Source organism: Diplotaxodon limnothrissa, linkage group LG16 (genome assembly GCF_057381915.1).
Source record: "Diplotaxodon limnothrissa isolate DT_005_m linkage group LG16, D_limnothrissa_male_GT1.1, whole genome shotgun sequence".
NCBI classification, from domain to species: domain Eukaryota; kingdom Metazoa; phylum Chordata; class Actinopteri; order Cichliformes; family Cichlidae; genus Diplotaxodon; species Diplotaxodon limnothrissa.
This window is the reverse complement of record NC_140611.1, coordinates 9,188,325-9,260,413: the sequence shown is the minus strand read 5'-3', so window position 1 is coordinate 9,260,413 and position 72,089 is coordinate 9,188,325. Positions and strand designations below refer to the sequence as shown.

The 72,089-nt window shown below is 41.9% G+C and overlaps 3 protein-coding genes and 1 pseudogene across 3 annotated transcripts; 2 read left to right on the top strand and 2 right to left on the bottom strand.

Moving 5' to 3' along the window:
* Nucleotides 1-32,683: 32,683 nt before the first annotated feature.
* LOC146615718 (olfactory receptor 13C2-like) lies at nt 32,684-33,625 on the bottom strand. The gene has a single exon (XM_085373692.1). The coding sequence runs from the start codon at nt 33,614-33,616 to the stop codon at nt 32,684-32,686; it is 933 nt and encodes a 310-aa protein (XP_085229818.1). The 5' UTR covers nt 33,617-33,625.
* Nucleotides 33,626-36,884: 3,259 nt separating this feature from the next.
* LOC146615717 (olfactory receptor 10J4-like) lies at nt 36,885-41,778 on the top strand (annotated as a pseudogene).
* Nucleotides 41,779-44,975: 3,197 nt separating this feature from the next.
* On the bottom strand, nt 44,976-45,890 carry LOC146615716 (olfactory receptor 6N2-like). Its single transcript, XM_085373884.1, has one exon. The coding sequence runs from the start codon at nt 45,873-45,875 to the stop codon at nt 44,976-44,978; it is 900 nt and encodes a 299-aa protein (XP_085230010.1). The 5' UTR covers nt 45,876-45,890.
* A 14,670-nt stretch (nt 45,891-60,560) lies between these two features.
* On the top strand, nt 60,561-61,526 carry LOC146615715 (olfactory receptor 13C2-like). The gene has a single exon (XM_085373808.1). It carries the CDS (start codon nt 60,576-60,578, stop codon nt 61,524-61,526), a length of 951 nt encoding a protein of 316 aa, XP_085229934.1. The 5' UTR covers nt 60,561-60,575.
* Nucleotides 61,527-72,089: the final 10,563 nt, after the last annotated feature.

Below are 72,089 nucleotides of genomic sequence, written 5' to 3'. Positions count from 1 at the left end.
ATATTGGATCATCCGGGCACGGCAGCTGGTTAAGAGCATTGTGACCAGATGCACTGTGTGTAAGAGGTTTAAGGCAAAGGCTGGGCATCAGCTAACTGCACCTTTGCCTAGGGACAGAATATCCGAGTCACCACCATTCGAAGTTGCAGGTGTGGATTTTGCTGGGCCGCTCTATGTGAAAACATAGGATTTTGTGAAAAGATCCTATATTGCCCTATTTACCTGTGCTGTGACACAAGCGGTCCATTTAGAGCTTGTGTCAGATCAGTCAACTGAGACATTTTTGCTAGCGTTGAAGAGATTCATTGCCAGGAGAGGGCTATGCAGAGTTATCTATTCTGACAATGCCAGAACATTTAAGAGAGCAGACCAAGATTTGAAGGAGCTGTGGAGTTTCTTCACTCCACTTTGAAGACATGTGTACTGTGTTGGCGGAAGTCGAAGCAACTCTGAACTCTAGGCCTCTCACCTTTGTGCACAACGAGGTAAATGAACCGCAACCATTTACTCCAGCCCACTTTTTGGTGGGCAAACGATTGACATCTCTACCACCCAAGTCAATCCCGAAGGACACACACCATCCAACACCTAACAAAGAGGACATTACTCGGAGATGGAGATAACGGCAGAAACTCATGACCAACTTCTGGAACACCTGGAGAACGGACGATCTGTTGGAGCTGAAGTCAACTCATTGCTGTGACGCTTCAAAGCCTACACCCCTAAAACTAGGGGATGTTGTGCTCATTGGGCATGACAACCTCCCCAGACAAGTGTGGAAACTTGGAAGAATTGAAGAAATGTTTCCTGGTCGAAACGGTCTTGTTAGATCTTGCTTAGTTCGCACGACAACGGGGACTCTGTTAAGAAGACCAATTCAGATGTTGTATAACCTGGAGCTTTAGATGAACAGATTGTTCATCGGGGGGGAGGATGTTGTAACTTTATTGCAGTTTATTGTTTGATAACAGCATTTTGGTTATTTTGTAAGTGATTTAAGTGTCACATGTTTAGTGAGAGCTGTTAATTATAGATTTAATTTTCTGCGTTTCCCAGAATCCTTTGTGGTAGACGAAAGTTACTCTGGGTTTTAGCTAGCAAAGAAAGTTTCGGGAAGCCATTATATGTTGCTCTGATGTCGAGAAGTTTATTTGTTGTACATTCCCCTTTTTGAAGCCTTATATAAAGACTATCGTTTCTACAACTGATGTACGATCCATTTTTTTGGCTAAGTGGATTCGCCACAACATATTCAGCTTTTTACTCAGTGTTTGACTCTGTGTAAAATTTTTGTAATACATCTCGTATTCAGGGTTATTGTTTCCCACTGATAGTCACTTGATAGTTTTAATTTTGTTGTTTGATACTCATTTGTTTCCTGTGTTTTGTTTTGCTTCCATTAGGATAGGAGTCAGGTTTGGTCACACTGTTCACTTTTCGAAAATCAGTACAAAAACGTGGGGTTTTGTCTTCCTTCGGCACAAAAAGGCATGGGGAACTCCATGCTCTCGGGAGAACTCGGGACAGCTAGACCATTTTCCAGCAAGTAGGAAACTTCTTGCTGAAAAAGTGCATTTTGGTAGGGTTCACACGATAAGCGTGTTGTTTGATCGGAGGGTGGTCACCTACATCCATGTCATGTTCGAGGATAGTAGTGCGAGAGGGAGTGTCAGCAAACAGGGATGGGTAAGTGTCAGCAAACAGGGATAGGTAAGTGTCTATGCAGACGCTCCCTAAAACAACTTAGGTAATCTAGTACGTTCTGCTCAGGGATAGCTGTGTCGGACAGATATTGCTCTTTAAGCAGCCGCAGGGGACCACGCATTGTGTGTCCAAACACCAGCTCAGCGGGACTGAAACCCGTGGACTCCTGCACACTCTCTCTCTCACCGCTAGAAGGAGAAGTGGCAGACCCTCGTCCCACTCTCTTCCTGACTCAAGGCAGAACTTCCTCATCATGGCTTTTAATGTTTGGTGGAAACGCTCAAGCGCACCCTGTCATGAATCGCTGTGTGGCAAACAGGAATTGAACCCAAAATGCAGGCTCTTAAACTCAAATGAACTCAGGAACCACAGCTTTATTTGCTGGCCGGGAAAAGCATACAAAAGCAAACTAAACTAAACTAAACTGGAAAATGACAAACTAAACTCACAGGGAGATCCACACAGCATGAGGGACGATGCGACTCAGAGAAACACAGGGTTTAAATACACTGGGAAGTAACGAGGGGAATGAGACACAGAAGGAGGGCACAGCTGGGAGAAATCAGAACTGACGAGACAAGGAAGCAAAGCAGGACACATTCACATAAGACACAGACCTTCAAAGTGAAACAGGAAGTATAACACAGAGACGCGAACTTGTCATGGTGGAGACAGCAACTAAGAAACACAGACATAAACCATAAGGCAGAGGACTCTAATAACCAAAATATGCAGAGGGAAATACTAAGCTTGGAACACAAGAAATTAGACTTGAGGGAGTAATAAAAGACCCACCATGAGAACATAATTCACAATACAGAGTGACAGAAAACAAGAAGCTCAAACATGCAAAGACACAGACGTACACAGAACAGAGGGGGCACCGAGAAACATGAAGGGCAAGGGATTAAAACTAGAAACCATAGAATAAATCACACGAGTACAAAATACAAGAATCACAAAGAACTAAAAACGCTGGGTAAGGAGACCCAGGATCCTGACACACCCTGTGATTCGGGATGATACGCACTGGATTTTTGATGCTTGATGCAGAGTGATTTTAAGACCTGAGCAAATATTTTGGACATAAAATTAAACCCTTGGTCCGTTTGAACAGATTTAGGCAAACCGAAAGTGGAGAAAAAGTTTACTAATGCTCTGACAATGGCTTTGACTTTGATAGTGCGTAGCGGAATATCCTCGGGGAAGCGTGTACATCAGGACATCAAAGTCAAGATGTACTGATTTCCTGACTTTGTTTTTGGGAGAAGACCTACAAAATCAATGATTTTGTACGCAAATGGTTCCCCTAAAGCCGGGATCGGATGCAATGGAGCGGGAAGATTAACCTGGTTGGGTTTTCCACTGACCTGGCAAATGTGGCAAGAACGACAATACTTGGTTACATCAGTTTTTAACCCTGGCCAAAATAAGTGATACAGAATACGATGGTAACAGAGAAACTGTCATGTGCAAGACTGAGTACTTGGGGTCAAAGTTTTTGCGGTACAAAGTCCAGCCAAGATCACTAGATGAGGGAGGATGCCATTTAGGCATTAACATGTCATTTTCAATGCTGTAAACACGGGGATTCTGATCGCTGGCCAGTTTTGTGGCCAGAGTTGGGTCATTCTGTTGCGCATGGAAAAAAATCTGTTTTGTTTGCCTGAAAAGACAGGTCAGGTGTAGCAGGTGGCAGGCTATCAGACACACATTTTTCAGTCTTTTCCACAGGCAGTTCAGCTTTCTCAGGAACAGCTTCAGAACATAGAAAAGAGTCAGAGAAGTCAACATCACCGTATTTGTTAGGGGTTGTTCAAATTACAAATTGTGCAAACAAAAACAAGATATTGAAAATAAGCAGACCTCAGTGCAACGAAATGTCTTTCCAACACTGGCAAGCACAAAGACCAACTTTAACATTAAAAGGTGTAAAAACAAGTACAAGATGTTGAAAATAAGCAGACCTCAGTGCAAAAAAGTGTTTCCTACACTGAAAAGCACAAAGGAAAACTTTAACATTAAAAGGTGTTCAAACAAGTACAAGATATTTACAATAAGCAGACCTCAGTGCAACAAAGTGTCTTTCCAACAAAGACAACCACAAAGACCAACTTTAACATTAAAAGGTGTTCAAACAAGTACAAGATATTTACAATAAGCAGACCTCAGTGCAACAAAGTCTCTTTTCTAAACTGAAAAGCACAAAGGCAAACTTTAACATTAAAAGGTGTAAAAACAAGTACAAGACACTGCAAATAAGCAGACCTCAGTACAACAAAGTGTCATTCCAACACTGACAAGGACAAAGGCCAACTTTAACATTAAAAGGTGTAAAAACAAGTACAAGATGTTGAAAATAAGCAGACCTCAGTGCAAAAAAGTGTTTCCTACACTGAAAAGCACAAAGGAAAACTTTAACATTAAAAGGTGTTCAAACAAGTACAAGTTATTTACAATAAGACGACCTCAGTGCAGGAAAGTGTCTTTCCAACAATGAAACACGCAAAGGCTAACTTTAACATTAAAAGGTGTAAAAACAAGTACAAGACATTGAAAATAAGCAGACATCAGTGCAACAAAGTGTCTTTCCTACACTGACAAGGACAAAGACCAACTTTAACATTAAAAGGAGTAAAAACAAGTACAAGACATTGAAAATAAGCAGACATCAGTGCAACAAAGTGTCTTTCCAACACTGAACAGCACAAAGGCCAACTTTAACATTAAAAGGTGTTCAAACAAGTACAAGACATTGAAAATAAGCAGACCTCAGTGCAACAAAGTGTCTTTCCAACACTGAACAGCACAACGGCAAACTTTAACATTAAAAAGTGTAAAAAAAAGTACAAGACATTGAAAATAAGCAGACCTCAGTGCAACAAAGTGTGTTTCCTACACTGAAAACCACAACGGCAAACTTTAACATTAAAAAGTATAAAAACAAGTACAAGATATTGACAATAAGCAGACCTCAGTACAGCAAAGTGTCTTTCCAGCACTGACAAGGACAAAGTCCAACTTTAACATTAAAAGGTGTAAAAACAAGTAGAAGATATTTACAAGAAGAAGAATTCAGTGCAAGAAAGGGAGGTGAGGGTGTGTGTGTGTGTGTTTGTGCGGGGGGCGGGGGTTCTCACCTTCCACTTCACTGACATGCATCACCATCCAGTTCTTCATGAGAAGGGGGGGGGGGTTGAGAGGGCGATGTACTCACCTTTACTGACACGCTTGGTATCAATCAATCAATCAATCAATCAGTCTTTATTTATAAAACACTTTTCATACAAAAAATGTAGCACAAAGTGCTTTACATAGTTAAAAACAGCCCACCCCCCCTTCCAACTCACTCCCCACGCTCTCATTAAAATAAATGATGTGAATACACACATATTCCCCCCCCCCACACACACACACACACACACACACACACGCGCGTACACTTAAAGAGTAAAAATTGGGCTGGGTTCGCATGAGCCAAGTGAGGAAACACTATAACAGGGAGCCGTCTGCACCGGGAGCCGGTCACAGACCGCAGCCTCCAGGCTGGGCACACAGCAGGAGGGAGGCAAAAGAGCCCCCCAGCCAGGCTGAGAGGACCCCCAGAGACCCAGCAGCCACGGTCGATCACAAACCCGGTGCAGAGAGCCCCCTCCGAGGAAACACTGATATGACACAATAGGATATACAGTGGGGCAAAAAAGTATTTAGTCAGCCACCGATTGTGCAATTTCCCCCACCTAAAATGATGACAGAGGTCAGTAATTTGCACCAGAGGTACACTTCAACTGTGAGAGACAGAATGTGAAAAAAAATCCATGAATCCACATGGTAGGATTTGTAAAGAATTTATTCGTAAATCAGGGGCCTGTTCTTCGTACCGCGCTAAGTGAGTTAGCTGGATGAGATTGTTGACGATTTCGCGTGATCCTGGATCGTTCGGTTCCCCGAAGCCCATCCGGGACTTGCTGTCATAGCAACAGAGCCGTAAGCGTAAACCTGCTGGGGAGCAGGTTTACTTTATGTAAACAGGATTAGATCGCGGCCACGCAGGTATGTCCGCGTCATTCATACGAAAGCAACAGCGATATTCCACTACTGTTTCACCATAAATAAATAACATCAATGTAACTAAAGATAATGCAGCACTTGATCCTTTTATTGATTTCACACAGATACATACAGGTCATTCCCTAAAAAAGGGAAATGTACTATTAACATTCTATTACATGTATGTGATTATTACAGATGTAATTCATATTTCAGAGTAGTAATTGTAAATTACTTCGTGTAATCAAGATGAGAGACCACGGCTATAAAAGCGAAGGTGGATTTGGGAAGCCTGTCGCAGCCATGTCCTGTCCGTTTACGCGAGCAACCCATTGCGGAAGGTGCAAGATTGATAAGGAGAGTCCTCAGAATTCAGCGTATATTGCGGGACAGACAGGATCCTTTAGCTCAGCGCGACAGTGTGCTCATAGAGAGATATCGATTTTCCCGTGAGGGTATTATTCACTTAACCAACTTGTTGACGAGGGGGTGCAGGACCACCACCTGTCTTTTTTTTTGCTCTGCCCTTTTCTTGGTTGCTGTTATGAACAAACAAACAGAGTATTCCAGGGTCTCTTTCCAAGAGACGACAAGCAATATAAGTGATAAATATTACCATTCTGTAGAATATTCTTATATTTCACTTTTACTTGTTCCCATGTTCTAGTGGGTCCTGTTGTGGCTCTAATGTGAAAGGGGATATAATATAACATATTATAATATAATATAATGTAATATAATATTGGATAATATGGTGTGATATGATAAATCTACCCTACCACCTACTGGTGTTGGCCAGAGGGGCCGATGGCGCAATATGGCAGCCTGGCTTCTGTCAGTCTGCCCCAGGGCAGCTGTGGCTACAACCGTAGCTGCCTCCACCAGTGTGTGAATGTGAGAGTGAATGAATAGTGGCATTGTAAAGCGCTTTGGGTGCCTTGAAAAGCACTATATAAATCCACTCCATTATTATTGTTATTATTGAATTACTTACGAGTTTGATTTGTCAGCAACTTTCTGCCAGCCCTCTCTCCTTGCTTTTGCAGCCTTTGCAGTGTTCCCTTGCGTTTTAATTAAACTCTGAAACTCCTGAAATCCCTCACTCAAGAGTTCTTGCTCTGCTGCCGAAAAATACCGAGCGCGCTCCTTCGACATTTTCGCCGACCAATCAAAGGGTTGCCGATCAATGTTTCTACTATCGATGCGTAGCCCCTGTTGGGCCACCCAGTGATCTCACATTACTTCATCCAGCTATACTAATCGTCAACAACAGGTGTGTTCGGGGAACCGGAATAGCGAGCTCAGAGTTAGCGCGATGATTTGGTCTTGGATGTTTCATTTGATCTTGGATGTAGTAAGCGACGTACGAAGCACAGGGCCCAGGGTGGAAAATAAGTATTTGGTCAATAACAAAAATACAACTCAATAGTTTGTAACATAACCTTTGTTGGCAATAACAGAGGTCAAACGTTTACTATAGGTCTTTACCAGGTTTGCACACAGGTTAAGATACTTTAAGTGACCTATTTGGGTTTAAAAATTGTACTGATATCTGGAAGGCAAAAGAGCATCAGGCAGGAAATCTATGGAGCAGTCATCCTGATAACCTCAGCCACATCCCTCTTACTTTGTTTAAGGGTATTTTATTCACTTAGTACCACATGACTGTGGCCTTGTGTTATACCCACTCTGCTGCAGTGATGCTGCAGTCAAACACAAACATTGTGATTAGACATTCAAGAAGAGCCTCTTAAAGATACTCTGTGTCTCTTGACCTAAACACATAATCTGGTTAAATCCGATTTATGTTCATTAATGCCCCCAGTGTAAATTAAAGTAATAAATTGGTTACTGATTAATTACAGAAGTACGTTGGTGACCATAAAGATGTAAGCCTTTGACCATCGGGATAAAATGTGGTTGGAAAACTTAACAATCATTGATAAAGATTCATCAGTAGCTCGAGCAAGACCAAATTGTTCAGTTTGCCTTTTTGCTCCCCATCAGGTCACTTTCACCATGTGACAAAAACAACTCCCCACTGTACACACTCAAGCCACCAACAACTTTCTAAATCCTCGATAAAAATCTGACAGGTTGCAATGATGCTCCAAATAACTTTTTGTAAAAGAAATACACAGAAAATATTGTGAAAATTGGTTTATTTTATATCTCCTAGTTTTAACTGAAGAGATAAAAACATGTATGAAATATCACAAACTGCAGTATTGTATAAATGCTTACATCCTGCTGATGCAATGGAGACATCTTCTAGTGACGGTGTACATCCGTGTGTGTGTGAGGAGGTTCCTAAACTCACTGACATAGAAATGGATGTCCACAACTCCCGCTGTGCAGGCGGGGTCAGGACCCTCCTCACGTTGGGTGAAGAGGGGTGGTGCTGGGGCCGGTCAGATATAAAGTGCTGAGAGTGGATCTTTGGTCCTCTGTGCAGCTCTGTCCACTCTCAGCTGTTCCAGGATTGCTAAAGACACTGCCCTGCAAAGCAATAACACAAGAAAGTTGTCATTTGAACACAAAACAGATTTTCATTGTTGGTAGTTGCAGTATGTTGTTAAACACAATTTAAATCCAACATACACACATGAAAACTATAAATAAACTTAAACCTACAGTGCTGCTGACATCAAACCATGATTTATACCAACTACTGGAAGAATTTAGTCTTCAAGACAGTTTTTAGTCAATGTGAGGTGATAACTTACATAGTTCGAAAACAGCACCACTCTCCAGTTTGTCCTTTGGTCATCCATCCTTCTCATCAGGTCATGGTAAGGCTGTCGTCTGGGTGGGGTGTTGAGTGTCTGAAGTGCTGAATGCTGGGAGATGAAAAGTGTAAAGCAGCTTTATTGAATTTAAAGACAAAAAAAATGAATTCACAGATCACTGATTTGTTAAATTTACTTTTCTTCTCATGTGTTTTTATCTTACCTCTGATCCCTTAGCCACAGGCTATACCTTATGTAAAAAGAGACTACTGTCAGTTCACTACATCATTTTTAAACCTATTCTACTTATTTGTGTTGACATTAAGTATGGGCTGTCATGGCTAACCAATGGACACACCTGCAGCCGGAGTTCTGGCAAGCAAAAGGTGACAGTTTATTTACAAAACGGGAATCCACACACGCGCTCTCCTCTTCAGCACAATAACCGCCGCTACTCATGCTGCCACACTCAGGGATCACAGGGAAGGGTACATCACCAGCTCCGGGGAAATGTGTACACAGAGAGCACGATTAGATCCAACAGGCAAAATACACAGAGAGAGTTTGCTCAAGCTGTGATTCAATGTTCCAGCGAAGACTGCTTCGTGCCGAACACTCATACGGAGCTCCAGCAGATCAGCAACAGATGGAGGCAATCACCGCAGGTGCATGGGTCAAGAGGGAGAGCCCACAATGAGCTGCGCCCAGGCAAGCAGGAGAGATTGATTTTCAAAAACACATTTATTCACTTAATAGTGAATCATACAAAAATTCTGCTCAAACCAACACATTGCTAAATAAAAGTTCAGAGTTATTTAAAGTAAAGAGACTACCTTTATAGTCCCAAAGATTTTGAAAAACATCCAGGCCATCCATTTTGAAATAATATTTATACTCTAACATTACTCTTGCTCTTAACATACTCTTGAAGAGCTCTACACAATCAATATTTCGTCCATTATAAATCTTATATTTTCTACTCAAGTAAATTACCAACTTTGCTTGACCCAAGAAAAAAATGATACATCGTCCCTTTTTCTTTTTCCTTTTGTCATATGAAAAGCCAAAAAAAAACCCCACTCTTTTGTAAAAAAAAATTAAATTCTACAAAGGATTTCCAAATACCATTAAGTACTGAAAATGAATCCATTAACCTGAAACACTGTACGAAACAATGAAAAATAGTTTCTCTCATTGAACAAAAAGGACATTTATCTGAAACCCCATGATGGACACAAGAGGCAACTGGTGAAGGCAATTGTAGCTTGCCTTCACCAGTGTATGAATGTGAGAGTGAATGAATAGTGGTATTGTAAAGCGCTTTGAGGGGTCCCGAAAAGCACTATATAAATGCAATCCATTATTATTATCATTATAAGAGCATTAACCGCACTGATACCATGTAAAATTCGCCACTGTAAATCACCTGTGTTCTTAGTCAATGGTGGCTTGTACAGCATCCCCCATACAGGTGTCACATCAAAACCAACCTTAAAATGTTCTCTCCAAGGCGTATGATTTTTACCTTTTAACTTTATTCCAGGAGCTTTACCATTTTCCATACTCGACAAAGCTTCCTGCAGTTCTTGCAGAGTTGAGGCAGGCTCCAACACGATACTGTCTTGCTCTGAGACCTCTGGCAAGTTACTGAGAAACTCTTCACTAGCCACGGAATCTTCTCTAAACTCACTGACATACAGCTTTGAAAAATAATCAGCAGCCTTTTTCTGTAATTCAGTGGGTTCAGTCAGCTCTTTCCCATCCTCAGATTGAATACAGTGAATACGACGATTCTGTCCATTGTTTTTTTCCAAACTAAAGAAGAATTCTGAGGGATCATCCATTTCAGCAACATTTGAAAACATGAATGGACCAGGGCGGCCTGTGCTCTAAACCCTAGCACATCACCCAAAACAGCGTTTTTACTTTTGAGTGCCTGAAAATGGTCTCGATCTCCTGTGGACTCACTCAAATTTTGAAGATCCACTACATCAGTCTCTAATTTTTTATATAGATTTTACCATCTCACTTATGTGTATTGAACACAGAACTGCTGAATTTCTATTTTACCAATATCCCACCATTGCTGCAAGGAAGCAAACTGACACTTCGTAGTTCTCCATTGATAAATGAGGACCTTTCCACAAATGTTTTTCCATGTGATGATGTCCTCTTGCTTTTTAATCTAATGACTGCACTGACTTCTTTTTCATTAAATGCTTTTCTTTGTAATCTGATGTATGTCATGCATGTATTATTTTAAGACAGGTGGGGATTATGTGTCCTCACTCTGTCTTCACCATTAATGACCTATTTACTTGGGCGTGACTTAACCAATTAACCAGTACAAACCTGTTATATGTCAGCTGGTTTATCCATGAAGATGTGATTGGTTAATTGGAATTTTTTTCTGTTTACTGTTTTTAATTTAAGCACACTTCTACTATGTAGCACAGATTAACTAATTTGTCTGGACCTGTCATGGTCCTGGGTCGTTGACCCAGCGTTTTGTTTTGTGATTATTTCCCTCTGTCTAGTTATTCTGTGTCCTCCCCCCTTGTGTCCGGTTTGGGTTCTAGATTTCCTGTTTTGTTCTGAAAGTCTGTGTCTGTTGTCATTGTGTTCAGCTTGTGTCCTCCAGTCATCATGTGTATTCAGATCAGCTGTTCTTCCCTCCTGTGTGCGATTACCTGATTACCTTGTGTGTGTATATTTAGTGGGTGTCGGTCTGTGTTTGTTGTCGGCTCGTCTGCGTTCATCCATGTATCACTGCGTTAATCTACATTCATCTGCGTTCTATGGTGTTCCTGTCTCTGCTTCTCTCTGCCCCGCACCCCTTTGTATGGTCCCAGGTTTGTCACTTAGTTTCTCCCAGTTTAGGTTTCCGTTTATAATTACTCGTGCTTCATTGCCTGTTTTTGCCACTACCACCCTGTAAATAAAACGTCACTCGTATCATCAGTTTGCTGCATTTTGGGTCCTCCTTTTCCTCCACACCACACGGCTCCCTCCGCCGGCCGTGACAGTACGAGCCGACCAACATGGACCCAGCAGCATTCGCACCTACCCAGGAGTTTCGGGAGGAGGTAACCGACACGGTCGCAAGGTTGGTAAACCTGTGGCTCGAGCAGGAGGAAGAAGAGTTCCACCGCGCTGTAGAAGCCAGGCTACAGCAGCTACTCTCTGCACACTCCTGGCTGCTAGACTCGCTTCACCCGCTGGCACGGGACTTCCTCCTTCATGAGCTGCACCTTCGCCCTCCAGCCGCTACCGCTTCCCAACCCAGCCCGCCGGAGGTTTTGCCCGGCCCGCCGGAGGTTTTGCCCGGCCCGCCGGAGGTTTCGCCCGGGAGGAAGCGACGATCGCGCCGTCGGCGCGTCGCCCCACAGCCGGAGAGTAGGACTTCGGAACTGCCGGCTGTGGTGAATGGAAAAGACACTCCGTCTGTTTCGCCAGCTCGAATGACTGTTTATTCCGGGGCTGTGTTTGTTGAGCCAGCTGCCCAGCAGGTAGCTCAGTTAGCCGCCCAGCAGCCACTAGCTCTGTTAGCCACTCAATCGCCACCTCCTTTACAGTCACAGCCAGACCTATTAGACACTTGGTTACAATCCATAGCTCAGTCAATAGCTCAGTTGGCAAGAGACTCATCAGCTTTATTATCAGCTCAGCCACCTATTCAGCCACCATCTACACCAGCTCCGCCTGTACTACAAGTCCAGTCCGTCCAACCGGAAAAGCGCTGTTTTACACCTGTTCATGTCAAGCAGAGAGACACACCACATAACGCAGTTGTCAGTCCGCAACAGCTGGCCAGCCCAGAGACTGTGACGCACTCCAGGGCCTCCCCAGAGGCTGGGTCCCAGCCCCCGGCCGACTCTGGACCCCTGGAGATTAAGAAGCCAGCTGAGGACTGCATCCGGCTGTCGCTGCCTGAGCTGGGTCAATGCTCTGTGCAGCTGCAGTCTGCCTTGTGTTTGCCAGAGGCCCGTGCGCCTGCTGGATCTGATCTGTTCCTGCCAGAGGCCCGTGTGCCTGCTGGTTCTGACCCGTACCTGCCAGAGGCCCGTGTGCCTACTGGTTCTGTTCTGTGCCTGCCAGAGGCCCGTGTACCTACTGGTTCTGTTCTGTGCCTGCCAGAGGCCCGTGTGCCTGCCAGAGGCCCGTGTGCCTACTGGTTCTGTTCTGTGCCTGCCAGAGGCCCGTGTGCCTGCTGGTTCTGTTCTGTGCCTGCCAGAGGCCCGTGCGCCTGCTGGTTCTGAACTGTGCCTGCCAGAGGCCCGTGCGCCTACTGGTTCTGACCTGTGTGTTCCAGGGGCCCTGGTGCCCACTGGTCCAGAGACAGTTTTCGCTGGGGGGCCCGAGGAGCCCGTCCAGCCTCCTCCTTCGCCTGCTGGGGGGCCCGAGGAGCCCGTCCAGCCTCCTGCTTCGCCAGCTGGAGGGCCCGAGGAGCCCGTCCAGCCTCAAGACTCGTCAGCTGGAGGTTCAGGAGAACCTAGCCAGCCTCCTGTCTCGTCAGCTGGGGGGCCCGAGGAGCCCGTCCAGCCTCAAGACTCGTCAGCTGGAGGTTCAGGAGAACCTAGCCAGCCTCCTGTCTCGTCAGCTGGGGGGCCCGAGGAGCCCATCCAGCCTCAAGACTCGTCAGCTGGAGGTTCAGGAGAACCTAGCCAGCCTCCTGTCTCGTCAGCTGGGGGGCCCGAGGAGCCCGTCCAGCCCCAAGACCCATCATCGCCACCAGCTGCAGCCTCTGTGTCTCCATCCTCGCCAGCTGCGGCCTCTGTGTCTTCACCCACGCTGTCGCCTGGTCCAGCTACTGCTTCACCCACGCCGTCGCCTGGTCCAGCCACTGCTTCACCCACGCCGTCGCCTGGTCCAGCCACTGCTTCAGCCTCGCCAGGTCCGGCCTCTGCTTCAGCCTCGCCTGGTCCGGCCTCTGCTTCAGCCTCGCCTGGTCCGGCCTCTGCTTCAGCCTCGCCTGGTCCGGCTCCAGCCTTCGTGTTTTCAGCATCGCCTGGTCCGGCTCCAGCATCCTCGTCAGCATCGCCTGGTCCGGCTCCAGCATCCTCGTCAGCATCGCCTGGTCCGGCTTCTGCTTCAGCATCCTCTTCAGCTGCCTCGTCTGGTCCAGCCGCTGCTTCGGTCTCGTCTGGTCCAGCCGCTGCTTTGGTCTCGTCTGGTGCTGCGACGGCCACGCCACCTTCGGGTCCCAAACTGCCGCCTCGACATCGGCGGTCATCTGCCAGGCCGCTGGTGGAGCGTCATCGTCAACATGGACGACCTCCTAGACGCCGCCGCTGCCTTCCGCGCGGTCGGCCTCCAGACTTGTGTCATCGCCGCCGTTGCCGTCCGCACGGTCGGCCGCCTGACTTGTGTCATCGCCGCCGTTGCCGTCCGCACGGTCGGCCGCCTGACTTGTGTCATCGCCGCCGCTGCCGTCCGCACGGTCGGCCCCCTGAGCGGTTTCCCTGTTGCCGCCGCTGCCGTCCGCACGGTCGGCCCCCTGAACGGTTTCCCTGTTGCCGCCACTGCCGTGTGCACGGTCGGTCCCCTGAACGGTTTCCCTGTTGCCGCCGCTGCCGTGTGCACGGTCGGCCCCCTGAACTGCCTCCACGTTGACCCAGCGTTTTGTTTTGTGATTATTTCCCTCTGTCTAGTTATTCTGTGTCCTCCCCCCTTGTGTCCGGTTCGGGTTCTAGATTTCCTGTTTTGTTCTGAAAGTCTGTGTCTGTTGTCATTGTGTTCAGCTTGTGTCCTCCAGTCATCATGTGTATTCAGATCAGCTGTTCTTCCCTCCTGTGTGCGATTACCTGATTACCTTGTGTGTGTATATTTAGTGGGTGTCGGTCTGTGTTTGTTGTCGGCTCGTCTGCGTTCATCCATGTATCACTGCGTTAATCTACATTCATCTGCGTTCTATGGTGTTCCTGTCTCTGCGTCTCTCTGCCCCGCACCCCTTTGTATGGTCCCAGGTTTGTCACTTAGTTTCTCCCAGTTTAGGTTTCCGTTTATAATTACTCGTGCTTCATTGCCTGTTTTTGCCACTACCACCCTGTAAATAAAACGTCACTCGTATCATCAGTTTGCTGCATTTTGGGTCCTCCTTTTCCTCCACACCACACGGCTCCCTCCGCCAGCCGTGACAGGACCTATGGCTGACCTGTGTGAGGTGGTGAGAAGACCCAAACACAGGAGAAAAGGAACTACTTAGCAAAAAGCGAGCTGTTTATTTAGGCTGAACATTAAGGTACAAAACAATCCCCCAACCAACCAAACAAACAAACAAACAAATAACCTAAACTGGGAAAATACTAGGGACATGGACCCTGAGAGACACAAAAACTGATGAGAAGAGACTCGGACAAGGGTCAAGAGGCCACTGAGAAAATTTATACACAAGGGGAAGAATAGACGAGTGGAGACAGCTGGGAAACACAGCAGAAACAAATAAGATATAATGAGAGACAAGGAGTATCGAAATAAAACAGCAAGTAGCACGAACATATGAACGTCACACTAGGACAGGGATTAGGGAACACTGCAACATGACAGACTAGAGAGACAAGGACAAAACACAAAAAGAGAGGAACATGGGAACAGGTAAGAGAGACAAAACACAGAGATATGAGTAAGACCTAGAGCGAGAGAAATAGAGAGAGACCGCGAGAGAGGGAGAGTGATAGACAGAGAGAGAGAGAGAGAAAGAGAGAGAGAATGAGGGTCACACAGAGAGGCAAAGTGAGCAAGACAGAGCGAGAGAGCGAGAGAGTGACACAAGGAGGTACACTAAAATGGAGACAAGACACTGAGGACAAGACAGACTGAGAAAAGCTAAAGTAAACTAAATACCCTAAAATAAACCTGAATCAACAGGGATAAACTGCATAATCAGAAGAATATAAGAACAAGAAAGATTAAAGATTAAATTACCAAAAATCATCCCACAGATGTAATATTATCTACAGCTACTCTTAGTACCATTGATGTTAGGTTAGACTCTTTTTCTCTAATTGATCTTTCTGAGTTAAGTCATAATTACTTCCTCCAAACCATCAACGTGTCTTTTAGACCCCATTCCTACAAAACTGCTCAAAGAAGTCCTGCCATTAATTAATTATTTGATCTTAAATATGATCAACCTATCTCTAATAATCGGCTATGTACCACAGGCCTTCAAGGTGGCTGTAGTTAAACCTTTACTCAAAAAGCCATCTCTAGACCCAGCAGTCTTAGCTAATTATAGGCCAATCTCCAACCTTCCTTTCATATCAAAAATCCTTGAAAGAGTAGTTGTCAAACAGCTAACAGATCATCTGCAGAGGAATGGTTTATTTGAAGAGTTTCAGTCAGGTTTCAGAGCTCATCACAGCACAGAAACAGCTTTAGTGAAGGTTACAAATGATCTTCTTGTGGCCTCTGACAGTGGACTCATCTCTGTGCTTGTCCTGCTAGACCTCAGTGCAGCGTTCGATACTGTCGACCATAATATCCTATTAGAGCGATTAGAACATACTGTAGGTATTACAGGTACTGCACTGCAGTGGTTTGTATCATATCTATCTAATAGACTCCAATTTGTTCATGTAAATGGAGAGTCCTCTTCACACACTGAAGTCAATTATGGAGTTCCACAGGGTTCAGTGCTAGGACCAATTCTGTTTAAATTATACATGCTTCCCTTAGGCAGCATCATTACAAGACATAGCATACATTTTCACTGCTATGCAGATGACACCCATGAAGCCATGAAGCCAGATAACACACACCAAAACTGCAGGAATGTCTTAAAGACATAAAGACCTGGATGGCCGCTAACTTTCTGCTTCTTAATTCAGATAAAACTGAAGTTATTGTACTCGGCCCTGAAAATCTTAGAAATATGGTATCTTACTCTGGATTCTTACTCTGGATGGCATTACCTTGGCCTCCAGTAATGCTGTGAGGAACCTTGGAGTCATTTTTGACCAGGACATGTCCTTCAACGCACATATTAAACAAATATGTAAGACTGCTTTCTTCCATTTGCGCAACATCTCTAAAATTAGAAATATCCTGTCTCAGAGTGACGCTGAAAAACTAGTTCATGCATTTATTACTTCCAGGCTGGACTACTGCAATTCATTATTATCAGGATGTCCAAAAAACTCCCTGAAAAGCCTTCAGCTAATCCAAAATGCTGCAGCAAGAGTGCTGACAGGGACTAGAAAGAGAGAGCATATTTCTCCTGTTTTGGCTTCCCTTCATTGTCTTCCTGTTAAATACAGAATTGAATTCAAAATCCTGCTCCTCACATACAAGGTCTTAAATAATCAGGCCCCATCTTATCTTAATGACCTTCTAGTACCATATCACCCTATTAGAGCACTTCGCTCTCACTCTGCAGGCCTACTTGTTGTTCCTAGAGTATTTAAAAGTAGAATGGGAGGGAGAGCCTTCAGTTTTCAGGCCCCTCTTCTGTGGAATCAGCTTCCAGTTTGGATTCGGGAGACAGACACTATCTCTACTTTTAAGATTAGGCTTAAAAATTTCCTTTTTGCTAAAGCATATAGTTAGGGCTGGACCAGGTGACCCTGAATCCTCCCTTAGTTATGCTGCAATAGACGTAGGCTGCCGGGTTTTCCCATGATGCATTGAGTTTTTCCTTTCCAGTCACCTTTCTCACTCACTATGTGTTAATAGACCTCTCTGCATTGAATCATCCATCCATCTTCATCCGCTTTATCCGGGGCCGGGTCGCGGGGGCAGCAGCCTAAGCAAAGAGGCCCAGACCTCCCTCTCCCCAGCCACCTCCTCCAGCTTATCCGGGGGAATACCAAGGCGTTCCCAGGCCAGCCGAGAGATGCATTGAATCATATCTGTTATTAACCTCTGTCTCTCTTCCATAGCATGTCTTTATGCTGTTTTCCTTCTCCCACCCCAACCGGTCGCAGCAGATGGCCGACCCTCCCTGAGCCTGGTTCTGCCGGAGGTTTCTTCCTGTTAAAAGGGAGTTTTTCCTTCCCACTGTCACCAAAGTACTTGCTCATAGGGGGTCATATGATTGTTGGGTTTTTCTCTGTATTTATGAAGCGCCTTGAGGCGACTTTTGTTGAATTGAATTGAATTGAATTGAAAGCTAAACTAAGAAACTGTTGAGGGCTTTTTTATGAGAGAGAAGACAATATGCTCCAATTTTAAGTTTTCACAATTTATCATCAAAATATTTAGAATTTTTAATTGTTTTACATGGCGCCATGGATCTCCTTTCTCTGGCTCAGAGACAAAGGCACTGTGCCAGGGCGGTATACACTTTTATGAATCAAAGAAACTGAATGTTAACATGATTGGTCAAATGAGCTGAGAGTGGCCTTAGGTCTCATACCAGCTCATGTTTCTTCTTCTGCAGCTCTCTGGGCATCTCGCTATATGGAGACGCCCTTTTGCAGGCAACACCCTCGTTACCATGACAACCACCTCTTATGCTCTGGTCAGGCCTGTAGAGTTAAAGAAGGGGTGTAGAGTGCATGCCATAACAACAGATTTATGATCAATGCCACATTCCTGTGAGGGTTTGTGAGGAAGTGTTGTATCTGATAGTATCAGAGTAACACTCTACTTCCAAAACTTACCTACAATACACTCTATACAGTATGGAAAAAAACAGAAATTTGCAATGCCAATCATGAGGTATTAGCCCTAAAGCAAACAAACATTTGATATGTTTCTCATGTTCTATTGTGAGTAAAATATGGGTTTATGAGAATGGCAAATTATTAAATTCTGTTTTGTTTTGTTTTTTTGGTTTTTACATTTTACACAGTGTCCCCAGTTTTTGTAACTGGGATTGTACTTTTCAAGATTGTTTTTCTACATACATCTGTTTGGTTTATAACCCACAGAGAACAATAATATGTGACAAGAGATGAAGATGCAGGGCCTTAAGCAACAGTTATAAAGTGTTACTACTTATTCCATCTATGTTGCACTTGTAGCATATTGCAAATAAGAATCAGTAATAAAGTAAAAATGAAAAAATATGAAAAAGTTGAAAAACATTTATCTGAAAATGGATCATGTTGATCATCCATGTTGATTGATGAAAATATATAATTAACACCTCCATTTTTGAGAGCATTCTTTATTTACAGCATTTTTTTCTCACCTGCCTGAAACTTTTGCACAGTACTATATATATATATATATATATATATATACATATATATATATATATATATATATATATACATATACATATATATATATATATATATATACATATATACATATATATATACATAAAACACCCAGCACGCCCCTGCGGGCGGTTTATCCTTCAAGCTCGGGTCCTCTACCAGAGGCCTGGGAGCTTGAGGGTCCTGCGCAGTATCTTAGCTGTTCCCAGGACTGCGCTCTTCTGGACAGAGATCTCCGATGTTATTCCCGGGATCTGCTGGAGCCACTCGCCTAGCTTGGGAGTCACCGCACCTAGTGCTCCGATTACCACGGGGACCACCGTTACCTTCACCCTCCACATCCTCTCCAGCTCTTCTCTGAGCCCTTGGTATTTCTCCAGCTTCTCGTGTTCCTTCTTCCTGATATTGCTGTCATTCGGAACCGCTACATCGATCACTACGGCCGTCTTCTTCTGTTTGTCTACCACCACTATGTCCGGTTGGTTAGCCACCACCATTTTGTCCGTCTGTATCTGGAAGTCCCACAGGATCTTAGCTCGGTCATTCTCCACCACCCTTGGGGGCATCTCCCATTTTGACCTCGGGACTTCCAGGTTATACTCGGCACAGATGTTCCTGTACACTATGCCGGCCACTTGGTTATGGCGTTCCATGTATGCCTTGCCTATATACGTATATATATATATATATATACACGTATATATATATATATATATACATATATATATATATATACATATATATATATATATATATATATATATATATATATATATATATATATATATATATATATATATATATATATATATATATATATATATATATAGATATAGAGAGAGAGAGAGAGAGAGAGAGAGAGAGAGAGAGAGAGAGGTAGCAATTGATTAACTAAATTAACTAAATTATTTTTTGCGCTTACAACCCACAATAGTAAAAGATAACCTGTGACAAAAAAGAAGGAAAAATGTGAAACGCAGGCATATGAGCTGCTTAGACTTCAAACATTACCAGCAAGAGTTTAAGAAATTGTTTATCTTTGTTTTATGACCATTATGTTTATCGTCTTGTTGTCAGTAGAAGGACAGAGATCAACGTTTATATAAATGTTGATCTCTGTCCTTCTATCTTGCATGTCAAATCAGAGATAAGAAACTCTTAACTAACTCACATTACAATGAAATCCCATACATTTGATAATGGTGCAGTAATACCAGTGTTGTTAAACCTGACACAACAACATCTTGATGTGTTTAAAAATTTCATTCACTTTGAGTCCATATATGATTGGATTTAAAAGAGGATGGAATAAAATTGACTGAAACGTCAATGTCAAGCGTACAGTGTTTGATAGATCAGATTCCAGTCTAACTATAATTATATCAAAGAAAAAAAAACAGGAAAAGTTGATTAACACCAGCAAGTGGGGTAAACATGTCTCACAAATGACACTGCAATCTCAAAAGCAGGTATAAGCCAAGCTAAAATCACACATACATAAATAGTTATTCTATTCATAATAACTGGATATTGCAGGGGTTTGCATATAGACACATACCTGTCATATGCCATTGCTGCCAACAGTAAAAACTCTGACACAGCTGAGGTGTAATATGAGAATCCTTGGAAGAGACAGAGTGGATACGATATAGTCTGTTTTTCAGACAAAACATCAGATAAGAGCTTCGGATAGATAATCATGCTGTAAAGAACAGAGTTGATTAACAAAGCTGCAATAAAAATATACATTGGCTCATGAAGGTTTTTGCAAGTCCAAATAAGGTACACTATAATGGAATTAAAGCAGAGTATCAGAATATATAATGTGAATATAACCACAAAATAAAGATATCTGTATTTGTGCAATTCTGCAAACCCACCAAGAGTTAACAATGTTACATTTAATTCAACATCCATTAAATAAACAATGCTTTAAAGTACTGTAGTAATATATTTCCTGCACTGAACTAAGAAGGTAAGTAATTGACTCTGTTTTGTGGCTTTGTTTTATCAGAAAACCTTCCATCCTCTATGGGACTCATTAAGTTCTCTACTAACATGTAAACAACTTCAGGGAATCTGACGATTTGACGTTTAGTCCTATGCACTTCATTTTGTTTGCCCATCCATTTGTTTTAAATCCCTGGAACTAGTATAGGATTAGTATAAAAGCAAAGAAAAAAAAAACACGGAAACCACGGAAACCACTACTGCCTTCACACTACATTTTCTCAAGTCTCAAGCTTATCGCGTTCAGTCATCCTCGTGTTGTTAACACTTGATATAGCTATATCTATCACTACAATCATCTCCCTCTGCTTTTCGACCACTATTATCTCTGGCTGGATAGCCATCACCAGTTTGTCTGTCTATATTAGGAATCCCCACACTTAGCTTGGTCATTTTCAGCTACCTTGGGTGATGACCTCTGGACTTCAAGGACATATGCTGCACAAATGTTAATTGGTATACTTGTCCTGCCTGCTAGCATCTTGCACTCTACTCTTATGTGCTGGAGTGTTTCAGGCCAGTCTGCCAGGGGTCTTACCCGGTGTGGTAGAACTAAGGTCATGTCCAAATTCATGGGCTGCATCCTCCTGAGGACCTTCGCGGTCTACGTGGGCCGGGTCCTCAGAAGGTCGGGTAGGCCGGAAGTAAACGGCTGGGGAAATTGGACGGTCTAGGCTTCTGATTAGCGTCACCGCTATCTCGGTGGAGTTTAATAAACTCGGCCGTCTGCTCCTTGCTATCTAAAATATAACAGGACACTGGCGGAAATTCTCGACTGTCTCATACTTCTGTTTAATCAGTTTTCTGTTTGATGTTTATTCAGCTGTGTAAAAAACAAGGAGGAAACCACCAGGGGATTAATAAAGTTTTATTCTAGCTAATCTAATCTAATACCTTTAATCTCAGCCAAACCGATTGACTCACGAACAAATAAAACACTGAAAAAAGCCCAGCAATAAAATTTTTAGGTTGTCTAAGTGACTTATATATTACGTTTAACCTGAGTAGTGAAAGTCTGCGGTGATCTGAAAATGATGTGCCGGGAGTTGTGCCGTTCTCGGCCGCATCAGTAACCCTCGAGCTCCCGGCTAGCTATCGAGCTGGTGGGTAGCAGACGTCTCCGAAAACGTCGAAGCACTTTTGCAAATATGCGATATCTTGATAAACCGAGCAGATATTTGATGTTTACACAGCTACTTTCTTGCCTGAAAATATGTTAAAAGTTTATTTTGTGACCCAGAAAGATTAGTAAGAGTAATTTTAAAACTTAGTAACGACCGCCATTGTTGGAAACTGGAGTTTGGCTGTGATATGGTAGGCCACGAAGGACACACCCGACCCATCCTTCAAATTCGGGAAAAAGGAGGACGCATTTGTCGGCTGCATTCGGAGGAGTCTACGAATTTGGACAGCCTTCGGCACGTCGCTGCGACATAATTGGTCTACAAATGCGGCCTCAGGAGGATGCAGCCCATGAACTTGGACACGACCTAAGTGTTTATGGATCTTTTGCTTAGAGCTTGTTCTTGTGCTGCCATGATTCATACCTCTATGTTTTGTCTTTCAGTCCAGCCTCGTCCAGCCACTGATAGGATTTCTGGATGTCAGCCATGTCTTCTATCTGCCGGTGGTACATACTGTGCAGGGATCTGTCCTTCCATGATTGTTCGTCTCCTTGCTCCTCTTCTCTCTCAGGTTTCTGCAGGTGTTGATTGCCCAGGTATTGTTCTTCTCATTCAGCTCCTTACAACTTGCCATACTCTCTGCAAATATTTGGTTGTTGCAGCTTTCCTAATTGCCTCTTTATGGTTTCCATTTGGTAAATGGTGAATGAGCTGATTCTTATATAGCACATTTCTACTTTTCTGGAGCACTCAAAGTGCTTTAATACAACATGCCACATTCACCCATTCACACGAGCACTTTCCTCTGGATGCAACATAGAGCAACTTAGGGTTAATATCTTGCTCAGGGATTTTTGGCATGCAGACTGGGGGACCCAAATTAAAATACCAACCTTCTGATCAGTAGAGGACTTGCTCTACCTCCTGAGCTACTGCCAACCAATTTTCCTGTGGGACTCCCAGGTACTTGTAGCTATCCTCGATGTCTGCAGTGTTGCCTTCTTATAGTGCAGTCCCCTCAGTTCTGACTACTGTCCCACTCTTAGTTACCATCCAACTACACTTCTCCAGTCCGAATGATATTGTGCTATCATGTCTGTAGATCCTAATGGTGTGGATAACTGAACTGATGTCTTATTCACTCCTGGCATATAACTTGATATCATTCATGTAGGTAGTAGAGGATGGTTGACAATGGCTTCATTCCATTGTCAGTATATGGAGCTAGTCTTGTTGATGAGCTTATCGAGGGGTTCAGGCTTATGCTGAACAGTAGTGGGGACAAAAAATCTACTTGGTAAATCCTGAATTTGATGGTGACTTGTACAATTAACTTAATTAAATTAATGAGATATAGGTTTAAATAGTTTAGTGGGGATGTGGTCAAGTAAATAAACTGTAAGATCATGAGAGGTTCAAAGAATTAAAGACATTTGGATTTGTGGTATAAGAGAAAGAGTTTTCCAGGTCTCTTGGAAACCACACATTACTTATGTTAGGGGGAAACTGGCATGGGAAAAATAAAGCAAATCTTGAATCAGAAAACACTGCACATATTATACTGTGCTTTACTATTACCTTATATGAGCTATTGTGTAGCGGTCTGGTGAAACACATGCAAAAGTAATACACAAACAATAATTATAAAGCAGACAAGACAGGGCAATTAGATTAATAAATAATGCAGGGTACCTGTACCACGTTCCCACGCTACCTTCCTGGCGAAAACGTCATCGTCACAGGGGTAAACAAAGCAGTCAGCTGGTGAAGGTAAAGGTTTCTCTAAGGATTTGTTCTGCTGTTTTCCAACCAGGGCATGGATTATTCCCAAGATTGTTTGTGTCTTGGCATTTCCTGGATCCTCTTGATGCCTGCTTGGTGCCTGTGGTCAGCTTTGATCATGGTCCTCAGCCTCACTGCCCATGCCCTCCCAGGCTAAACCTCCGCTGTGAACATTATTGAAACCTGAGATCGCTGCGTCTGGTTTCTCAACTTACTGAACCCCGTGCTGCAGCTCCAGCTCCTGCAGCGATTGGCCTGGTAAATGCCAGATCCCTTTAAACAAAACTTTTATTCTTCTGGACTTTTTCAGTTCCCATGATCTGGATTCTCTGTGTGTGACTGAGGCGTGTTGGTGAGTCCAGTGCTCTATCTGAACTTTTAGAAAGAAAAAATACTGGGCTAATATGACATTTGTTTATACAGGGATATGCATGTTAATGTGATCCCTGTCCCTGCTTTGTATTTGCCAGTTGTGTTATCTGGGGGTCACATTTTGTAACTTTAAGGAGCACACAGGTCTCTGAGTGTCCGGCAGTCAGACGGCAACGGGAGGCGCTAAGGACACTCTTCATGTGAGAGAAAATTGGCTCACACAGATAGGTAAAGCCAAATACTGTCAATAGGGCCTGTGCAATGTTCTTAAGACAGTTAAACTTGTCTGGTAGTGATGTCCAGCAAGTGAAGATGCAAGCTCCAGGTTCACGCGCAGCTGTGGATTCTAGCTGTGTTCGTAGTTCTGCGAACTTTGTCACCCACACAGTCGAGCTTTTCAGTTCAATCAGCTGCATTTCCATGTCATCTGTGTCTAGCCATTTAAAAAGAGACAAATCCAGCTGCTCATTAAAGCTTTCTGGCTTGATAAGAAAAGAAAACATCGGTCCATACACCTGAAAGTCCAGAAAACCCGTTCAGAATTCTTTCTTGAGTCTTTGGACGTACCCGTGTATTTCCGAGGTGCTGATGCTGCACTGAGCGGACAGCTCCCTGAGGCGTTTGAAGTAGCAGAACGTGGAAGTTTCAACATTGCTGGAAAAAACTGCCAGTTTTTGAACGAAAGCTTCCCACGTGTCACGCATATCTAAAACAGTTTGTCCGGATCCCTGCAGTTTGACATTAAACTCGTTGAGGTGTCCCGTTATATCAGCGAGAAAGAAAAAAATTTTCAACCCACTTCTCATCTTGGAGTTCGGAATGGCTTTGCCCCTTTTTTGCCAGGAATTTTTTTACCACATCAAAACAATCCACAAATCATTCCAGATCCTTTCTACAGCTAAGCCATCTGACAGCACAGTGGAGCGGGATGTCTTTGCATGAGCTATCCAGCTCCTCGAGCAGAGACTGGAATTGGCGGTGAGTCAAAGGAGATCGCTTAACTATAAAGTTCACGACTTTTGCCACTGTGGGCATGACGTCATGAAGATCTGAATTTGAAATCTTGGAACACAGGTTTTCTTGGTGTATTATACAGTGTAGTTTCATGATGGGATCGCCAACTTGTTCCTCAATTAAGGTAACAGCGCCCCTGTGTTTCTCAACCACAGCTGGCGCACCATCAGTTGTCACAGCAAAAATCTTTGTAATGTCAATGCCTTGCTCATCAAAACACTCCTTAAAAACTTTGGCAATATCCTCACCTCGCGTTGTTTCAGGCATCGGGGTTAAACAGAAGAGTTCCTCTTGTACTGCCACATCACAGTATCTTACCATAACAGCCAAACGTGGAATGTCATTGATATCAACGCTTTCGTCCAAAGCTACACCAAACACCTGGGCTTCTCTCAAACCAGCTGTTTGTTGGGCTCTGACATTGTCACCCATTTCCTGGATACGTCGTTCCACAGTTCTGGCTGATGCAGGTATGTCTTGTATCCTTGCTTTAATTGCATCTTTGTTTGGAAGCCCATTAAATAACACTTCTGAGCTTGAGAGAAAAGTCTCCTTAACAAATTCTCCGTCTGTAAACGGTTTTCCATGTTTAGCAATACAGTGTGCAATACGATAACTTGCTTCAGTTCCATGATGTTTTGCAGCTGTAAAAACTTTTAGAGTACTTGCTTGCTTCTCATATCTTGACACAGACGTGTAATTGATTCAACTTTCTCTGCCTCATCCTTGAAGGTTTTTTGATGTTTCGTCTCAAAATGTCGTTTAACACTGGAAGTCCGGCAAACAACACTCTCGAGGCAAAGGGCACATACAGCACGATCTTTCTGTTGCGCAGAACCCTAGTCTTCTCTCCAAATTGGCATAAAAGACCAGGGATCATCTTTTTTAGCTCGCTTCGATATAATTCACAGAACTGGCTACATCCCTCTCGTCTGTGTAATTTTTAGCCAGTTACAAGTAAAACAAGGAGGTGGGGCTGTTAGCTTAGATACTGTCATTAAGACTGTCATTAGCTGTATTGTCATTAGCTCTGTGTGAACTAATTTGTGATGTGCATTGGTGGCCCAGCCGTAGATATTTATTTTTAAATACACCTTCTCAGATTATTTCACTGCATGCTGCGCCATCACTTAACCCTTCGCGTGTCAGCTGTGGCACACGTGCCCAGGGTTGCCTGGTGTAGCTGAAGGAAGTCATCTAGCAATTGGTCATGTGGTCAGCTGTAGACTAGTGCATGTTTTTTTATTTGGCTCTCAGCTCTTATCTTCTGAGCTCTCCTGCCCCTATCTTCCCTGCTTAGCTTCTTATGTCCTTGTCTTGTCTTGTGTTTTTTCTTACTTTTCCCTGGAACACTCTCTCACAGTCTGTTCTCTAAAACCTAAAAGAGGAATTATGGATTTGATCAACTGGTCTCTGAATGCAATTGACACCCCTTCTCAACGAGAATCTGGGCTCAGGTGAGCCTGACTGCTGAAGATATCTACCTATTCGGAACCATAATAACAGGGTTCTTGCTGATCGGAGCTGGCTTGGCCCTGGCTTATCGAAGAATTAAGGAAGTGGAACCAGCTGTTCAAACCCCCAAAAGGCTGCCCACTGGGATTGAAATGATGGGACGAGGCATGAGTTTCTCAAAATGGGCTCATTGAGTGCAGCACGGAGAAGATCTTGGAGAACGCACGGCTGCCGTGAATACTCAGAACAAGACATCTGAGTGAAAAACTGGATTACATCTGGAGGGGCTAGCTCGAATAACACCTTTGAGCGCAAATTCGATCACATCTTGGCGAAGTGCACTGCGGTCATGAGTTCTCAGAACCTGCTCTTTGAGCAAAAAGAATGACAACATCACAGAACGTAAGTTTGGATAACATCATAGAAAGCTCACGGCTCTCCAACGGCAGATTGAGAGACCAGTGTTGGACTGTTAGAACAGCTTTGAAATTCATATGAGTTGATCGCACTAAAGTAAAAACCATCATCACTTCATGCGGAGACCCCTTCGGCGCCAGCTGCGGCCTCAAGGCTGGAGCTGAACAAAACACCCTGATAACGACTGTGTTTAGACTGTTCCCCCCATTCCATGCAAGGCCACCTGGGTTGGCTGGAAGACTGTTTACTTATCCTGGCGGGGCGAAGGACACTGTTTCAGCTGAACTCTGGACACACACACACACACACACACACATACACTGATATGCACACATTGATCCCCCCTCCCTGTCCAAACGCCTTCGATGCTTGTGCTTGCGCCATTAGCGTGCTGCTTGCTGTAACCCTAATTTCCTTCGGGATTAATAAAGTATTCTGATTCTGATAAACAAGCCACAATGTGAGTGTGTGTTATCGATCCACTACAAATACTACTGCAACATTTCATGCTGAGAGACAGCAAAAGTGGTGAATGTTAGCCACTTCCTCTATCTCCAGCCCATGCAGGGGCCTATCCTTCCATGATGGTTCTTCTCCTTGCTCCTCTTCTTTCTTGAGTTTCTGCTGCCTGAAGTACTCACTAAGGAATTAACAACCCTAGTCTGTAACAAAGTCAGCAAAGAAGGATGTAAAGCTATAAAACTCCACTGTATTATTCACCAACAAGTACTCTGTGCTAAACATTTAAAATATGACCATGTTATGAAACTGGTGATAAAGGCTATTAATTATATTCGCTCCAAAGCCCTGTACAACCGCCAGTTTCAACAGCTTCTACTCAACATCCAGAATACGGAGATGTTGTGTATTATAATGACGTAAGATGGCTCAGTAGGAGGTCTGCACTGCAGCGGTTCTACTCTCTTATGGAGGAAATCGGACAATTCTTTTTTTGAATTTCACAGTTCTTATTTAAACAGCTGACTTTGAATTAAATCTAACATTAAAAAATAGTTAAATTCAGTAGGAAACATTTTCATAATATAACTGGTGAAATTCAAAATATACTGACAGCTCTCCAAGCAAGACTTCAGTATTAAATAAAACGGTCTAGTTATGAAGTTGAACTTTAATCTGAGCCAAAACCGATTTACTCAGGAACAAATCAAACACTGAAATAAACCAAACATTGACATTTAGAAGTTATCAGAGTGACTTATATATCATGTTTAACCCGAGAAGCGAAAGACCGTAGGGGGGTTGGGGGGGGGTAGGGGGGTTGGGGGGTTGAAAATGATGTGCCTTGAGTCTGCGCCTTGACCACCTGGTCAGCTGGAGTGGGACAAAAAGTCAGTCTGGGCATTTTGACTAGAGACAGGCCCACCAGGTTTTATAGGAAAAACCATAAAGCCTTTGGATGAAAACAAACGCTGTTGTGACAGTGATGTACACTGTCTTGTTGGTATATACGTATGAGTTCTAAACAGTTTACATCATATGACCACTGAAGGACATCTCTTGATTTCACCTTCGTGTTTCCCTCTCACCAGATATCCAAACCGACATCATGACAAGCAGCTTTTACGGCTGTGGCTCCAGTAAACATCAGCTGATACTAGAAAGTAATATTAAATGAATTCTAACAACAGCTGATCAAGCTTAAACGTGCTGCTGTTGTTTAGCGCATGTTTTCATGTTCATTCCGTTTAGTCTAGCTTCCCCTGTCTCGTTATGGTTATTCCTATCAGTTGTGTGTGTCCTCATGTCCCTGTCATCCCTCTGTGTATTTAGGTCAGCGTCTCTCTCAGTTCGGTCCTCCCTCATGGCTCCGTGTCTCTCCCCGTGTTTCCCTAAGTAATTAGATTAGATTAGCATTAGAATTTCCCAGTTTAGTTTAGCATTGTCTTGTATCTTTTTTCCCCGTTCAGTAATAAAGCTGTATTTTGAGTTAAGTCCCGTTTTCCATGAGTTTGTGTTTGGGTCCTCTCCTGCCAGCACACAGACGTTTCATGACAGTCAAATGAGAAGCTTGGCTCCTAGTGGTCTGCAACACTGCAAAGTAAACACAGGTTCAGCATTACTGTTGCTGAGTACAGATTTTGATACTTTTAACTTATAAAGGCAGCTTATATGGCAGAGAGCCGTGTGTCTTGATTTATCAAATAAATCATCATCAATTTGAAAATTCTGAGCTCATTTTAATGACAACTAAATCACCTTCCACAAGAAATAGTTAACACAATAAAACAGACATAAAACAGACAAGTCAGCTTGCCATATATTTAGGAACTGGGTGTCTTTAAGACTTGGAATGTAAATGTAAGTGTCCAGGTGCCCAGGGCAGCTGTGGCTACAACTGTAGCTGCCTCCACCAGTGTGTGAATGTGTGTGTAAATGGGTGGATGACTGGGTGTGTAAAGCGCTTTGGGGTCCCTGGGGGGGACTAGTAAAGCGCTATACAAATACAGGCCATTTACCATTTTTACCATTTTTCTTCTTTTGGTCAACTTCTGTTGATTATTGTGCTATATAAATAAAGTAAACTTGTAAACTCAACACAAAAAGGTTATTATATTCAGATATTTTTCATAATTCAAAATGGAGTAAACATGGGAATGACGGAATAGATTGCCTGAGTACAATTCAATGGCCCATCTTGGTGGAACGGAACCAAAGCTATGAGAGGGATTACAGCAGGACCCCTCGGAGCCAAGATGCTGGTGGTGGAGATAGCTTGAATGGAAAAGTGGGAGTGATAAAACTTAGATTTAGCTGGCAGCACCTGGGAATGCACAGATATGAATATTCACCTATATCTTGTCGTGGAACTTTTTAAAATAAAATGCAAACACTTGATGAGTGTCTTTGAAGTGAGTTTTATTCACGTTGCAGCAAGAGAGAGAGTCCAGTCTGAGTGTCTGTCCCACTATGCTTCAAATAAACATGTTATATATGTGTTATTGTCAGAAAAGGTGAGGAAACACTAAGGAAAAATACATTTCCATTACAATCTCTACACATTAAAATATCAACAGCTATGATGACTAATTGGGTTGTTATGATACTAGAATTTCGAACTCGATACATATTAACCAGGAAAATACTTGATACCATATTTGATATTATGGGGAAGATTCTGAACCCACCCTGCAATGACAAAAGTAATGGCAAAGATGTCATATCACTAAAAAAAAAAAAAAAAAAAAGTTTTAATTTTCATCTACTTTTCCCAATTATATATTTAGTTAGATCTGACAAAAGAAGAACTTAAGATTGAGTTTAGAAGTTTCATTTGTTTTACAAATTATTTATATAATTTAATTGCAGAATGTGAAGGTAGATTTTAGAACCTATCTGTTGTAAGGGTGTTAATATTTTTCATGAAATGGTAAAATATTGAACTTTCATTTCAAAACATTTGATATGTTTTTGATGTGCTATTGTTAATAATATTGTGGGTTTATGACATACATACATACATACATACATACATACATACATACATACAGTGGGGCAAAAAAGTATTTAGTCAGCCACCGATTGTGCAAGTTCCCCCACCTAAAATGATGACAGAGGTCAGTAATTTGCACCAGAGGTACACTTCAACTGTGAGAGACAGAATGTGAAAAAAAAAAATCCATGAATCCACATGGTAGGATTTGTAAAGAATTTATTCGTAAATCAGGGTGGAAAATAAGTATTTGGTCAATAACAAAAACACAACTCAATACTTTGTAACATAACCTTTGTTGGCAATAACAGAGGTCAAACGTTTACTATAGGTCTTTACCAGGTTTGCACACACAGTAGCTGGTATTTTGGCCCATTCCTCCATGCAGATCTTCTCGAGAGCAGTGATGTTTTGGGGCTGTCGCCGAGCAACACGGACTTTCAACTCCCGCCACAGATCTTCTATGGGGTTGAGGTCTGGAGACTGGCTAGGCCACTCCAGGACTTTCAAATGCTTCTTACGGAGCCACTCCTTTGTTGCCCGGGCGGTGTGTTTTGGATCATTGTCATGTTGGAAGACCCAGCCTCGTTTCATCTTCAAAGTTCTCACTGATGGAAGGAGGTTTTGGCTCAAAATCTCACGATACATGGCCCCATTCATTCTGTCCTTAACACGGATCAGTCGTCCTGTCCCCTTGGCAGAAAAACAGCCCCATAGCATGATGTTTCCACCCCCATGCTTCACATTAGGTATGGTGTTCTTGGGATGCAACTCAGTGTTCTTCTTCCTCCAAACACGACGAGTTGAGTTTATACCAAAAAGTTCTACTTTGGTTTCATCTGACCACATGACATTCTCCCAATCCTCTGCTGTATCATCCATGTGCTCTCTGGCAAACTTCAGACGGGCCTGGACATGTACTGGCTTCAGCAGCGGAACACGTCTGGCACTGCAGGATTTGATTCCCTGCCGTTGTAGTGTGTTACTGATGGTGACCTTTGTTACTTTGGTCCCAGCTCTCTGCAGGTCATTCACCAGGTCCCCCCGTGTGGTTCTGGGATCTTTGCTCACCGTTCTCATGATCATTTTGACCCCACGGGATGAGATCTTGCGTGGAGCCCCAGATCGAGGGAGATTATCAGTGGTCTTGTATGTCTTCCATTTTCTGATGATTGCTCCCACAGTTGATTTTTTTCACACCAAGCTGCTTGCCTATTGTAGATTCACTCTTCCCAGTCTGGTGCAGGTCTACAATACTTTTCCTGGTGTCCTTCGAAAGCTCTTTGGTCTTGGCCATGGCGGAGTTTGGAGTCTGACTGTTTGAGGCTGTGGACAGGTGTCTTTTATACAGATGATGAGTTCAAACAGGTGCCATTCATACAGGTAACGAGTGGGGGACAGAAAAGCTTCTTACAGAAGACGTTACAGGTCTGTGAGAGCCAGAGATTTTCCTTGTTTGAGGTGGCCAAATACTTATTTTCCACCCTGATTTACGAATAAATTCTTTACAAATCCTACCATGTGGATTCATGGATTTTTTTTTTCACATTCTGTCTCTCACAGTTGAAGTGTACCTCTGGTGCAAATTACTGACCTCTGTCATCATTTTAAGTGGGGGAACTTGCACAATCGGTGGCTGACTAAATACTTTTTTGCCCCACTGTACATCTGTTTGGTTAATAACTCACACTGACCAATAAAATGTGACAAGTGGTGAAGATGCAGGTCCTTGGGCAACAGTTACAAAGTGTTACCACTTATTCCTTTAGTGGAGAATCTATGTTTCACTATGTTCCACTAGCATATCCTAAATAATATTTAGCAATAATGTAAAAATGAAGAAATACAAAAGTTTAAAAACATTAATCTGAAAATAGACTTAATTACCTATCATTTTACCTATGGCAGAATGGATATGTTTATGTTAAGACAACTGCATACATTTTTCATTAATTGCTTCCCAAAAGCTCCTAGGTTGTAACTTACCAAAACTCTGCAGCTCTGAAACTGTAGGTATTACGTTCAGATGAGCATTGTACTGAGTACAGCAACATACAACTTGAAAAAACTAAAAAAGAATTGTGTGAAATGAATTAAAACTAATGTCATTTATTTTGCTCATATACGTTTTCTTTAAAAAGATTGATTACTCTGTTAGACTTGTAATTATGAGAAACTAAAGAAAAACTTGTTGAGGAATAGTATATTTACAAAATAAACTTAGAACATGTTTGTCCTATTATCAGTATGGACTTAATACACCAACAGTAAATCATAGCAATAATTTATGAATAATTAAATAAGTAAAAATGACATTTTTATGTTTTACTTTTTGATTATGTTAAAAAGTGTTTTCAGTAATTTCAGCAAACTGATTACATAACAATTAAGGCACATTAGCATTGATAGTTAATACACGATGATTCTGGCATGACAAAAGAATCTTTTTAGCTGTTTAGAAATTTCCTTCATTTTGAGCCCATAAATGAATGGATTAAACAATGGATGATAGAGCACTATTTGTAATGTCATTAGTAATCGTGCAGCTTTTGGAAAATCTGATTCCACTCGAGCTATGCTTACATCATAGATACTTAAACAGGAAATACTGATTAAAACTAACAGATGGGGTAAACAGGTCTCTGCAGCTTTCTTCCTAATTTCTTTGCAACTTTGATATGAGATGATAAAAATGTTCGTATAAGTGAAAACTATGAAGAGCACAGGAAGTATTATAAGATCTATTAAAGCAACCACTCCAAATACAATAATTAATCTTGACTTTACACACAGAAGAGTGTAAACTGCATTATTACAAAATATTCCCTTTAAATTAAAGTTACACAATGTTGCTTCAGCACTCCCTATTGCTTGGATTGCAATATGAACAGCAGGTATAAGCCAAGATACGACCAGGAAAATGATCACAGTGGTTTTGTTCATGATAGTTGGATATTCAAGAGGTTTACAAATAGCCACATATCTGTCATAGGCCATGGCTGCCAAGAGAAAGAACTCTGAACTGCCTAAAGTGTAAAATATAAAAAACTGAAAGAGACAGGCTGAATATGTTATGACTTGTTTTTCAGATAAAAAGTCAATCAGAAGTTTTGGGTAAATAGTTGTGCTGTAAAGGAGACAGTTCAGCAGCAAAGCTGCAATGAAAATGTACATAGGCTCATGAAGGTTTTTATGAATCCAGATCACATACACGATGGTAGAATTACTGCATATTATTATAATGTATAATGTAAAGATAATACAAAAATAAACATATCTGTACTTGTTAACCTCAATGTATCCATCTAGAGTTACATATGTGGTATTTAACTCCTCATCCATGAATTAAAAAAAATGCTACAAAATAAATATATAGCAGCATAAAGATATCAGAACTTCAAATACAAGTACACTCATCAATCAAATGCTTATAGTGAATCATATGTATGTGGACTGAAGAAGAGTTTTATTGGTTTGCTTCAACCTTGAGGGAGCTGAACTGTGAAAGTCAGTTACATCATTGTTCAGCCTCTTTTACTTGAGGCTTTAGTAGTTAGAGCTAATGGATCATAAGTTGCAGCTAACAATGACAATGATCAGCCAACTTCTATTAATCTAGTATAGAATTTTAATAATGTAGCAAGATTTTATTGTTGAGTGTATCCTGGCTTTTTTGCACTCGGGTCCATATCTTATTTCATAAGGAGTTTTTATTTGGTTTCCAGTTTAGGTGGTGTGGTTTTATGCCTTGTGTACATTTTCAGTGAAAAAAAAACTTGGATAACTACCATACTAAATAATAATAATAATAAAAATAATAATTAAAAAAAACTTTAACAAAAACAAGGACATCAAGCTTGTGCATTACGAATGTCTTTTCATACATTATTTTATTTATAGCCTATAAATAAAGCCTATATATAGCATACATGGAAAAAATTCCCCCGCTGACCCCTGCGGGCGGTCTATCCTTCAAGCTCCGGTCCTCTACCAGAGGCTTTGGAGTTTGAGGGTCCTGCACAGTATCTTAGCTGTTCCTAGGACTGCGCTCTTCTGGACAGAGATCTCCAATGTTGTTCCTGGGATCTGGTGGACCCACTCGCCTAGTTTGGGAGTCACCGCACCTAGTGCTCCGATTACCACTGGGACCACTGTTACCTTCACCCTTCACATTTTCTCAAGCTCTTCTCTGAGCCCTTGGTATTTCTCGAGCTTCTCGTGTTCCTTCTTTCTGATGTTGCTGTCATTGGGAACCGCTACCTCTATCAGAATCAGAATCAGAATACTTTATTAATCCCGAAGGAAATTAGGAATTATCACTATGGCCGTCTCCTTCTGTTTGTCTACCACCACTATGTCCGGTTGGTTAGCCACCACCATTTTGTCCATCTGCATCTGCATCTAAGTCCCACAGGAACTTAGCTCGGTCATTCTCCACCACCCTTGTGGGCGTCTCCCATTTTGACCTCAGGACTTTAACGCCATATTTGGCACAGATGTTTGTGTATACCATGCCAACCACTTGGTTATGGTGTTCCATGTATACCCTGCGTGCTAGCATCTTGCATCCTGCTGTTATGTGATGGATTGTCTCTGGAGCATCTTTACACAGCCTGCACATGGGGTCTTGCCTGGTGTGATAGACCCCAGCCTCTATCAGTCTTGTGCTCAGAGCTTGTTCCTGTGCTGCCATGATTAGTGCCTCTGTGCTGTCTTTTAGTCCAGCTTTGTCCAGCAACTGGTAGGATTTCTGGATGTCAGCCACTTCCTCTATCCTATTGTCCCTCTATGATGGTGCCTCCTCTTTCTCGGGTTTCTGCTGCCTGAGGTATTCCCTGAGCATGTGGTTGGTTAGGGCCATCTTCCTGATGTATTCATGGATGTTTGCTGCCTCATCCTGGACTGTGGTGCTGACACACCAGTCCTTGCTTTTGCTTAGCATACAGCCTCAGGGTGCTGGATTTGGGGTGAAACCCTCCATGCATGGTCAGAGTCTCCTGATCATGATGTCACTGGCTTCTATCTCCACCTTTGGCCAACTTATTATGCCAGCAGGGTACCTGATCAAGGGCAGGGCATAGGTGTTGATAGCCCAGATCTTGTTCTTACCATTCAGCTGACTCCTCAGGACTTGCCTGACCCTCTGCAGGTACTTGGTGGTTGCAGCTCTCCTAGCAGCCTCTTCATGGTTCCCATTTGCCTGTGAGATCTCCAGGTACTTGTAGCTGTCTTCAATGTTTGCAATGTTGCCTTCTGGTAGTTCCATCCCCTCAGTTCTGACTACCTTCCCTCTCTTTGTTATCATCCACTTTGTTCAAGACAGTCCAATGAAATCTAAAAACCATTGCATTCTTCAGTTATTCAGTTCTCACCCCACGCTGCCCAACTGAATCCAGTTCTGGGACTGATAGAGTATTACCACCCAGGAGCTCTGTGTTGGAAAATCCATGAGAAGACTTTAACAAAGACGCTCCCTTTAAATCAGTATCAGAATCAGCATACTTTATTAATCCCTTGTGAAATTATGTGGGTTACGGGTTGCTCCAGTACAGTGACATTAGAAAAAACAATAACAAAAACAAAAACAGACTAGACTATTAACAATAGAATATCTTAAGATCTAAGGAATAGCACAATATATACAAATCACCAAATAATAAATATCCAGATGTGATTGCAAATAAATATCAAGAAAATAGACGGCAACATTACAGAGTAAGAAAAGAGTGTGTGCAAAAGGATGTAACTTTTGCAGTGTTTACAGTGTATTAGACGGAGGAGTTCTACAGGGAGATGGCCACAGGCAGGAATGATTTCCTGTGTCGTTCAGTGGTTTTTGGTAATTTCAGTCTCTCACTGAACGTTGATGTGATACTACAGAACTTTAATAACTTTTATCTGAGTAGACTGAGTTTCACTTTAGTGGACCTAAGCCTCCTAGTTTTTTCTCATGAAAGACTGAATAGGTTAATCAAGTTTTGGTTGTTCTTTTTTCTTTACTTTCTTTTCTTTTTCTGGATACTGGTTCCGGGTCGCTACTCGTGCGGTCCACCGGCCAGTCAGCTGAAAAGTTTTTTCAGTCACTTTAATTTTAAAACTGTATATACTGTATATTCTGTGCATTTATTATCTCACTGTTATACCCTGTTCTTACTGTCCTTATCTTCAACGTTATGCTGCTCGGTTGTCTGTTAATTGCCCCTTGGGGATGAATAAAATCTTCTGATTCTGATTACTACCCTAAGAGATCAATTGTCAAAGCACCTTAAGTAGATGGTATAATAGTTTCGAGCTTTGAAGTAAATTTTGATTCTATTACTTAATGTGCAGAAACAGAATTACAATTTAGCCACACTACTTGCATGCTGACTTGGGGTATCTTTGCCACTGTTTATTAGACACTGAACTTCTGGACTGCAAAGCTGCCTTAAAGTCAAAACAACTCTTCACAGTTTAAAAAAGGTCACATGAATGCATGTTGTGGTGGAGGGTTTGCTGAAATCCGTGGAGGGTGAAGTAGAGTGATTAAAAACATACTGCATGGTCAGAGCAGGACGCATTAGAACTGTGGATAGGATCTTGTAAATACAATTCCCAGCCAGGTAACTCAATGGACAATAAACTAAATTTAACTTACATAACACTTAATGGGTATGTAGAGGTGGAAAAGTACAGATATGTCTATTTTCTGATTATTTTTACAATATATGCTGCAGTAATTTTCTCTAATTCCACCATTATTCGTCTTATTGTGTTTCATCAAAGCCTTCATGAGCCCATGTATATTTTTATTGCAGTTTTGCTGATTAACTCTACTTTTTTTTGCACAACCATCTACCCAAAGTTTTTGCTTGATGTTTTATCTGAAAAACAGATTATCACACACACACACACACACACACACACAATGTGTCACTTTCAGTATTTTGTACTTTACACTTCAGGAGCTTCAGAATTTTTAGTGTTGGCAGCCATGGCCTATGACAGATATGTGTCTATATGCAAACCTTTGCAATATTCCGTAATCATGAAAAAAAACTACCATCTCTGTTTTCTTGGTCTTAGCGTGGCTTGTGCCTGCTTGTCAGGTTGCAGGAACAACTGTCAGGGCTCTGTGTGCGGGCAGGCAGAGATGAGGATCCAAATGCAGGACTCGAACACAGAATTGTAACTCACAAAACCTCAGCTTTATTGCTGGCAGGAAAACAAACATGAAGTGAGGATGGAACACTGAGACCAAGGACACACAGGCATAATCTGAGGGTACGACGCGACACTGGGCATGGGAAAACAGGGCTTAAATACACAGGGTAGTAATGAGGAAATGGGCCACAGAAGGGAGACACAGCTGGGAGAGATCAGGGCTAACGAGACATGGGGAACAAAGCTGCACACACTAACATAAGACAAAGACTTTCACAATAAAACAGGAAACATGAATCACAACTCAGAGACATGGACTCAACACAGAGACAGAAAATGAAACATGGAACTGAACTATACATGAAACCACCATTCCTAAAACATGGATAATAGAAACATGAAACTCTAATAATAATAATAATAATAAACATCACAACAAGAGAATGAGAAACAATCCAAAACACCAAGATAACTGAAACACAAAGTACCAGAGAAACAAAGAATAATCCATGATGCAAAAGTGAACCAAAACATAATAAACTCGAAATACTGGGTCCAACGGACCCAGAACCGTGACAGTACCCCCCCTCAAAGGGCTGGCTCCCGACAGCCCCAAACAAAAAAAGCATAAAGCACCAGGCCAGGGCGGGCGGAGGGGGTCCAGGACGGAGGGACAGAGACCAAACAAAAAACAAGGAGCTCTAGAGTCCACGAAGAGTTCAGGGGGCCGACCGTGCACACGGCAACGGCGGCGACGGGCGAACAGTTCCGGAGGCCGACCGTGCACACGGCAACGGGCGGCGACGGGCGAACAGTTCCGGAGGCCGACCACTTGGAAGGCAGTGGCGGCCACTGAGCAGGTCCGGAGGGCGGCCGCGATGCCAGCGGCGGCGACGACAAACCCTTTCCGGAGGCCGTCCTCGAAGGCCATGATGCCACCTAATAGGCCCGGAAAACGGCCGGCAGAGGCGAGGCGGAACGGGTCGAGCTGGCTCTGACGGCGGTATGGCAACCGCAGGACCAGACGAAGGCGGAGCCGAGGCCGGACCAGGCGTGGATGAAGACACGGAGGCCGGACCAGGCGTGGATGAAGACACGGAGGCCGGACCAGGCGTGGATGAAGGGACGGCTGCGGAACCTGACGGCAGCGGGACGGCTGCGGAACCTGACGGCAGCGGGACGGCTGCGGATGATGATGTAAAAGTCGCGGGGGACGATTCAGCAGGTGATGGCTGAACCAATTTCCCCGGACCATTAGCAGGTGTGAGGATGTGCTGGCTGGACCCTCAGCTAACGAGGCGTGGTGCTGGGTGGGCTCCTCAGACCCTCCAGCGGACGTGGCTTGAGGCTGGACGGGCGACTCGGGCCCTCCAGCGGACGTGGCTTGAGGCTGGACGGGCGACTCGGGCCCTCCAGCGGACGAAACATGAGGCCGGCTGGGTTCTCCCGAACCCCCAGCGGACGAAACATGAGGCCGGCTGGGTTCTCCCGAACCCCCAGCGGACGAAACATGAGGCTGGCTGGGCTCCTCGGGCCCTCCAGCTGGAGCAGATGCAGGGCCAGAGGCAATAGGGACCCCTGACTGAGGGCGAAGATGAGAGGCTGATTTAGCAGATGACAACGCCAATGATTCCTTCACTAACTGAACTACTGACTGGGTTATGGATTGCAACAAAGCTTGCAACAAATCTGATTGTGGTTGCGACTGAGCTATGAATAACGGGGGTGAAGACTGAGCTACGGGTGACGTAATTTGAGATGAAAGCGGTAGTGGAGTAGGTGACAGGGCTACAGGTGGCTGCTGATCAGGGGACACTGTAAACTGAGCTGAAGGTGGCTGCTGATCAGCTGACTGAACTGAAGGTGGCTGCTGATCAGAAAACTGAGCTGGGAACTGCCATAAAGGTTGTAGTGATGGTGGTTGTGATGGTGACTGAGCTAATCCTCCTGAGCCTTCTGAACACGACAAAAACTGCTGGAAGGGCTCACCTGAGCCTCCAGCTGACACAGGAACGGGTGCCGGCACCAGCTGAACACCAAACCCTTCCACCCGAGGAACTGAAACGGGTGGAGGGGAACGCTGGGCCCGAGCTACCCTAGGAGCAGAAACAGGAGGAGAGAGAAGCTCAGGAATGGTCTCAAAATGCCCAATATTGCCAACTGGGTCTGAGCATATAGTCTTAGCAGAGTGGGCAACCTCAGAAACATTCAACTGGGACACAGAACAGTCCCTGGGAAGAGCCACGGTCTTAATAGATTGTAGAGAGGTGCAACTAGAGTCCTTAAATGTCCTTGGGGAACAGACAGCCCCTTCCTTCAGAGAGCCTGAGTTACAGCCTGAAATTTCTGTCCCTACCAACTGCCTGCGCCCTTGCTGAAAAGTACATGGCTGAAAGGCTGGCTTAGAAACATTAACCACCTCCCTTTCAGCTGACTTGAAAACAGAACTTGAAGCCTCCAGAAATTTCACAGCAGTTTGAACATTTCTCCCCCCAGATTTAAGTGGCGTAGTCTTATTCATTTTAACACTAGGTTCAGATTGGGCAGAATGAAAACAGGTTCTTAAATCCTCAGAGCAGGGGTTCACAGGGTTAACAAACACAGACTCAACTACCTTTAAGTTAGTAGATTTAGATTCACTTGAATGGCAGGTAGTCTTCAGAATCTTAGGGGTAGATTTATTGTTTGTTATGTTCAAGAGTTCAGGAGGAGCATGAGAAAGACAGTCTTTGTTGCTCACCACTGCTGACTGTCCAGAGGAAGCGGAGCGACGGCTGCGTGAGCGTCGCTCACTCTGGGAAGAGGGAGGTAAGCCAGACTGCGAATCCTCCTGCAGACCGGGCCGAAAGTCTTTCGGTGGGCCGGGCTGGGACGAAGAGGCGGGAAGTTTGTGTAGCTCCGAACGTGGAAGTCCCAAAAACAAAGCAAAGGATTGCAGTGGAGTAAGCCCAGTGTCTTCCACCACATAATCCTTCTTTCGTCGCTGCTTGCCCCTCCTGCAGGGCCTGAATTCGGAGAGCAGCGGTGGAGTGACACCAGAAAACGGAGGAGCTACTGCCGTCGAGGGAGAGCGCTTGGCCCCTCGCATCCCTGACGGAACAGCTGATGGAACGGCGGTAGCCATCGCAGTTTGGAAGCTGCGGGGCCCACCCAGAGCCAAACGAGACCCATCGAATGGTGACTCGTGCTCCCAGGCACACCTAGCCCCCTGCCTCTCCCTCTCCTTGAGGAAGGTGGAGACTGCGGGTCGCCGATACCGTACGGAGTCTGCTAGATCCATACTGGTCGCGTCGTTCTGTCAGGGCTCTGTGTGCGGGCAGGCAGAGATGAGGATCCAAATGCAGGACTCGAACACAGAATTGTAACTCACAAAACCTCAGCTTTATTGCTGGCAGGAAAACAAACATGAAGTGAGGATGGAACACTGAGACCAAGGACACACAGGCATAATCTGAGGGTACGACGCGACACTGGGCATGGGAAAACACAGGGCTTAAATACACAGGGTAGTAATGAGGAAATGGGCCACAGAAGGGAGACACAGCTGGGAGAGATCAGGGCTAACGAGACATGGGGAACAAAGCTGCACACACTAACATAAGACAAAGACTTTCACAATAAAACAGGAAACATGAATCACAACTCAGAGACATGGACTCAACACAGAGACAGAAAATGAAACATGGAACTGAACTATACATGAAACCACCATTCCTAAAACATGGATAATAGAAACATGAAACTCTAATAATAATAATAATAATAAACATCACAACAAGAGAATGAGAAACAATCCAAAACACCAAGATAACTGAAACACAAAGTACCAGAGAAACAAAGAATAATCCATGATGCAAAAGTGAACCAAAACATAATAAACTCGAAATACTGGGTCCAACGGACCCAGAACCGTGACAACAACATCACTAAGTGCTACTAGAAAAGTGTGTAACTTTACTCTGCAAGGGATATTTTGTAATAAGTCAATTTACAAACTTCATTGTGTGAGTTCAAGAGTTTTGGCTATTTATGGTGTGAATGTTTTGCTCAATATTGTATTTTTTCCCATGCTCTACATAGTTTTCACTTACACAAAGATACTTATAATATCTTATCAAAGCTGTAGAGAAGTCAGGAAAAAAGCTACACAGACCTGCTTACCTCACCTGCTGGTTTTATTCAACTATTCATTCTTCTGTACATGTGAAGTTATTATACTTCGACTGGAATCTGATATTTCACAGACTGTACGTTTAATAATGACTTTGCAAGTGGTTTTATATCATCCACTGTTTAATCCAATCATATATGGACTAAAAATGAAATACATTTCTAAACACCTAAAGAGATTGTTCTGCTAAGAAAAAAGTATAGTGAGATGTTTGATTTTGATCCCTGAAACAGATTTATTGTTTATTTCATCAGATATTCTTTATATTGATATATCTCCTATATAAATATTGATTTATCTCTCTTTGTACTTAACAATTTTTCTTTTATCTATTTATTTAACAATCTCTCACTTTGTGTGAGAATCAACATTTTGTTCATGTGATGAACTCTTCTGTTACAAATTGGTGAGGACTTCTACACTAACAGTCACATTTATAGCTACGTGTTGACAGACTTTTCAAAATCATCTGCAATAGAAAAAAGTAAAGACAAAAAGAAAATTAATTAAGAAAGCAGCTCTTCAAGTGGGCACTGATAGGAAAAGAAACATAGCTGTTGATAATAATGCAGATTTGGGTCCTGCTGTTAAATGAAACCTTCCCCTTGTATATGTAAGTATTCTTTTGCCATGTTATCAGACTGTAGAGTGACAAATTAGTCAAACATAATAAGAGTAGCACATGGGTGTAGAATTGCTAGCTAACAACAAGCTTGTAATACAGTGTGTTTTCACCATTGTTTTTTCCTGAAATTGGCTTTATTTTGGTATTAAATCAATTTGTTCTAGAAGTAATTAGTGTTACCTTAAAACTTCACACATCACCTACAGCAAAGTGCAAAAGCAACCCAAGAGTTCCTTATGGCAAAGAAATTATGTTAATGTTAAGATATTTTAAGCTCTTGGAGAGATGGTTGAACCTTTGTGTCCTTAAAAGACCAGAAAAGTTTTCTGGTGTCGAATATATTTACTAATAAAAGCTTGAGGAGCTTAAGGGTCCTGTGCAGCATCCTTGCTGTTATTTGGACTGCACTTTTCTGGACAGAGATCTGGGATGTCCTTCACTACCCCAAGTCCTAAAATTACTATGTGAAACACTGTTTCTTTCACCCTCCACATCTTCTCACGTTCCTCTCTCAGCCCTTGGTACTTCTAAAGCTTCTCATGTTCCTTCTTCCTAGTGTTGCTATCACTTGGTAACACCACAGTACATCTATCACTACAGCTAATAGACCCCATTCCAACAGTACTGCTCAGAGAGGTCCTACCTTAAAGTATACCTCAGTCTTAAATATGGGCATACCACAGGCCTTTAAAGTGGACATGAAACACTTCATTTATAGAGGCTAATTTACATGATGGAGCCCAGCTCTCACAAACTGACACAGTGTGTGTTGCTGGATTTAGGAAAATAGTGCTTAAAACGCTAAAGAAGCTAACTAGAGTCCATGATCGTCTGGCAGCACAAATGAACAGGTCACCACCATGAGGGAGAGGTCGCCACACCACATGATCCTGCTAAGATGAACAGACATATGGCTCAATACACAGAAGGGAATAAGCAGGAATTCCAGAGAAACAACACACCAGCTACTGGTACAAGGTACCCAATACTGCAAGACCAGGCTCAGCAACTTATGCATCACCTGGATTGGCAAGAAAGCCTATGACTCGATGCCCCACACACAGATCTTGGAACGCATAGATTTGTACAAGATAAAAAGGACACTAAGAGCCTGAATCAGAAATTTGATGGGGATGTGGCGAACTTCAAGCCTATAGCACAAGTCGCCATCAAGTGCGGGATTTATCAAGGAGATGCGCTGTCCCCACTCGTGTTCTACATATGCCTGAAACCCCTGAGTCATTGACTGTAACAACATCGGAATGTAATTTGTACTGGAAAAATGTAGTTGGATGTACCTGGGAATCCCACAAACAAATAACCATGAAGAAACTGCTAGGAAAGCCAGTCTCCAGCAGTGTTGATTGCCTGTTGTCTCTGGTCCTCTGGGACTCACCCTTTGGCAGTGGGCAACCCATCTGGGCCTTCCTGATAAAAAATATCTAATATAGTAGAATAGAATAGAATAGAATAGAATAGAATAAACCTTTATTATCCCATGGATAACAGATTTTGACATAGATTGTTACACAACTGTACACACAGTAGCTTTTTCACATTTTAGTTCAAAAACCAGAACCTCAGAGATACATACTTCATCAATCTTAAAAAGTGAACATTTGATAAATGCCACAGCCAAAACTTCACCCTGGCCACTTTCTCTGGGCCAATTAAAACAATCATAAAGGGAGGGCATAGTTCACCAACTAGGCAGTCCTCTCCAGAGTTTATTCACATTTCTGTTAAAAATATAAAACTATCAAGGGCTCTAACATTAAAAAGACTAAACTTAGCAAGGTGAATGGAGGTAGCAAAGAAACTGTAGGTTGTAGATGAACAACATTTAAAAAACTGGATGAGACAAGAGATTCCCTACGCCTTGCAAAAACTGTCCTATTAGTTATTAAGGCCAAAATACCAAAAACGTCACTTGAGGGTTCAAGTCCAGCTGTATTGTATATCAGTCTATTATAATCAACAGGTATGGTTGTTCATGCCTGAGGTTTTTGTTTGTTTGTTTGTTTTTGTTTTGTGTTTTGATACTGCATTCTGTGTCAGTGAAGGGCCTGTACTATTTCTTCAATTGGTTAATACTCTGCGTAGAAGCCTGGCTGGTCCTGAAGGCCTCTATAGATTGAAATCATCTCAACAGAGACTTCAGGTTACACCCATGCCTTACAGAACAAAAATAGTAAAACTGACCAAATAAAGGATCCTTTCCAGAAAATGAAAGTGAACTACTAGCTAAACTACATTTTCTTGCACTCCAAAAAAAAACAAACTGGAAAGAAAATCCAGATATATAGTTTTCAACTGTAAAATAAAACGTATTTTGAGGTGTCTGAACTGTATGTAACACAAGATTGTAATGGAATTTCATTTACACAGAGCCACAAGATAAAAAGTGACTGGCATGATAACTGTCTCATTTTTTAAGTACTCGACCTTATGTTACTCTACTTCATCCCTTTTTCATTTCTCTTGATGTTGTGTTAGTATCCATTAAGAAGGATATTCACGTTTAATTTCATTGTGAAAATCAATAGGGGCAATCACATTAGATGAAACTATTAACAAATGTATTATTAATGAGGAGAGTGATATCAAACATTCATTTTAATATTTGTTTACGTTTCATTTTGGTTTTTAAATATTGATCAATTCTCAGTTGTAGGAGGAAAACATTAAGCCAGTTTTCATAAAATTCATAAAAAATGAGTAATAAAAAAAGACTATAAATTAATAAATTGGTTTGCTTGCAATTAACTGAACAGTATTTTGAGGTGTTTAGAAATTTCTTTCATCTTTAGTCCATATATTATTGGATTACAAAGAGGGTTATATGTTACAAACTGTAATGTCATTATAAAACGTGCAGTTTTAGGAAACTCTGATTCCAGTCTAACTATAACCATATCATACGTAAACAAACAAGAATAGTTCATTAGAACTAGCACATGAGGCAAACAGGTTTGTGCAGCTTTTTTTCTGACATTTCCACAACTCTGATAGGCAACTATAATTATCTTTATGTATGTAAAAAGTATAAAAAACATAGGAGAAATTGCAACATTAAATAGAACAACCATACCATATATAGATAATTCTCTTGAATTGACACAATAAAGATGGTTGGCCGAATTGTTACAAAAAATACCTTTCAGAGTAAAGTTACAGAGTGGTGTATTTGCATTTCCTGCTATTGGCACTGCAACCTGAATAGCAGGTAAAAACCAGCACAAAAGCAGGAAAAGATTGACTCTTGTTCTTCTCATTATAGAAGGATATTGCAAAGGTTTACATATAGACACATATCTGTCATAAGCCATAGCTGACAGCAGTAAGAATTCTGAGCAACTTAAGGCATAAAACAGGAATACTTGAAAGAGACAGGCTTGATACAAAATAATCTGTTTTTCAGATAAGAAGTCAATCAAAAGCTTTGGGTAGATGACAGTGCTCAAAACAACAGAATTCACTAACAAAGCAGCAATGAAAATATACATAGGCTCATGAAGGCTTTTTTGAACTACGATAAGCCACACAATAGTGGAATTGCTGCAAATTATTAGACCGTATACCATAAACATAATTACAAAATAAATATATCTGTATTTCTCCACTTCCACATGACCACCAAAAGTTATATATGTTATATTCATTTCAGCATTTGTGAAGATCAGAAACTGAACTAAAATGTAAAACAGGTAGAACGAGTAACAAACAGTGTATATAAAATATTTGTTTTATGTAGATTGTCTTATTGATAGCTACCTAAACTTGGTGTGTGTTCATTTTTTAAAAGTGAACAACTCAAGTTACATCAAATATATAATGAAACTTCAGTCTCTATGGATCTCATTAAACCGTCCACATGGACTTGCTACTATGTTGACCACTTTAAGAGAGTGTTAGCTGTTAGACCTTACCTACATGGGTGCACATTCTTTTTTTATCTTCCGAACCACACTTTGCACTTTGAAAAAAAAAATTCAGCGTTAGGTGCACTAAACACAACAAACCATGCGATTCTCATAAGTAAATGTATTTTAAGAAAATTCTATTGCTTATAGGAATTTATTATAGAGAGCAAAACACTTGGAAAAGGTAGTAAAAAAGTGTGGGCTCTAAATAATGGAACACTTTGGTTTTGTCAGTCTATTCTGCCACAAAGAAACTACAGCCTTTATAGAGTTTGCAATAATAGGCCCAAATTTGTTGTCGTTGCTGAGCTTTTTGGTGTGTATATTGTGGTACTGCCTTAGCGGATTCAATCATTTTCCATGCAGTAGAAGCCTCGTGAACAACCCCCTAAGCACCCTGATTTTGAATGACCAGTAGTAAAACTCGAAGTACTGCCAAACCACCAAGTAATTTGGCCTGCTGCAATGTTGACAAACGTATCCTAGGCCTTTTCCCATTCAAAATAAATTTAGACACCACAGAGTGTATATCCTTAAAGTAAGTCAGAGGAGGGAGGAGTGGCAACATGAATAAAAGGAAATTAAGACATAACAGTATGTTCATTTTGACTGTGCTGAGGCCATAGTCTTAGTGTTAGGCAGGTCAACGCTGCATAATATAGCTGAGTGAGCAGATGTCAAGATTGGCTGAATAGAGGTCAGCCAATCCAAATTAAGTAGCGCAGAGCCGAACCAATCACAGCCGCAGCGTCACGTCGCGTGACTTGTTACGTACAGCACAAGTGCCAAGCCGCACATGTGTATTTGTTTGGGAAGCAGCCAGCCACCGTACCTCCCGGGTAATGGAGGAAATGAGTGTGCCGACTAGAAAAATCAACCGAGCGTGACCGAAGGTTACCGAAGAGAAAACAGATGATGGTTCCAATGCCGGAGAGATTGTCGAACGGAAGAGCCATAGAAGTTCCGTAGTGTGAAGGTATTTCGGCTATTTCAAGTCTGACAAAAAACAGAGTAGCGTTCACTGTAAATTGTGCCGAAAGCAAGTCTGGAAATACAATAAACTGGTGCATGCGTCACACTGTGCGCCACGTTATTGTTTCGGTGAAATGAATTTCTACAATACTGTTACTGTTAATTCTACTCTCTGCAGTGTTTAAATGCTTACATATACACACAGTTACTGTCCCTCCACACTTACGACTCGGTTCTGCTTCTATGCCCCAGCTTTGTTTACTTTTTCCCACCGAGGCTTCTAGACTTCTGATTGGCCAACATTTCTGCACGGTTAGGACTCTAGCTCCACCTGCTGCTTTGGCATGTTCATAGCAGCGTTTTCCTTCATTTCTGCCTTTATGTGTGGACGGGATTATTTTTTAAAACGAAAACGGAAAATCTCCGTTTTCAAAAATACCCGTGTACGTGTGGACGTAGCCTCAGTCTCTGACTGGAAGCGCTAATTCGTCATTCGGCTTTTGTCAGACTAAAGTAACTGTTAAAACTGTTTGAAAAGCTAAGCTATACAACAAGGAGAGATTGAGAATTTCCTTTTAGTTCTCAGTTTATTTGATATTGACAAAAGTTAGTCAGTTTTGTCTGTTCTTCTGTAAAACAAACTAAGATTTATTTTTAGAATTAATATTTTGTTTCTAAGTGGAATTGACAATTTAGTAGTCTGTTTCGTTTGTTCTATTTTGAAACGTAAATGCTTTAGCGGCTGCCTTGTGTGTAGTTTGCAATATTTGCCTTTATTTATCTGAAAAAGTCTCATGTTCCTTAAGTACATCTACCCTGTTGAACTTATTATGGGAAATAAATATTTAAATAAAAACAAGCTGCTGATTATTTCACATTTTACTTGTGAGCAACGGCACATTTAAATCTTACAAATATAGTTATTTGGCTTATATCGTGATATATATCGTTATCGCCTGAAATGAAAAAAACATATCGTGATATGAAAAAATCTTATATCGCCCAGCTCTAGAGACGATGAGAGATTAGATGCTGCATCTGGATTAGATTTATCAATAACAGGGTTGATGGCGGCATTGCAGTCACCTCCCAACAGTAAGAATGATCATTGTGTTCTAATAACAGGGCTGTACTGGGACAAAAAATCGGCCTGGGTATTTTGACTAGAGACCGGCCCACCACGTATTATAGGAAAAACTATAAAGCCTTTGGATGAAAAGAAACGCTGTTGTGACAGTGATGTACACTGTCTTTTTGGTATATGTATGATTTCTATACATTTTACGTCATACTAAAAACTTTGGTTGTAAGATTCAGATAATTATTTATGGTGTTATTTGTTCATAACTTCCCTTCAACTCATCCATGTCACCTAAAAGATAAACCTGTTTCTCCATCACATGTTCAGCTCTGATGATTCAGTAAAGACATCTCCTGGTTTTATCTTCATGTTTCCCTCTCACCATATATCATGACCAGCAGCTTTTACAACTGTGGCAGTAGCAAACATCAACTGTTACTAGAAATTAATATTAAATAATTTCTAACAACAGCTTATCACGCTTAAATGTGCTGCTGTTGTTTAGCGCAACATCCGCTGGTTTCCTCTTTCTGGAGCAAAGTGGGCGATAAACAAACAAGAGAGAAGAAGAGGCAGCTGACAGCGTAAAGACACAGAATAACTCCAACGTTGTGTCTTTTTTCCATTCTAGCTGAAGTACGGGACAAACTGTGTTCCTTTTCAGCTCAATACGAAAAACGTAATATTTTCTCTGAATACGGGACAATTCCGTTTTTTACGGGACGGTTGGCAACTCTACTAACAAACCTTATGAATAAAATAAAGTTCACTATCATTAACATCATAGCACCCACCCAGCTGTATAGAAACTCCGTCATGCTAGCTAGTATGCAGTATGAGCAGTGTTGGGAAGGTTACTTTTAAAATGCATTCCATTACAGAATACAGAATACATGCCCCAAAATGTATTCTGTAATGTATTCCGTTACGTTACTCAATGACAGTAACGTATTCTGAATACTTTGGATTACTTAATATATTATCATGCTTTTTACAACAACGTGAATGTACTATTGCTGTGTGATTTATTACTATTACTGAAGGTCCGCGACTCCGAACTGTAGTAAAGGGACCTCTGACTAATACGGCGGGGTCCCTGTCGGTTCATAGCCGAAAACTAGCTTTACTTTGTTGTGTGGGTCAACTTTTCTTGCGACAGACAGAGAGAGGCGTTGAAAGGCTGCTCCAACGGAACTTATTGTTTCGGAGGAAAACACGAACACGGTGTACAGTCGAGTCTTAATAGCTTACTTACAACTGGGCACGTCAGGCACTCTTCTTGGCTGCAGTGGTTATTATTATATTTACATGCTTCCAGCTCCCGTTTTTCCTCGATGACAACTCGTACCTTTCCACTCCCCTTTTTCTCCCTCCTCGCGCTCACAGACCCATAACGTGTATGGCAGTCCATTCTCCCTGCAACACGGACTACACTGCCCATGATGCTACATTCTTTAGAGCTATGCTTGTAGCATTCTGCCTGTTAACTTAGCACAACAACAACAACAACGAAAAGGCGCTCTCTCACCCAGGAAACACACAGTCGTAGTGAGAGAGAGAGAGCGTCGCCCTGTAACCATGGCAACCATAACGCTGCCGCCTGGAACAACAGAACGTAGCTGTCAAACAAAACCCAAACAGTCCTGACCCGCGACAATATGAAACAGGAAAATACCGCCGTGTAATCCATTTATTTCAACAAAGTAACTGTATTCTGAATACCACCTTTTTAAATGGTAACTGTAACGGAATACAGTTACTCATATTTTGTATTTTAAATACGTAACGGCAGTACATGTATTCCGTTACTCCCCAACACTGAGTATGAGTTATAGTAACTGACGGTAAAAAGTCAGCACAATGAAAATAAACTACACCTAAACTTGGTTTATATCTGACCCAGATAGAATGCAGGTCATAACTTCTTACCTGAAGTTCAGTTCACCTGACAGTCGGACCAGCGGCTGCCTTGGGTCTCTCCTCCTGCCTCCCCTTTCCCTCATCCACCTGCTGGCCTTTATGGAAGCTCCGCCATAGCCACCATCAAACAACTGAGTTATTTTTACACATCGGCCAGCATCTGGCCAATCCACCACCTTTAATTGTTCATACCGTTACCAAAAAAAAAAAAAAATTGGCCTCTGCCCATAAAAATGAAAAATCACTATCGGCGGGCTGATGGCCAGTCCAGCTATGTCTAATAGTGTCTTGGCAATATAGATAAAAAGTCTCTGTCTGGCTCATTTGGAAAGTATACAGATACAAATGCTAGTTTGTGATTTACAATACTGCCAGTGATAAGGGCCAGCCAGCCATTTTTATTATTTGTGCTATACCTGATGGGGAAGTTGAATTTCCTCTTCAGCAAGATACAAACATCCTTGGGTTTATTTGTTGCACAGGATGAAGCTGTTAATTTGTTTTTTGTTTTTTTGTTGGTTTTTTGCCTGTCCCGTTTGGCTCTTTTGCCATCAGAATTCTTGTCTAAAGGCAAAGAAAGATGCCCAACGGATTTACTTTACCAAATTGACCATACCAGCCTTGCCGTAATGGTCCATTTGATTCACCTTTTATTGTTTATTTTATTTTCACTTGCTGAATACGGGACAGACTTGACTGGGGGAAAGAAGGGGAGAAAGAAAGAGGGAAAGAGAAACAGCTGAGAAGAGGGACGGGGGAGAAGGGCAAAAAACATAAACCAACAGAACGGGCAGAAAAAGAAAAAAAAAGAAAATGCATATATCGATCACCTGGATCACCTGTTGAGAAAGAAAAAAGAAAACAAGCAGAAGAGAACAAGAGTAATAGAATAAACAGCATCACAATGATATATGGGAATATGACAGTAAATACTAAATATTAAACATTATTGTGCAGCACATAAGATCAACAGAACACAGTGTGCTTTGAGGTAGGAGCCAAAAAGGGTGTAGTTTGTGGGTGTGATCACCCGTGTGTACACCTGTGAGCATGGACGCGCTTGTTTTTTTTTTTTTTAAAGGTTCCTTCATGTAATGATCTGCTAGAGGGTGTGGGGGGGCCACAGCCCCGTCCTCCAGGGCATGAAGCAGGTATGGAGGAGATCAAAACTCCAGACATCCAGAGGCCCCCAGAACACAAGAGACCAAGGAAGACCAACAGAGGGGCAGCTGCGCCACTGTCCCAGAAAGAGCTGAGGAGAGTCCCAGATGAGGGGTCACTCAGCAGCCGCGGAGCAGAAGCCAGGGGGGGTTGCAGTGACGCGCCCGTGAGCTCCGCCGGCAGCCAGCTGTGCCTGAGTGACCGAGCCCCAGGCCGAGAGGCTGGGGGCACCCCACCCCCGAAGTGGCCCGACCGAGCCCCAGCTCGAAGCTGTTAATTTGTAATGTTTGTTTTTTAAACCTAACACATCACATTGTCTGAGACGTTTTTTGAATTAGACCAGTTCTTAAAATCATCTCAAACAAAAAAGAAGAAAAAGTAAAATATTTTATGTTCATTGTTTCTGTTCTTACTGTTGTTTAATGAAAGTGAAACAAGATCAATATATTTATTTAAACAACAAAAAAAGGGACACAAATTTATATATTTGTTCTGGTTAAACAAGGGTTAAGTTTCTCCGAGGGTTGATGAGCTCTGATGAGAGCCTATTGTTATACTCTGCGGTGTCTGTGGCATCGGTGCTCTCATCGCATGCGATGGAGTAAAAATCAAAAGCACAGCTTTATCAGACAGTTGCAGTTATATGTTGGCTAACGAGTCTTCAATCCGTCGCACAACTGGATTTCTGGACATGCTGACGTTGTTGAAGTCCTGCACTTTTTCCGGGCACATTATTTCCGTGACTTTAACGAGGCCGTGTTTTATGAGGTCTCCATCTGAAAAAGGCTTGCCATGTCTTGCGATGGGTTGGGTGACCTCATAGCTGGCTATTGTAGCCTTTTCCTGGACAACCGCGGGCCAAGTTTGGACACCCCTCATCTACAACCTACAATTTCTTTGCCACCTCCATTCACCTTGCTAAGTTTAGTCTTTTTAATGTTAGACCACTTGATAATATAACTTATTTTTAAATTATTTAAATGAATAAACTCTGGAGAGGACTGCCTAGTTGGTGAACTATGCCCTCCCTTTATGATTGTTTTAATTGGCCCAGAGAAAGTGGCCAGGGTGAAGTTTTGGCTGTGGCATTTATCAAATGTTCACTTTTTAAGATTGATGAAGTATGTATCTCTGAGGTTCTGGTTTTTGAACTAAAATGTGAAAAAGCTACTGTATGTACAGTTATGTAACAATCTATGTAAAAAATCTGTTATCCATGGGATAATAAAGGTTTATTCTATTCTATTCTATTCTATTCTACTATATTAGATATTTTTTATCAGGAAGGCCCAGATGGGTTGCCCACTGCCAAAGGGTGAATCCCAGAGGACCAGAGGCAACAGGCAGTCAACACTGCTGGAGACTGGCTTTCCTAGCAGTTTCTTCATGGTTATTTGTTCGTGGGATTCCCAGGTACATCCAACTACATTTTTCCAGTACAAATTACATTCCGATGTTATTACTGTCAATGACTCAGGGGTTTCAGGCATATGTAGAACACGAGTGGGGACAGCGCATCTCCTTGGTAAATCCCGCACTTGATGGCGACTTGTGCTATAGGCTTGAAGTTCGCCACATCCCCATCAAATTTCTGATTCAGGCTCTTAGTGTCCTTTTTATCTTGTACAAATCTATGCGTTCCAAGATCTGTGTGTGGGGCATCGAGTCATAGGCTTTCTTGTCAATCCAGGTGATGCATAAGTTGCTGAGCCTGGTCTTGTAGTATTGGGTACCTTGTACCAGTAGCTGGTGTGTTGTTTCTCTGGAATTCCTGCTTATTCCCTTCTGTGTATTGAGCCATATGTCTGTTCATCTTAGCAGGGTCATGTGGTGTGGCGACCTCTCCCTCATGGTGGTGACCTCATGTGCTGCCAGACGATCATGGACTCTAGTTAGCTTCTTTAGCGTTTTAAGCACTATTTTCCTAAATCCAGCAACACACACTGTGTCAGTTTGTGAGAGCTGGGCTCCATCATGTAAATTAGCCTCTATAAATGAAGTGTTTCGTGTCCACTTTAAAGGCCTGTGGTATGTAGCCCATATTTAAGACTGAGGTATACTTTAAGGTAGGACCTCTCTGAGCAGTACTGTTGGAATGGGGTCTATTAGCTGTAGTGATAGATGTACTGTGGTGTTACCAAGTGATAGCAACTCCAGGAAGAAGGAACATGAGAAGCTTTAGAAGTACCAAGGGCTGAGAGAGGAACGTGAGAAGATGTGGAGGGTGAAAGAAACAGTATTTCACATAGTAATTTTAGGACTTGGGGTAGTGAAGGACATCCCAGATCTCTGTCCAGAAAAGTGCAGTCCAAATAACAGCAAGGATGCTGCACAGGACCCTTAAGCTCCTCAAGCTTATATTAGTAAATATATTAGACACCAGAGAACTTTGACTTCGGTTAACTTAACTACTAATAATGTAGGTATAGTTGTCTGTTGTTTACAAACCCTCAGATACAATGATATACTGGCTGCCATGAAGAGGACCAGATGATGGGGGAAAAAACACACACACAAAAAAGAAAAGAAAAAACCACAACAAACTTCATTTGTTGTCATTTTCCAGTGCTCTGAATATATTTCTTTTAAGGATACTGTTGCGAGATCGATCAACTTTAGACCAGACAACAAACTACGGAGGCTCCGGAAAAGTGCAATCAAACGATGAGTTTTATTATCACAGGAGAACAACCAACCGTCAGCATATGGATTGTTTTGCTCTGACAAGAATACATTGGGTTCTGGTTTTATAGGACAAAATATCACACCTACGTCAATACAGTTCAAAAATACATGGTGACAGACGGGCAAAAGTTCAATTCGTGCAGACAAGGGTACATCACGTACATATAACCTTACACCGACATATAACTTCTCCTTTCTACATTACTTGCCTTTTAAGGTAATAACTTCAGGTCTTAGCATCTCTGAGAGCTAATAATGGACCCTCGTCATTAATTACTAAGTAGAGTACTTTAGCAGCCAGTCTCAAACTGAAGTAGAAGACGCTTAGGCCTTCACTCAAACCTGCTACTAGATTAATATGTGTATTGTAAGCATGCATGCAATTAACCTGCTATGTTCTCATCTCCCCTCAGCATGTATCATCTGGACACTCTCACCAGTGAAGCTTAAAACCTTCTAGAATGGAACATCAACTCTAACCAAGCACATTTATGCATTGTGTATAAAATGAACTCAACCTATAAAAAATAGAAAGGTCAATGTGAAGACAGACATATTCAATGCAATATAAACCCTGTAGGAAATATTACTGATAAATGATACTGTGAAACATGTTATTAATACATTCTTCATAAGGCAGATTATATGGTAGCAATAAAAGAATCTCTGAATCCCAACATTACAAAGGTTCAACAATCTCACCAGCAGCACATCTTAACATAAACACCATTCCTTTGCCACAAAAAAGTCTTGGGTTGCTTTTGCACTTTGCTGTAGGTGATGTGTGAAGTTTTAAGGTAACACTAAAGTACTTCTAGAAAGAAACTGTATTAATACCAAAATAAAGCCAATTTCAGGAAAAAACAATGGTGAAAACACACTGTATTACAAGCATGTTGTTAGCTAGAAATTCTACACCCATGTGCTACTCTTATGTTTTATTAATTTGTCACTCTACAGTCTGATAACATGGCAAAAGAATGCTTACATATACAAGGGGAAGGTTTCATTTAACAGCAGGATCCAAATCTGCATTATTATCAACAGCTATGTTTCTTTTTTTCTTTCTCTTTTTTTTTCTTTTTTTTTTCCTGTCCCGTTTGGTTCTTTTGCCATCAGAATTATTGTCTAAAGGCAAAGAAAGATGCCCAACGGATTTACTTTACCAAATGGACCATCCCAGCCTTGCCGTAATGGTCCATTTGATTCACCTTTTATTGTTTATTTTATTTTATTTTACTTGTTAAGTATGGGACAGACTTGACCGGGGAAAAGAAAAGGGACAATGAAAGAGGGAAAGAAAAACAGCAGGGAAGAGGGACGGGGATAAAGGGCAAAAAACAATAAAATAAGCAGACAAAAAATACATAGATCAATCACCTGGATCACCTGTTGAGAAAGAAAAAAGAGAAAATAAGCAGAAGAAAAAAAAAAGAGCAACATAATAAACAACATCACGATGATCTATGGGAATGTAACAGTAAATACTAAATATTAAACATTATTGTGCAGCATGTAAGATCGACAGCGCACAGTGTGCTTTGAAGTAGGAGCCAAAAAGGGTGTAGTTTGTATGTGTGATCACCCGTGTGTACACTTGTGAGCATGAGCGCGGTTGTTTTTAAAAGGTTCCTTCATGTAATGATCTGCTAGAGGGTGTGGGGAGCCACAGCCCCATCCTTCAGGGCATGAAGCAGGTATGGAGGAGATCAAGACTCCAGACATCCAGAGGCCCCCAGAACACAAGAGACCAAGGAAGACCAACAGAGGGGCAGCCGCGCCACTGTCCCAGAAAGAGCTGAGGAGAGTCCTGGATGAGGGTCACTCAGTATCCGCGGAGCAGAGGCCAGGGGGGATTGCAGTGACGTGCCCGTGAGCTCCGCCGGCAGCCAGCTGCATGTGCTACTCTTATATTTTTTATTATGTTTGACTAATTTGTCACTCTACAGTCTGATAACATGGCAAAAGAATACTTACATATACAAGGGGAAGGTTTCATTTAACAGCAGGACCCAAATCTGCATTATTATCAACAGCTATGTTTCTTTTCCTATCAGTGCCCACTTGAAGAGCTGCCTTCATTTTCTTTTTGTCTTTACTTTTTTCTATTGCAGATGATTTTGAAAAGTCTGTCAACATGTAGCTATAAATGTGACTGTTAGTGTAGAAGTCCTCACCAATTTATAAAAGAGGAGTTCATCACATCAATAAAATGTTGATTCTCACACAAAGTGAGAGATTGTTAAATAAATAAGTAAAAGTAAAATTGTTAAGTACAAAGAGATATAAATCAATATTTATAACTGAAGAATGCAATGGTTTTTAGATTTCATTGGACTGTCTTGAACAAAGTGGACATTGGCTGGGTGGCCAAGCCAGGAATGCATAGATAATCAAGCGTCTAAAACACTGTGCTGCCGAGCAGAATTTCAACAAGTTAGCATCTTGTCAGGACCATACTGTTTGTTAGTTAGAAGCATACCACTGCAACAGGCCAGACTTAGACAGTGAAGTATTAGCCAAACCTGAAGCAGCTAACTTCAGTTTGGTTTCACCTCTAGGTTCAATTGAGGAACCATCCTGCATTGTCTGAAATGTCCAACTCAGGATGCAGCTAGGATAGATGTTTTCACTGTGAAAGAGAGGACATTTTTACCCATTTGTGAACATTTTCATCATGCATTCTAGATTAATTTAGTTACTGGTCTATTAAAAAACAAATTATCATGGTCCAGGTGAGTGCTGGGTTTTTACACAATGCTGGGATCCCCCTTCGGCAGAGACTCCAATCAGCCTTCACACCTGACTGCAATCAAGTCACCGGTATTTAAGTCCAGCATTCACAACAGACCTCTGCCAGATCTATACCTAACTCATTTTAGTGCTAGGCCGTCAAGCTTTCGTTAAATCCTTTAATGTTTTGTGGTTTTGCTCATGCAGTTGGATAGTGTAGTGGTAAGATTACACACCTTCGGAAAGGGAATCGCATGTTCGATTTCCACCCAGTATAAGGGTCCTGGCTAGACCTCCCATGCTAAATCCAAGCCCTGGAATGGCACGGCTACGTCTGCAGCTCAGACACAAATATTTTACTACATGTTGTACTTTTTATGTGACAAATAAAATTTGAATTTGATTTTTGATTTCATAGTATTTTCTCTCTGCCGTAGTTACCCACTTGGTCATCATGCTTTACAGCTATACTCACAACAATACTGAACAATACTCACCTCTGTTTGGACGCTGGTTTTCTGCTATCAGGTCAGACTCCCTTCATTGTGGCGCTCCACCTGTCTGCCTCCCTGCCAGCCTGTTGGATCACGTACATTCTGGACTCTCTCTGGATCACTGCTCACCCAGACCCCTTGGACTCCCTCCTCCCATAACGTCTTCACCTGCAACTCGTAAGCCATTACAACATCGTTTAACCAACTGGCCGTGATTCACTGGATTTCCACCCAGGATCCGTTCATGGACTTTTTGAATCTAGCCAAAGTTCATAGTTTAGGTTTCACGTTTCATAGTTTTGTCTCATAGTTCATAGTTCTCAACCTCACAGTTCATAGTTCATAGCCTTCAGAATTTCTTGCAAAATTACTATTCATTGTTATCAAATTAGTCACTGTAAATAAATGTATCCACGTCAATCTTTCCTCCGTCTGTGTCTGCACTTGAGTTCACACACAAAGCCTGGCCTTTTCGTCGTAACACACTCCATGTTTTCAAGCTTACACTCTTGTGCTTTTTTTTTCTGAGGTAGTTCTGGCATAGCTTGGACTTGGACTGTTTCGGGTCATTATCTTGCTATAGGATGAATCCCTGACCAACTTGGTGCATACCAGAGGGGATTGCATTGTGCTGCAGAATGCTGTGGTAGCCGTTTTGGTTCAGGGTGCCTTTCACTCTCTATAAGTCACCAACCACGAACAAAACAGCTCCAAATCATCACACTTCCTCCTCTATGTTTGGCAGTTGATGGTACACACTCTGGAACCATCCTTTCACTGACCCAATGGCATACAAAGACTTTGCATAATGAACAGAAGATTTAAAATTTTGATTACTCAGTCCAAAATACATTCTTCCAGCCTTCAGTTGTCACCACAAGGATATACAGCAATGACATCGGAATTTTGTTCGGACTGGATAAGTGTAGTTGGATGATAATGAAGCGAGGGAACGTAGTCAGAACTGAGGGGATGGAACTACCAGAAGGCAACATTGCAAACACTGAAGACAGCTACAAGTACCTGGAGATCCCACAGGCAAATGGGAACCATGAAGAGGCTGCTAGAAAAGCTGCAACCACCAAGTACATGCAGAGGGTCAGGCAAGTCCTGAGGAGTCAGTCGAATGGTAAGAACAAGATCTGGGCTATCAATACGTACGCCCTGCCCTTGATCAGGTACCCTGCTGGCATAATAAGTTGGCCAAAGGTGGAGATAAAAGCCAGTGACATCATGACCAGGAGACTCTGACCATGCATGGAGGGTTTCACCCCAAATCCAGCACCCTGAGGCTGTATGCTAAGCGAAAGGAAGGAGGTTGGGGACTGGTGTGTCAGCACAACAGTCCAGGATGAGGCAGCAAACATTGAAGAATACATCAGGAAGATGGCCCCAACCAACCACATGCTCAGTGAATACCTCGGGCAGCAGAAACCTGAGAAAGAGGAGGCACCATCATAGAGGGACAATAGGATAGAGGAAGTGGCTGACATCCAGAAATCCAACCAGTGGCTGGACAAAGCTGGACTAAAAGACAGCACAGAGGCACTAATCATAGCAGCACAGGAACAAGCTCTGAGCACAAGACTGATAGAGGCTGGGGTCTATCACACCGGGAAAGACCCCATGTGCAGGCTGTGTAAAGATGCCCCTAAGCAATCCAGCACATAACAGCAATGTGTACGATGCTAGCAGGCAGGGCATACGTGGAACACCATAACCAAGTGGTTGGCATGGTATACAGAAACATCTGTGCCGAATATGGCCTTGAAGTCCCAAGGTCAAAATGGGAGATGCCCCCTGGGGTGGTGGAGAACGACCGAGCTAAGTTCCTGTGGGACTTCAACATACAGACGGACAAAATGGTGGTGGCTAACCAGCCGGACATAGTGGTAGTTGTCAGGTTTATATTGTTGATTGTCATTTATGCTTAGAAATATTTAACCATATATGCTTAGAGGTGAGGGGATTGTGTAGTGATAGGATGTGTGATCCTTAGTAGTCTGCAAAGACTTTGTGTGCATTCCAGAGTGTTCTGGCATGCACACTCACATCTTAGGGTCATGGGAAGAGGTCGTCTCTTCTCTTGCTGATATATGGTATAGCAAACTCATTTATATCTGTTTTAGTATAAGTGTCTTTTGTTTAGCTGGACTGCTGGACTTATAGACCAGCAAGTTTAGGGAAGTCGTTTATGGGGTCACATTCTGCCCCCCCCCCACGCACACACACATACATACCTACACACACACACACACACACAGACGGTACTCTTTGTTCACATGTGAACCTATGTTAATGAGCCTATGCATATTCACGTAACCTTAATAAAAGAGCAGTGTTACGAGGGAGCAGAAAAGAGCAACTGGGGTCAAGCGAAGGAACAGCGTTTGTCCAGTTGGTCTTCCTCGTATACGAGAAACATAAAGGACTTTGCCTGCTTGTGTCTTGCTTTACCGTGTAGTAGAATCATCTGAACATTCCAGCAAATAGGTTTATGCTACAAACCTATCAGTGGTAGACAAGTAGAAGAAAATGGCCGTAGTGATCGATGTAGCAGTTCCAAATGACGGCAACATCATGAAGAAGGAACACAAGGAACTTGAGAATTACTAAGGGCTCAGAGTAGAGCTGGAGAAGATGTGGAGGGTGAAGGTAACAGTGTGTGTATATATATATATATATATATATATATATATATATATATATATATATATATATATATATATGCTTTATTTATAGGCTATAAATAAAACAATGTATGAAAAGTTGGACATTTGTAATGCATTTGTAATGCATAAGCTTGTCCTTGTTTTTTTAAAGTTTTTTTAATTATTATTATTTTATGATGATTATTATTGTTATTTAGTATGGTAGTTATCCAAGTTTTATTTTACACTGAAAATGTACACAATGCATAAGACCACACCACCTAAAATGGAAACCAAATAAAAACTCCTGATGAAATAAGATATGAACCCGAGTGCAAAAAAGCCAGGATACATTTAACAATAAAATCTTGCTACCTTATTAAAATTCTATACTAGATTAATAGAAGTTGGCTGATCATTGTCATTGTTAGCTGCAACTTATGATCCATTAGCTGTAACTACTAAATCCTCAAGTAAAAGAGGCTGAAAAATGATGTAACCGACTTTCACAGTTCAGCTCCCTCAAGGTTGAAGCAAACCAAAAAAACTCTTCTTCAGTCCACATACATATGATTCACTATAAGCATTTGATTGATGAGTGTACTTGTATTTGAAGTTCTGATATCTTTAAAAGAATAATACCTAACACAGGTTGCATTTTAGTGCAATTTTGATTTTATGTCGTCATATAAACTGGTTATGCTGCTATATTTGTTTTGTAGTATTTTTATTTTTTTAATTCATGGATGAGGAGTTAAATACCACATATGTAACTCTAGATGGATACATTGAGGTTAACAAGTACAGATATGTTTATTTTTGTATTATCTTTACATTATACATTATAATAATATGCAGTAATTCTACCATCGTGTATGTGATCTGGATTCATAAAAACCTTCATGAGCCTATGTACATTTTCATTGCAGCTTTGCTACTTAACTGTCTCCTTTACAGCACAAATATTTATCCAAAACTTCTGATTGACTTTTTATCTGAAAAACAAGTCATAACATATTCAGCCTGTCTCTTTCAGTTTTTTATGTTTTACACTTTAGGCAGTTCAGAGTTCTTTCTCTTGGCAGCCATGGCTTATGACAGATATGTGGCTATTTGTAAACCTCTTGAATATCCAACTATCATGAACAAAACCACTGTGATCATTTTCCTGGTCGTATCTTGGCTTATACCTGCTGTTCATATTGCAATCCAAGCAATAGCGAGTGCTGAAGCAACATTGTGTAACTTTAATTTAAAGGGAATATTTTGTAACAATGCAGTTTACACTCTTCACTGTCAAAGATCAAGATTAATTACCGTCTTTGGTGTGGTTGCATTACTAGATCTTGTAATACTTCCTATGATCTTCATAGTTTTCACATACACAACAATATTTATTGTTTCTTATCAAAGTTGTAAAGAAATTAGGAAGAAAGCTGCAGAGACCTGTTTACCCCATCTGTTAGTTTTAATCAGTATTTCCTGTTTAAGTATCTATGATGTAGGCATAGCTCGAGTGGAATCAGATTTTCCAAAAGTTGCTCGATTACTAATGACATTACAATTATTGCTCTATCATCCATTGTTTAATCCATTCATTTATGGGCTCAAAATGAAGGAAATTTCTAAACAGTTAAAAAGATTATTTTGTCATGCCACAATCATTACGTGTATTAATGCTAATGTGCCTTAATTGTTATGTAATCAGTTTGCTGAAGTTACTCAAAACGTTTTTCATTCAACATAATCAAAAAGTAAAACATAAAAATGTCATTTTTACTCATTTAATTATTCATAAATTATTGCTATTCTTTTTCGCAGGTATAGTTCATATTGATAATAGGACAAACTTCCTCAACAAGTTTTTCTTTAGTTTCTTATAATTACAAGTCTAACAGAGTAATCAATCTTTTTAAAGAAAACATATTTAAGCAAAATAAATGACATTAGTTTTAATTCATTTCACACATTTATTTTTTTAAGTTGTATGTTGCAGTGCTCCGTACAATGCTCATCTAACCAGGATGTAATATCGACAGTTTCAGAGCTACAGAGTTTTGGTTACAACCTAGGTGCTTTGGAGAAGCCATTAATGAAAAATGTATGCAGTTGTTTTAACATAAACATATTCATTCTGCCATAGGTAAAATGATAGGTAATTAAATCAATTTTCAAATTAATGTCTTTAAACTTTTATATTTCTTCATTTTTACATTATTGCTAATTCTTATTTACGATATGCTAGTGGAACATGGGTGGGTTCAGAATCTTCCCCATAATATCAAATATGGTATCAAGAATTTCCCTGGTTAATATGTATCAAGTTTGAAATTGTAGTATTATAACAACCCAATTAGTCATCATAGCTGTTATTTTATCAGACCGATTACCTTACCGTAATTATCTTAGAGATTCATATGATATTTTAATGTGTAGAGAGAGATAATGAAAATTTATTTTTCCTTAGTGTATTGATCACCTGTTCTGACAATAACACATATATAACAGGCTTATTTGAACCATAGTGGGACAGACACTCATCACAGCAAGACCACCCTAGAACATAATAATCTGCAAAACATATCCCTCTTTGGGTATGACTGTTATTGCTTTACTGCTTTCAAGGAGTAGATGCTGTGTATGTTCTGTCACGGTTCTGGGTCAGTTTGACCCAGTATTTTGAGTTGTTATGTTTTTGGTGTGTTTTTGCATTTTGGATTCTTTTCTTATTATGATGATAATGATGATTATGACTCTATGTTTCGGTTATTCTTGTTTAGGGATTAGTTCGTAGGTTTTTGTGTTCTCATGTTTATTGCAGGTTTAGTTCAGTGTCTAGTCTGTCTCTCTGTGTCGTGTCTGCGTGTTTGTTTAGTGGTGTTTTGTTTCCTGTTTTACTCTGAAGGTTCATGTTCCCGTCTTATGTCAGTGTTTCTAGCTTTGTTCCTCCTGTCTCATTAGGTCTTATTCCTCCCAGCTGTGTTCCCCTTCTGTCTCTAATTCCTTGATGACTGCCTCAGTGTATTTAAGCCCAGTGTGTCTTTGTGTCAGTGTCAGATCGTCTGTTATCCTCACCTCGTATTTTCGTAGTTTCCCTTATTGTGACACTGTGTTTCATAGCCTGCTTAGTTACTCTGTGTTTATAGTTTTTTCCATAGTTCCTTCACAGAGTGTCTTAGCCTTTTTAGTTTACACAGTGTTCTCTGTCTTCTTAGTTTTCCCAGTTTCAGTGTTCCCTAGTGTTTTTGTTATGCCTTCAGCCACAATAAAGGCTTGCCTTATTTTGGAAACCTAGTTCTGTCTCCACCGTGTCTGCTCTTGGGTCTACCTCATTCTTCACACCGGCGCGCCCCGCCGTGACATGTTCCAAGGAAGAACCGAGGTATAAACCATCAACACTTTATATGGAAATGATAAGTTGTGCTACAAGTTATGAGAGTTGTGTGTCTGTGTACCTGACTGTATAAGGGAAGCCCAGCTCTGCTTCCGCTTTAGAGACGCTGGCTTGACTTTGGCTGACTGGACTCTCTCTCTTGCTGCAAAGTGAATAAAACTCACTTCAAAGACACTCATCAAGTGTTTGTATTTTATTTTTAAAAAACTTCCACGACAAGATATAGGTGAATATTCATATCTGTGCATTCCCAGGTGCTGCCAGCTAAATCTAAGTTTTATCACTCCCACTTTTCCATTCAAGCAATCTCCACCACTAGCATCTTGGCTCCGAGGGGTCCTGCTGAAGAATATCTGAATATAATAACCTTTTTGTGTTGACTGTCAAGTTTACTTTATTTATATAGCACAATAATTAACAGAAGTTGACCAAAAGAAAAAAGAACACTTACATTTACATTCCAAGTCTTAAAGAAACCCAGTTCCTAAATATATGGCAAGCTGACTTGTCTGTTTTATTGTGTTAACTATTTCTTGTGGAAGTGATTTAGTTGTCATTAAAATGTGCTCAGAATTTTCAAATTGATGATGATTTATTTGATAAATCAAGACACACGGCTCTCTGCCATATAAGTTAAAAGTATCAAAATCAGTACTCAGTATCAGTAATGCTGAACCTGTATTTACTTTGCAGTGTTGCAGACCACTAGGAGCCAAGCTTCTCATTTGACTGTCATGAAACGTCTGTGTGCTGGCAGGAGAGGACCCAAACACAAACTCATGGAAAACGGGACTTAACTCAAAATACAGCTTTATTACTGAATGGGGGAAAAGGCGATACAAGACAATGCTAAACTAAACTGGGAAATTCTAATGCTAATCTAATCTAATTACTCAGGGAAACACGGGGAGAGACACGCAGCCATGAGGGAGGACCAAACTGAGAGAGACGTTGACCTAAATACACAGAGGGATGACAGGGACGTGAGGACACGCACTGCCAATACGAATAACCATAACGAGACAGGGGAAGCTAGACTAAACGGAATGAACATGAAAACATGGGACCTTTACAATAAAAAAGGAAACATGATGTGTAAGTGGAGGAGAAGCAGGCTAGATGGAGCACGGGAAAACGAGGGAGAGCACAGACATGGCGGGCTCTGGAAACATGATGGATTAAAACACAAGGATGGGAAACAAGGCACAAGGACTCACACAACTAAATAAACACAGATGCACAAGGGGAGACAGAGGGCAAAGACACAAGGGGAAATCTAATAAACCTGTCATGATTCGGCTGTGTGGCAGGCAGGAATGGACCCAAACGCAAACTCAGGGGGACAGAACTTAAACTCAAAAGCACAGCTTTATTGCTGGGAAAACAGATCATACCAACAATACAAAACTAAACTAAACTGGGAAAAACTAATTATAATGTGCACCAGGAGATACAGGGAGAATCACACAGCTATGAGGGAGAACGCAACACAGAACTGAGGGAGACGCGGACATAAATACACAGAGGGTCAACGAGGAAAGTAGTAGCACATGGGGAACACAGCTGACACTGATAATCATAGCAAGACATGGCAGGAGTAACACAACACTGACTCATGCTGACGGGAGACTGTCAAAGTAAAACAGGAAGTACACAGGGGTGCAGACAGGGGGGCAGGAGAGAACACGGAGAGAGCACAGACATAACGGGCTGGGGAAAACATGGGATAAAACATAAGGAGGAGAAACAAGGCATCGGGACTCACAGATGCGTGGACACACATGGAGTAAGGTCACGAGGGGAAATCTCATAAACAAAACTGAACAACCTAGGAATCACAGAATAAATAAAGAACAGAATACAAAAACACAAAAAAACTAAGAACGCTGGGTCAAAAGGACACAGGACCATGACAAAACCATAGTGAACAGAATAACCTAGGAACCAAATAATACAGAATGATCAAAAATATATGAAAACTAAAAAAAACTGGATCAAAAGACCCAGGACCATGACATTAACCCTCTGGGGTCCAGGGTATAATTGGCCACTTTTCACTACTTTTGATTTCATCTCAATATTTCTATGGCATTATTTTAGTGCCTCTATTCTGAGCGCACCTAAAAAAAAATTGCAAGCGCAAATGTTGCATGTTGAGGAGAAAATTATTTTGCCAAACAAAATTCATTTCTGTGTACAAGAAATATATTTTAGTGTTTGCGATTGTCATTACACACAATAACAGCATTTTGTCCAAAACTCAAATGAGGCAGTGGCAGAGGAATGCAGAATGGCGGAGTTTAAAATATTAGTCTTTCTGGATCATGAAATAAACTGATGTTGCCGTATAAACTTCAAATATCTGCTCAGTTTATCAAGACATCACATATTTGCCAGAGTGCTCTAACTTTTTCGGAGATGCCTGCTACCCACCAGCTGACCCCAAAGCTGGACTGGAATCGGGCATACAAACGCAATTTGTCCTGTACTTCTGCTAGAATGAAAAACAGAAAAGCTGGAGTTATTCTGTGTCTTTACGCTGCACAGCTGCCTCTTCTTCTTTCATTCTTCCCCCTCCTACTCCTGTTGCTACTTCAATCATGAAACTAGTCAATGATCAGCTGATCAGCTTTTTTCTTTTGTTTGTTTATCGCCCACTTTGCACCAGAAAGAGGAAACCAGCGGATGTCGCGCTAAACAACAGCAGCACATTTAAGCAGCTGTTGTTAGAATTAATTTAATATTACTTTCTAGTATCAGCTGATGTTTACTGGAGCCACAGCTGTAAAAGCTGCTTGTCATGATATGGGTTTGGATATCTGGTGAGAGGGAAACACGAAGGTGAAATCAAGAGATGTCCTTAAGTGGTCATCTGATGTAAACTGTTTAGAACTCATACATATATACCAACAAGACAGTGTACATCACTGTCACAAAAGCGTTTGTTTTCATCCAAAGGCTTTATGGTTTTTCCTATAATACCTTGTGGCCACTCTCTAGTCAAAATGCCCGGACCGATTTTTTGTCCCAGTCAAGCTGACCAGGTGGTCAAGGTGCGGACTCACGGTCTCTTGCTTCTACAGCCGAACAGAGCAGGTGGGCTAAAACTTTGTTATCGGTAAGCTGAAGAAATTAATCTCTAACGAGTTAAAATACCATCAGACTTTATGTTGCTTCCTGCTTAATTTTTTGATGTCAATCAGTTGTTTTACAATACAGTGGAACCTGGACTTACGAATACCCCATTTAACGGAAAATTCAAGTTACGACGGCACTTAACAGCAAAATGCCCGTGTAACGAAAACCGCTGGCTCTGATTGGCTGATCCTAGAATGCCTACAATGCCCACAATGCCTTCCAAATCATGTGACAACCCCCTTGGCTTTCGTACTTGCGCTTCGCTGTTCCACTTGAACGACGTATTGTTGTTGCAGTTAGCAGTTAGCAATTAGCCTATAGCCTATCGTTCACTCAAAAAGCGCGATGGGTGCTTCGACTAATTTCGTAAGTCGGGGTTCAACTGTACTCAGTATTGAATACTTGGAGGTAATTTTTAGTGTATTTCCACTTGTACTAGTAGGCCTATGATACAAGCGGGATTAAGCACATCTATTCTAATACTCCTATTCGTGGACTGAGTCCTTGTGTTTACATGTTATTGAAATTATTTGCACTTTGTTCGGTTTCTGATAAGCGTTTGTGTATTGCTCCAACAATGACTTTATATCTGATGGATCTAATGAATGTTTACCATGAAAAGTGAATTATATGGTGACTATAATTCCTGAATGTTTGAAGCCTTGTAGATAATCTTTAACATTGCTGCAGGTTACAACTAAATTTTGAAGACTGATACTTTCAACTTTGAAACTTGATATCTTAATGTTGTTCAACATGACTGAACTGATAATGATTGAATTGATGATAGCTGATCGGAATAGTAGTTACTGCAGTGTGACACTACTGTAGTTTAATTTGTGAGAGTTATTCCTAAATTGTTCGTGACATATATTGGACCATTGTTTATAGGTCAGGTTTTTATATGGGACAAATCCAAAGACCAGGTCAGCGATTCCAGAACCCAGAGTGTTCCGGTGTTCACTGGACGGCGAGACAACCCAAGATCCTAGGAGACGATATACATACACACGCACAATCATTTGCACATTGATCGACTACAATCCTCTACTGTACAAGTAGTACGGTAGGACAAACAATCACACACACACACTCCTCATCGGACGGACTCTATTGCAATACACCCGTTTGTCATGGGCCCCACCGTTACCATTTGGACTTAAAAAAGACTAATTCTTTACTTGTGCACAATTTTATTTTATTCTATTTTTTTGCTACTTTGGGGGAATTTTTTATTTTTGAAGATCTGTTAAAACCTGTTGTAATTCTGTGTTGTTAAAAAAATAGTTGCTGGTCCGTTTGTGTATCCACCATGCTTCATCTGTGTGTTCTCCCTGCTGTCATCCGTCGTCATTCTCCACTGATCATCCTCCTTCATGATCATGTCCTGGTTTGTGTTCACTAGTTTAGTTGTTCTCAGTTTAGATAGCCTTCTGTTCCTTTTGCCGTTTGCCCATTTTTATTTTGTGTTTAATAAACCACCTTCACACCTTTAGTGCCTGCGTTTGGATCCTCCTTTTCTTTCTTCCACACAGCTCACTCAACTCGCCGTGACAGTACGGACCAGCCAGATATGGATCCAGCGGCATTCAACCCACCCAGCGAGCTTCAGGAGGCCGTTATCGACTCCGCTTCAAGGTTAATCAATCTGTGGGTAGAGCATGAGGAAGGAGCGTTTCTCTATGCTGTGGAAGACAAGCTGCAACAACTTATTTCCGGTTACCCCTGGTTATTGGGCTCACTGCACCCGCTCGTACAGAATTTTGTTCTTCACAAGCTTCACCTTCACCCTCCCGCCGCTACCGCTCGCCCACTCGCTTCGATGGAGGACGTGCCGTCCGACTCGCCGGACAAGGAGTTTCCCGGCCCGTCGGAGCCGTCTCCAAGGAGGAAGCGACGTTTGCGCCGCCGGCGCGGCACTCCACAGCCAGATGGTTTTGCTGGGTACTACAGACGTTTTGTCCAGGGATATTCAGCCATTGTCAAGCCGTTGCATGATCTCACTGCTGGTTATTCACCTTCCCAGAGGAAACTGAGACGAACTGTAAAGCCAGAGAATTACCTCAACCCCAAAGAGCCATTTGGAAGACAATGGACGCAAATGTGTCAACAAGCTTTTGAGTCCATTATTGACAAACTTACTTCTGCCCCAGTTCTGGCATTTGCTGATCCCAGAAAACCATACACACTCCACACTGATGCCAGTGCCACAGGTCTTGGTGCGGTGCTGTATCAAGAGCAGGATGGAAAAAACAGAGTTGTAGCATATGCCAGCAGAGGTCTTTCCCGGAGTGAGTCAAAGTATCCCGCCCACAAATTGGAGTTTCTTGCTTTGAAATGGGCGGTGACTGAAAAATTCCATGACTATCTTTATGGTGCTCAGTTTACAGTTGTGACAGACAGCAACCCATTAACATACCTCTTATCATCAGCAAAACTTGACGCTACCGGTTACAGGTGGCTTTCAGCTTTGTCCACTTTCACCTTCAAATTAATCTACAGAGCAGGAAAGCAGAACTCGGATGCTGATGGTTTGTCTCGCCGACCTCATGGTGAACTGTCTGATGATCCTCTGTCACAGAAAGAACGTGAGCGAATCTGGAGATTTGCATGGCAACATCTCAATCAACCAGATTATGTCTCTATTGACCACCATACCGTCAAAGCAGTTTGTGACCGTCATCTGGTGTACAGTTCAAGCACTGATCCTGATCTTGCTCTGGTGTTATCCATGTCTGTCAATGTCAACAGTCTGCCTGACAGTTTCACGGACGACATCCAGTTCACCTCCATGGTACTCCCCCGAATCTCAACAGCTGACCTTGCAGCCAAACAACGCCTCAACCCTGTCATTCGGCATGTCATAGCTCAGGTTGAGCGAGGAGAGTCACCACCGCCATTCCTGAGGGAAGAACTTCCTGATTTACCTCTATTACTGCGAGAAGTAAATAAACTGGAGCTCTATAACACCCTTCTCGTCAGGAATAGACAAGTGGGAAGTGACTTCACATACCAGCTAGTGCTACCCGAGGAATATCGACCAGTTGTACTACACCACCTACATGATCAAATGGGTCACATGGGAATTGACAGAACACTAGACTTGGTCCGTTCCCGGTTTTATTGGCCTAAGATGACGAGTGATGTGGTCAATAAAATAAGACACTGCGAAAGATGCGTGAGACGCAAATCTCCATCTGAACGAGCCGCACCTCTGGTCAATATCAGAACCTCTCAACCCATGGAACTGGTGTGTATGGATTTTCTCTCTGTGGAACCAGATCGTGGAGTCAAAGACATACTTGTCATAACTGAACATTTCACAAAATATGCCATTGCTGTGCCAACACCAAACCAGAAAGCCAGGACTGTTGCCAAATGTTTATGGGACAACTTTCTTGTGCATTATGGTATCCCAGAACGCTTGCACAGTGACCAAGGCCCTGACTTTGAATCCAGAATCATCCGAGAGCTTTGTGAAATGGCTGGGATCCACAAAATAAGAACCACTCCATACCATCCAAGAAGCAATCCTGTTGAACGGTTTAACCGAACATTACTGGATATGATAGGAACACTCACAGCTCAACAGAAATCTCATTGGAAAGATTTCGTAAAACCCCTGGTGCATGCATGCAATTGCACAAGAAATTATGTTACAGGTTTCTCACCATATGAGCTTATGTTTGGCCGCCAACCTCGCTTACCGGTGGACTTGGCCTTTGGACTACCCCTTGCCAAAGAAGGATCAACATCCCACACACAATATGCGGAAAAACTAAAGTCCCACCTAGAAGAAAGTTACAAGCTGGCCATCGAAAACTCAGAAAAGGTGATGAAACGTAACAAAAACAGATTTGATAAAAATGTCACTGCGTCACAGCTGAATGTTGGAGACAGAGTTCTTGTGAGGAAAGTGCGGCTAAGAGGCAAACACAAGCTTGCAGATAAATGGGAGTCATCTGTGTACATTGTAGTGAAGAAAGCCGGCACTCTTCCTGTGTATACAGTTCGACCCGAAGGCCAAGACAAGCCCCTGAGAACTTTACATCGAGACCTCCTACTGCCCTGTGGGTATTTACCACCTTCTGAAAAGGAAATGGTTACTAAGCAGAAGAGAAAAATGCCTGTCTTACCCCTGTCTCCTGTACGTGCTGATGCTAATGGCAATGACGAAGAGGAACTCATCTCATACCTACCTGTTCCTTTCTCTGCTGAACCTGTCACCTTCACAACAACCATTGACTTACCCAATACTCTGCAACCTGTTCCACTTATCAACCAGCCCGATGTCCCTGTAGTATTGGCTACAGAGGTAGAGAACGCTATTCTCTCAGAGGAACCTGTACCTGTTGAAGAGGAACAAGTTATTGCTAACGGAACTTTGGAAGCTGGCTTTGAGCCAGTTGATCTTGCAGAAACTTCTCATGATGAAGAAAGTCTGTCTTCTGATTCAGAAGCATCCAGAAATAACTTGTCACAACACTCACCTACTGAATCAGAGCCTCTGATTCCTGAGGCAGAACCACCCTTGAGGCATTCAACCCGCCCCAGGAATCCTCCTGATCGGCTGCAGTACATCAAGCCTGGTAAGCCTCTGTTAAAGAGCGTTCAGACCTTTCTGCATGGGTTAAGTTCTGTCTTCTCCTCGCTCTTCAAGACGATGAAGAAGAGGAGACGATGCCTTCACACCTCAGCAACCAGTCATTCGCTGCCAGCCTAGTCCATGTACGAGGACGTCCATGAGATTAGGGGGGGGAGAGTGTAACCACGGTAACTTCTGACCCCACTTCTGCCAGTCCCTTTATTGTGGCGGGAATAAACCCTGTATAAGTTCCGGGTAAATCAGCTGCATGTTCCCTGCTCTTCTAGCTGCTGTTGTCCCTGTGGTTGGCGTACTTGTCAGATATCGACAAATTTTACACTACAGACCAGTTGACAGCGTGCAATAACCCGGCCGATTCATTCATCTTTACACTACCTCACAATCGACTCAACGGTGAGTTATTTGTTTGTTTTGCTTTGTCACAATTAATGAAAATGCAGAGCCGCGATCGCACATCCTAAAACGCCGGTAAGCTAATGCTAGGCTAGCGACAGTAAATCAAATCAAATCAAATCAAATCACTTTTATTGTCACATCACATGTGCAGGCACACTGGCACAGCACATGCGAGTGAAATTCTTGTGTGCGAGCCCCACAAGCAACAGAGATGTGCAAACACAACAACACAAACGAGCAAAATACAAGAATGGCCAACCTGAAACTAATAAATATATGTACAATATATAATAGTGTATGCATTTCTGGATGTGTATACTAAATATTTTCCTACGTGTGTGTGTGTGTGTGGTGTGTGTGTGTATGCACATTTTTACAAATTAAATAGTTTAAAAAAAAATTAAAAAAATAAATAAATAATAATAATAATAATAATAATAATAATAATAATAATAATAATAATAATAATAAAATATATAAAATATACAGAGTTGAATATGTGCAAAACAAGTGGCATTTATATACAGTGTGGAGTGCATAATGTTAAAGTTCCAGTAGTGAAGCTGAGGTGTCTATGACGTGTTCAGCAGTCTGATGGCCTGATGGAAAAAGCTGTCTCTCAGTCTGCTGGTACGGGACCGGATGCTGCAGAACCTCCTTCCTGATGGAAGTAGTCTGAACAGTTTATGGCTGGGGTGACTGGAGTCCTTGATGATCCTCCC

Bases quoted from the DNA above. Each gene is read 5' to 3' on its own strand.
- LOC146615715 (XM_085373808.1), top strand. From the start codon at position 60,576: ATGGATGAGGAGTTAAATACCACATATGTAACTCTAGATGGATACATT.
- LOC146615718 (XM_085373692.1), bottom strand. From the start codon at position 33,616: ATGGATGAGGAGTTAAATACCACATATGTAACTCTAGATGGATACATT.
- LOC146615716 (XM_085373884.1), bottom strand. From the start codon at position 45,875: ATGAATATAACATATATAACTTTTGGTGGTCATGTGGAAGTGGAGAAA.